Source organism: Cariama cristata, unplaced genomic scaffold, assembly GCF_000690535.1.
Source record: "Cariama cristata isolate BGI_N322 unplaced genomic scaffold, ASM69053v1 scaffold17972, whole genome shotgun sequence".
In the NCBI taxonomy this organism is placed as follows: Eukaryota; Metazoa; Chordata; class Aves; order Cariamiformes; family Cariamidae; genus Cariama; species Cariama cristata.
In genome coordinates, this window is record NW_009603449.1 from 1 (window position 1) to 60,735 (window position 60,735).

A 60,735-nucleotide genomic window follows, 5' to 3' on the forward strand; every position below is an offset into this window, starting at 1 on the left:
GCTCTCCCCGAGCGTCGCCGCGGCCCGAGGCAGTGAGCGTTAGGCGATCCCCGGCAGCTCCGGGCGGAGGTGGTCGAGGATGGCGACCGTGCCCGCCAAGGCTGTATCGGGCCTGTGCTGGGAACAGTCAGTCTTCTTCACAGGACCGCGAAAGGCTGTTAAATTGCTGTCGCAGGCTTTGCTTAGCCTGGCACCCCCGATTGGCTTGCCAGATTCTTCGTTCTGTTTCTCTGAATAGTTCCTGCGTTTATTTTTTTTTTTCAGCTAAATTCAGCACTCAGGAGTCTCTGTTTCGCTGAAAAACAGCGAAGCAGGCACTCCAGTTAAGGGCATGTTGTAGTTTGACTTTATTTACGCTTTTAAATCTACATAGACGACCTGAACTAAGAATGCACCAATTGCAAGGAGACCTTGTGACTACCTAACCGGTATTCCTATCAGACTAGTTTAAATGTGGTTTTAAAATGGGGCTACTGGAATATTTCCTTCTAGGTGTTAAATTACTCATACCTATTGAATCGGGTTTAAATGTCATTTAATCAAGCTGGAGTTTTATTTAATTTGATTTCAGTATAGCATCATTTTCTGAACTTTGTTAGGCAATGTTCAAGTTTTTGTATAGCATCATTTTCTGAACTTTGTTAGGCAATGTTCAAGTTTTTAATTTATAGATCTATGTTACTGTTAATATTGAGCTGAATGTCATGTATAAGTTCCCTCAATTTTTTTCCTTCTAAACAGAATATAATTAGCTATCATAATATTCTAATTACATAGATCATCCCACCAAGGTCAGTAATGGTACTTAGATAGTGTTTCTCATTACTGAAAATTTTCACTTCCTACTAATTACATGAGTCCTATAAGGAGTCAAGGGCTTTTTTGTTTTTGACACGCTGCCTTTGACATACCTTCAGTGTTTTCACAGAATAGCTATTTCAGACTTGCACCATATCTGCATCCTTTTTCCAGTGTTAACCATCTTGTTGTGATAGCTAGCCTCTAGCTGAGAATCTGCCGATAATCTCTTTTTTTTCCTAAGGAGAGATGGTCAAGTGCTCTATGTAATGAAATTGTTAGCCATTTTGTCAGCTGTATCCCCAGCTGTAAGTCTTTAAAATTTAGTAGCTTCCTTTACTTGGACTGCAAGATCTCAAAAGAATGCTTGGATTTTCTTGAGTTTTCATCAAAAAAAGCCCCAAATTGAATGGAACCTTGCAGTCACATCTCTTAATTGGGTCAGAGAAGGGCAGCATGTTGCCCATGCTGAGTTTTCTGCCCATGCTTTTTTAAGTTGTTACAAAGTGGTTCTGAACACTTAGGAAAACTGAAAATCTTTTCATCAAAGGAGCAACCTTCAAATTGAGTAGCCCCATCTAATACATCTTCAGTAGCTTTCTATTTCCTCCAGAGACAGTTGATAGCACCTTCTTTGAGTATTTGATAACCTGATCCTTCTATCAGTGTTGAATTCCTTTTTTCCTTTCAGGCCCAAGTTTCCAGTCTGTGTCTTTGGCTTCCACTTTCTCCAGTTTGCTATTAAGAGATTCTCCTTTTTGTCCTATCTGTAGCATTGATTTCTAGAACGAGTTTTCAAAAACGTTCTCGGAAAAGGAGTGTTGAAACTTTGTTTCAGATCACTGCTCTCTTCACTTTAGCCACAGACTTGCACTTTAGAATACTGGGAATGTTTTCAGGAAATACTTCAGGCAGGTCATAGTAATTGTTCTGTAACGCTCTGCACCCACCAGCTGGTTTAGGTATGCTTCTGTAACAAGAAAAGAGCAATGCTATCTAAACTTCCTCCAATTTTTTGTCTGCTTAGCAATTAACTTTTGAGTATCACTGCTAAGCTTCACCCCTTCCCTAAGGAGGGGGTCTCGGTTCCACCCTGCCAGTAACTGGCTTTCACAAGACCCTTTGGTGATCTGAGTAGATCTGAGAAAACAAAAAGCAAACTATAAAAATCCTGGTTTAAAACTACAAAAGTCTTTGTTTACTCTTTTTTTGGGGGGGGTCTATTTCAGCTCAAGGAACTGGCCTGCTCTGGGTCACACAAGCATCAGCCCTAACACAAGGGAGGGGGTGTGCTGACAGTAACTCCAGTTTGGATTATTTTAGACTAAACTGGATCTTTTCCTTAAGAGAAATCCCACTACTATCCACTAAATCAAATCCATTGAAACTTCACACCCAGACTGAACAAGAAAGTAGGTCTGTTGAACTGTGTATCCGAAGACGCAGATTTAAATTGTAGGATAATTTTAGTGGCGTACAAAATGGTTATCCCCTAGCTATAATGTAGAGGTCATCTCCTAACCAGTTAAGCCAGCAGCTTTTACTTCCCTCCTAGCTCCAATGCTTATCTGAGCACAAAGTTGGTTCAACTTGCTAATCTGGCAAAAAAATAACCCAGTTAAAAAGAAAAAGGTGATAACAGATTTCTGCTTGCTCAGTGAGTTTAGTAGGCTTAATGTGGTGATCCTGTGAGCATCAGTGATAGCACAGAGGAAGCAGCAGCACCTGGTGAGGGGCGCTGAGGAGACAGAGGGGAAGCAGGTCTTGTCCTTCCCTTGCCGTGTCTGGTGGTGAGGATTCAATGCTTCAGAACACATCATCTCACTTTCAGTAATTTTTGTAATCTGAAACAAATCCAAGCTCAGAAGAGTATCACTGTTCTAAAAGGAATTATCAAATTTCTAAAAATCACAAATTTTTAAAATATTTAAGAAACCTATTTCAGTGCTGTTTCACTGGTGTATATATTAATTCTCCATCTTTGGTGCGTGAAATCTTCAGGAAGATCATAGTTGTTCTTACCCCTCTTTATACTTGGCAGTGAAAAGCTTCTGGCAGATGCTGTGGTAAAAGCCTTTCAGTCAGGAATATAAAAACTAACTTTTATGACTGTAGTGGCAGATGCACTTCTCCTTGTTTTTCTTTCATTGTGACTACATGGAAATTTAAATATGCTACCTGTCAGAAAGCAAACACTATCTGTAGCTTTTAGTAGTTTTAAGATTGCTGCTTGACAGAAAGCAGTAGTAGTGTGTACTGGCTCAATTTCAGCCTGGGTCATTTCAGCTGCAGCTCTGCAGACTACAGGATCTTTCAGACGGTTTGTTACTTGTGCTTGTTCATCGCTTCAATTTTACTATGATTATTTTGTTACAGAGAGAATGCTTAGGTTTATTTTCAAGTCTTAACGATGAGTGCCTCAGTACTGGAAGAAAATGGATCTAAACATATTCTTAGCACACAAAAATCCTTAAATGAGTTTGACAGCTAGTTTTGGATTAAAGCATAATTTGTTTCACAGAACAAATTTAGATTAAGGCAGTTTATGCAGCTGACTTAAGGCACTTAAATTGAATGCTGGGCAGGACCAAACCAAAGTGCTTTGCTGAGAATGGTAGTTATAGAAGAAATGCTAGGAAGCAGTATGCAGGTGACATTAGTAGGGGTGGGAAAGCAAGAACAAGGAATTAGTCTCCTTTAAGGAATATGCCTAATGGTTGTGTAGTGACATCTTTTGATGCTTCTCCCCCTCTTTTGTTCTGTTAGGTTGTTGCTGACATCGAACAACTTTCTCTCAAAGCTGTTTAAATGAGAATGTCCCTGGCGCAAAGAGTACTACTGACATGGCTTTTTACGTTACTCTTCCTGATCATGCTGGTGCTGAAGTTGGATGAGAAAGCGCCATGGAACTGGTTCCTCATTTTTATTCCAGTCTGGATATTTGATACTATTCTTCTAGTTATGTTAATTGTAAAAATGGCTGGACGTTGCAAGTCTGGCTTTGACCCTCGCAATGGCTCCCAAAACATCAAGAAAAAAGCCTGGTATCTCATTGCAATGCTGCTTAAGTTAGCCTTCTGCCTTGCCCTCTGTGCTAAACTGCAACGATTTACTACAATGAAACTAGCCTATGTATTCATCCCTTTGTGGGCCTTGCTTGTTGGGGGTATGGTTGAACTTGGATATAATATCTTCTATGTACGAAGAGACTAAGCTATACTATGTGGTTTTCAATACTGAGATTGGTACCAAATTACTGGATTATTAGAGTTTTGCCACAAACTTAAATCTCCAAATTAGAACACCAAGTAAGAAATCAATCAAGCTAGAGACTATCTAAAAGAGACTGAAGACTGAAAGTCAAGTTGTTCCCTTTTTTTATTTTAAAACTGTCATGTATGCTCTTGTAAATAAAGTATTTGTTCAACATAAGCTGTTCTAATATAATTATTATTCTTATAAGGAATAAGATACAGGTTCTTCACGTGTGGGTGGATCTTCTCAAAGGAACCACAAATGTCTACCCCAGAGTGTTTGGCATATTAGGTAATCCTTGGAAAGAGGACTTAGGTTTTCTACTGCTTATGCTGTCACTCAAGAAATAACCAGTTAACAGTAATTTCTATAATGTGCTAAATTTACTTTAAGAATCAGTAACAATTGACAGCTGCCAAATTAGAGGAAAAAAAGGAATAAAGTGACTCAGCATTTTCTTTTTGACAATGAGAATCCACTTCCAGTCTGGAAGACTAAAAATAAGGACTTTTTGTTTAAGCTGCTGAAACAGACAGTAACCAGTATGTTTACCTAGGGAAAAAAGCAAGTAGCTGAACTGTGCCAGCAGTCCAAGATCCAGAGAAGGAGGAGACAATGGTCATCACCTTTCCAGGTGAGAAATCGCCAGTGCTGTCGAAGACTGAAGCTACAGGGCAAGTTCTGTAATGCAATTGTACCTGCAGGGAGTTGTTTTTGTTTTTTTTTAATGTCCTACTATATTAAATCTATAGGGGTGAAGCCTTGGCTTTATGGAGTACTGGCAAACTGAGATGTGAGTAAATGAACTTTTTCAAGTAACAAATGCAATGAATGGGACTTTACAGTTCTGAGGTACAAAAGAATGTCTAGTGAATGAAAAGAGCCCAGGAGAAAGAGTCTAAGGTAACAGGAGGTGACTAAATCGAAGTGTCTCACAAATAAAATTAATTGCATACATTCAACTGTACTTGTCCATAAAAAAAAGCCTTTGTGGAGTATTTGGATTTACTCTTGCTGTTCAGTCACACAGATGTGGGCATAAATACCTGGGAACCATATTGTCGGAGTGTTGAAAAACCTTCATCTAAGAAAAGCACCTGTTCCATTCATATCACAGAATAAAAAGCAAAAAAGCCTTGTTCCCACAATGCCAAAACTCCCCATGCTGCTTAGAAGAGCAGAGCAGCTTTCCTCAGTCAAGCTGATGACATTAACAGATTGTTGTAACTTCACACAACAAATGATGGAAGAATAAAAACTAGCCTCATTAGGGCTTGGTATATTATTAGCAAGATGAGCCACAAATGGTGACTCTGCCCCCTTAATAAACCCCTTCTATTCCACAGATGTAACAATTATCTGAAAGTTTGGCATCTCTAATTAACTGGAATCAAACACAGTTGTTCCAAATCTCCTTTTAATTGCTGCCTCTGATTCAACAGAAAAAGATCAACAATTTCAATGTTTTGGTTGTAGGTTCAGTTTTTTGGGTTTTTTTGGTTTTTTTTTTAAAAAAGGTTTACAAACCTTGAAATAAATGACAGTGATTTTGAAAGCTGAAGTAGATGTTTCTTTCTGGTGTCCTACAGCAGTCACACACAAATTGATTTCCTTTAGCAGAAGATGTTTTTAGGACACAGCCATTTGGAAGTGCACAACTTTGCAAGTTCCTAGTCTTTACAGAGATACTGTGGTAAGAGGAAGATCCCTTTCAACTTAGTATTTTCTATCAGATTTAACTGACCTAAACTGTGCTCACACCTTTGTACATGCAGCCTTGCTTTTTTGTGATACCAGAACTTCATTCCAAAGGGCACTGTAGCCCACTGTGACCTCTCCAGCAGCTGATGCAGGAATTGCATCTGTGTGCAATTACCCTGTTCTCAAAGGCACTCTCCACAGCTTTGAAATGGAGCAAGTTCTCCTCACAGGTTTTCTTCAGTTTACAGACTGTCTTCACCAAATAGAACAAAATGAGCAAAAAGCAGATTTGATGAAGTTGGCAGGGAAAAGGGGCAGCTGATGCTGAGATGGCTCCTACCAGTTTGTGAGAAACGGGCAGAAGGAAATGACGATCCGAGTACCCAGTGTGCCAGAGCTCACCTCCTCTCAGTCACCACACGGGGTGTGGAGGAGGGAACTTTGCCTTCAGCAGCTTTGTTTTACAATGCAATTCAAAAGCTTGCTGTTCTGAAATGAAACTGGAAGTATTTATCATATATTGATGACGTATTATATATGGAGGTATATATTCTACATCATTTATTTCTCTTCAAATCACTTTTACAAGCTTGAACACTTCAGCATGCATTGTAGGCGAATACCTACTTTTGTCTGATTACGGAAAAATACTCAATGCACATGTGTGAAAGGTCATGAAACAAAAATTTTCAATTACCTATTCATACTGCTTTTCTTGATTTGTCAACATTTTAGAAGAGTATCCAGTCTTGTGTTCGTTTTATACTTGAAAAATACAGTTGTGTGATATATACATCCCACCTTCAACAAACTTTAACCTGAATGCTCTAAGAACGTGTGTACGTGCACCCGAAATGCATTGCTAAGTTACACAATGATTTAAGAGATGAAAGCAGTAATATTTTTCTGACATATATGCATAAAAGTACAGAAACAAAATCATAGAGTAACCTCATGGAAATTTTCACATTTGCCCAGTTTAAAAGTTGGGTGACACAAAAGTATTGACGGAAGTGAATTTTATGGGACTCCCAGAAACTCAAGAATTCTAACAACATTAGGAGTTACCTCTTTTAACACCACTGTATTCTGGGAACAAGTAACATTGCTTTTCAGTAATATAGCTCCTGAATAACTGCATCCTCAGAAATAAGGTCTTTTAATTTATTAGCACAGAAAGCATAGCGCTGTCATGTAACACATTGCACCTTTTTTTTTTTTAATTAAGACTGAGGTAAAAATAACTACACTGAGTTGGAAAAAGAGTGTTTGTACCTTTTCATTGTACCTTTATTGTTTCAAGGTTTGAATCCAGTTAGTCTCTCGTATGAGCTTTTTGGGCCTGAACAGGCCTGGGCATCAACTTGCTGCTGAAAAGCATCAGGCTTTGTGGACTAAGGCAATTTAATGAATCACTGCAGTTGGACCACTACAGCACTACTCAAGATTAAAGAGTAGAAAAATCTGCAACTCAGTAACGCTATTTCCTTCAGTCTACCTTTTCTAACAAAACCAACATGACAAGCAGGCAAGTGTGAGAGAAGTCTTCATACAGCGCAGAACAGCAGCACAAGAGCAAGAAACAGGGAAGAAATGAGAATGCAAGCTCAGTTTATCCATGTTATTTTTTCATCTCAGTGTTCCTTTTGAAGTTTATAAAGAAATCACTGCTCAGAGATGTTTCTTAGTCTAAAATTTTCATTTCTAAGCTTTACAAAAGCTCTCAGTTGCATCGATTAGACAGACAAATACCTGAGTGTTATTGCATGCTGAGGATATAGCTTTAGCAGTCTTGACTTCTGTTACATTAGTGTTCCACACACAGGTCTAATTCTAAAGGTTTTCTTCTTCTTGAGACACTTGCAGAGTAGCTTTCTCAGCTAACTGCCATATTTTGTCTCAATACAACCAGATTAAAAAAAAACTGCCACAAAAAGCATAGTCCTTAAAACAGACACCTAAGCTCTACCAAACATTGCACTTTCATTCAGGTGGACTGGAAATTACTTGGTAAAAGAAAACATAATACCAAAATAGTGACTAAAAAATCAAACTTGATAAAAATAGAAGTTTAAACTGCTGTTTTAATCAATGTTTGTATCAGATTATCATAACTGTACATCAAATATTAAAGGACTATTTAGGACTAATGCCCTCATCAGTAGGCTCATCTATCAGCATGACCAGGACATGAAAAGATCAATGTTTAGCTGGCACTCAAGTACAGCACGGCTCCAAAGCAGAGGAAATAGTAGCATCATAGCACAGAGAAAAACAGTGCTTAGGATATCACACACTAAATTTGCAAAGTCAGTATCCCTGATGATTCTAATAGAAACAGCAACGTACACATTGCGAAGTCAATCACTGCTGCTGAACAGAACACAAAATAATCTGCATTTCTAAGAAAAATGGAACGAGCGACTGCTGGGAATCAAAGTTTCCCAAATTTTCCCATGTATGCCGCAATTTCAGCGGGATCTACACAAAGTATCAGTATCGCCTGTTACACAGTTTTTAAAGTGCATTTCATCCGTTTGAGAAAGTAATAAAATGCCAGTTGAACAGAGTCACAACCAAAGAAAACATTCTTGACAGCGTCATTCACAGCAAAGCATAGATCAGTGAAAGTCTGTCCTTGCCACTCCCAACTTGCGTACATTCACAGTAAGGTAACCCACACTGCCCTGCCTCAAGACAAGGCTCTCTTCATATCTGACCACTAGAAAAGATGAATACAATTACACTTGAGAAGCCTAGAAAATTCTTTTATCTCTTGATCAGAGTCAGTACAGTTTCCGTCCTAGCAGGGTCAGGTGGTGGTCTACTATCTCACAACAGTTAATTTTGCTAATGAGCATGGAGAAAACACAGATTTATTTCAATCAATTCAGCATCCTTATTCACATGCAAGTATTAGAAAACAGTCATTTTGATCAGCGAATGCCAGTCCTGTGTTTCTTGGAAGACTTATTCAATTTTCCAAATCTGTAATGCTGAGATCTGTTTCACAATATTCTACTATTTGGTTTCCATTTTCTACATCATTTGCAATGCCAACTTATTTACTGTGCACATGTGTATCTGCTTAAAAATCACTTTTATTTATCACCAAGGAATTCTTTCACAGATGAATACTTAAATCATCACCCTCTGAAATAATACTTTATTTCTAATACTAGATAGAATTAATATTTCAGTTAAAGAAGTATTGAAATATTCACTACAGTAACAAGGAAGGGAAAATCTGCATGCCAGCAGTACCTGTAATGAAAACGCTGTTTCAGAGTCAATTTGCAGGCATTTGGAAGGCTGGGGGATGACACAACACTGAGTAACACTTGTATGTAACACATGAAGTCAGTTGCCAGTGAAATGCAAAAGATCCAGTAATTTGAAGAAAAAAAAGCAGCTACCATCTTGAAAGCTACTGGTAGCGACAGTAACAATGCAATTCTTTGCTACCCACAGATATGGTACCAGTACCTAAGAAAACGGGTCTAAATTTCTGCACATCATGTCATTAACTGGAACACCACCGCAAACGCACAGATGTCATACCATCGCAGTATAGGCAATAGGCCTTAAGCAGGTTTTACCGATCTGCAGAAGAACAAGGGCCAAGAGAGACAACTAAAACACTGGAGATTTCAGCCAAAATAACAGAAATATTTATATATAACTGAAATTCAGGGAGGAGGAAAAAGCAATAAGCAAAGACTAGTTTCCATACATCAGAAGGCATGAAAGATTTATTGCTGAAGCAAAAGTCTGAATAAGAAGTTGTATGTGGCAGGAATAAAGGTTATAGCATAGGACCACTTGAAACCAAAGCAAGACCTTTGTCAGACTAACAAACAATTTGGGAGCAGAAATTCTCAGAAAAGGTACTCCCCTCTTAAAGGGCAACCACAACAAAAGGAATATACCACAAGTAGAGGACAAAACCTTTTTTTTTTTAAAAAAAAAAAGGCAGCAAAGAAAGAAGTATACACTGATATAGCCAGTCAACCCAAACTGTTTACACCTTTGAATACAAAGGGAGTTCTGATAGCCATTTGTAATCCCTGTATTGTTCATATTCTGTCTGCAAGGAATTCTGTCTAAAAATGAAAATCTAGTCTGTCTCAAAAATCAAAAGACATAAAAATTGCAAAAAATGCCACTTTTTTAAAATCTCTTAAAATTCTGAAAGTGATTTTAAAAAAAAAGAAAAAATGGGTAGAAGATGTAGGCAGTTTAGAAACAAAATTTCAGAACTAAGACATACCTGAGCAGAAGTTTGAGGCCATATCAGCCAAGACCACTGAGCGGGTCTTCAAAAAGAAACAACGTTCTACTCTTAAGTGTAAAGTTATGTTTGCTAAACCATTTTCAAAGATTTATTTTTTCAGTCTGGACAGGGCCTATGATGCAGAAAGTTGTGTGCCGTCAAGGGGGATGTATATACTTCACTAAAATCTGTCAGATTTTAAAAAAAAAAAAATACTTGAACTAGAATGAATGATCAGCATACAGATCACCAGCATACAAGTAAGTTTTTGTTTAATTTTGGTTTGGTTTTGGTTTTTTTGTTGGGTTTTTTTTGGTGGTGTTTTTTTTTTTTTAGTAAACTAAATAGTTGGTGGGTTTGTTGGGGTTTTTTGTTTCGTTTTTGGGGGTTTTTTTCTTTTGTTTGGTTTTTTGTTTGTGGGGTTTTTTTAGGAAAAAAGCAGTATCTGTCAAGGCTGGCTTTGATAAAGCTGGAGCCTTCTGCTAACCCACTTGGAAAGCTGCATGCTTGGTGCAAACTACAACCTGCAGCTCTCCTCTTTTACTGTTCTCGAAGGGCTGGCACAGAGAACAGGGACGGAAGGCTACATAATTGTGTATGGATGTTCATAAAGCCAAAGAGATTATGGATGGAAGCTTCCAGACAATCCAGAAAACAAAGGGAGCTAAGACTACATTTCTACTACCAGGAAGGCTCAAATTCTTACATGAACCAGTTAATTTTTCAAATCAGAATCTGCTAGTAATAACTTACTATGTGGCACATGAATCACTTGCTCATGGCATGAGGGGAAAGCAAGATCCCTGAGGCTGCAAAACTGGTAGTAATCTCTTAGCCAGCATTAAAGAAATAGCTGTAAGACTTAAGGACATATTAGCCATATCCAAGAGATTCATGTTTCTATTGCTTCTCTAATACATAATTATGGCTATGTAGGAGTAATGTTTAGCAATTCAAATATTGATTTAATTAATAATTCCTCGACAGACCTATTTTAGATTTAAACAAAATCAGGGCACTTATCTGTCAAATGGCTGATTTTAGTGCCAGGTGTAAGTACGCAGAAACATTTCGAATTAACCTATAAGCAAAAAACACTTGCAACAAAAGGGCCTCAAGTAGTTGAATTAAACATCACCTGGAAATCACGTCGTTCTATTGCTACAAATGAAGCCAAAGTGATCAGTAAGTGCATTAAAGGTTATAAACTGGGTATGTACAGACATACAACTTTCAGAAAGTTACAGGGAAAAATACAAAAAAAAAATTCAGGTACAGAGGGCTTTGGAAATAACAGGCCTAGGATCTTAAGTTTTAAATACTTAGTTGAAGGGCAGGCTGTAGGGCAGTTTACTGCTAATTGTAGCTACCTGAAAAAGCAGTATCATTCAGATGTGTTTGAACTATACAGTAATATGTTACACAAAGAATTAAATAAGTTAAATGAGAGAGTTTTTGCCATTACCACATCAGATGCTAGCTAGCCTTGAAATCCTCTTCCCTCAGAACACAGCTTAAGAGAATTCAGGCGTTCCATATGTGGTGAGAGAGGAGAACAGTTAACTTGGACACCACTTACTTTCTCAATGAAACAACTCTTGCTTCCAAACTGGGACTCATGAGGAATCTTCCTACTAGACACATCTGCAACTATCTTTATTGCCTGGCGCTACCAGCATAGGGAGCAATTCAAATCCAAACGTGTTTCCGTGAATTACAGATCACTGCTAAAGCTGAGGCATTTAAATAGTCTTTGTTTTAATTTTAGTCCGATAACTGATTGAAGTTGAGGAGGATTTCTGCTGTTTGTTGGTTGTTTAATGCACAATGGAACTGTCCTAACTGTGGCTTGAGCAGGGGGAAGAGCCAAGCCTGGAAGGGAGTTTGCTCCCTCATGCCAGCTCCTCTACAGAGATGCACACAGTTACTGGTAGCGCTCCTGGAGTTGCCCAACTGTCCTCCACAGCAGGGGAAGGTTTGTCTCTCTGTTCCACATGAGCATCTGACAGCAGGAGTTTGGGGAGTGCCTTTAATGAGCAACTGCAAGGAATCCTGTGAAGGGAGGACTGATTTTGCATTCTGACTAATCTCCATTTACAAAGAATGCCTCAGCTCTACCTCCATTTGCTACAGCTCCTTACCCCACAATGGTGTAAGGGCATCCTATGCATTAGTGCAGGTAGAAACATAACCATTTCGAGAGGCAGTTTAACTGAATTATTTTTTGCAGACCCAAAAATAAAACCAATCTGTTATTATGAACCTTTATTAAGCGGCTCACATTTCAGTATAAATCACACTAAAAAGATTTTTAAAAAAGATATTTACACTACAGTGCTGACACATTTAAAATGAAAAAATTGGTATAAATAAGCTCTATGGAAAAGCCTGGAATTGTCAAAAAGAATTCTGGCTCATCTTACAAAAAATATATATGTTAAATGTCAGCTCTACTCTAAAACCTACAACTCAAAATTATTTAAAGACTTCTTTATGTTAAACCTGCAGTGTTTACAGTGCATCTGGCCCTAAGTGCTTTGATACTTCACAGTTATGGACAGGCACTGAGGAATGTTACAAAGCTACATAACTATTTTCTGTAACAGATGCGAAGGCAAGTCACAAACTTGCCTCCCAGAATTTATGAATCTTTACATTATTACATCATTAAGTTTAAAAAGGAATTTAAAACCATATATACAAATTTAGCACAAAAAATCATCCTCTCTTTGTCCATGCAATTTTGGATATGATGAACTATGTTGTCTTGTATCATCTGGATGTATGTGACCTCCAGGGCATAACTTGCCTTGTAAGTCCTTGTTGCCAGGTTCAAATTTAGAATCAGTTTCCAACTTAAATGCCGTCAATTCAACATGATCCAATCTAGTCTGAACATTCTGGCCCCTGACGTCATTAGGTGCCAGTGTCTTTTCAGCAAGATCAACATTCATGGGTTCTTCTTTTATTCGGTGAGATGCAATAGGTTCATGTTTCATCGACATAAAAACAGATACTTTGTCTGCAGAGCATCTGAAAATTTGGTGTCTTCGGAGGTATTTTTGCTCATTGTACAAATTCTGCTGTCAGTCTGAAGTCCAATAACCGAAGACTTAGAGTCTGCAGAGGTCCCTGCTTCAACAATACTTGTATTTTGAGAAAGTTCTTCCTCTGAATGATACAGCTTGAGCCGGATGTGCCAAGCCAAACTGCACACAGCTGAAACTGTTTTGAACTGGTGCACAACATTCCTTGGGATAAAATAAATGTCATTATCGAATAACTGAATTCTGGCATATCGAATGCCTTCCCTTCGCAGTTGATTAAGTTTTGCATCATCAACCCACTGGACACACTGGAAATAAAAAGGGAGTGAAAAAAAAAAAGTGAAAACTCTGATTTAGGACTCAGGACACCTGATCGACAGTTCATAGCATGCTTACCTGTGAGAGTGGAGGCTCATGCAAATCTAATTGCATTCGCTGAACTACCTCTAAGAAGTCTTCAGCATGAAAACAAATTACATCTTTGGTTATACGAGGCTGCTCAGACCTACAGAAAAGTAAGAATTGCAGTCAGAGGCTGCAACTAACATGCTACAGAGAATAATAAAGAAAAATCTGCAAGCAAGGATAAAGCAAATGATAAAAAACCCAACAGTTCTAGCATAACCTACATTTTGAAGAAAAAAGGTTGACTAAAATGGCTAATTCTCAAACACAACTTCACTAAACTGGTTAAACAAATTAACCACAATTTCTTTACAAGTGGCAGTAAAAGCAGCAAGGGAAGTCAACAAAACTGACTATTTTTAATCTTTTATTTTTAATTGACCTCTGTCTGCCTTGATGCTGAAAGACAGATGCCCCAGATCTGTTGGGCTTACTCTGTCAACATTCTAGCCCGATACGCCCATCAGGTACCTCAACGTATGCAACAGTCTGACTAGCATTATGGCACACATTGCTCGGTACCTTAGCTCGAACACCTTGTTCAGAGTTAGCGGTAGAGCTGAATCTACATTAAGCTGCCACAATGCTAGGAAGCAGCAAATACTGACATCCTATACAAAACATTCCCTCAACACGCATTCCTATTTCTGCTCATTAGAGCACTACAGAAGAGCAGAATCTGAATTAGGGTTTGTCTCCATATTCAAGTCATTACAACTCATCTCTTGTCCCACAACATCTCTCCCAAAGAAACGCACACTATTTATATAATTCCTCTAGAGACAATTTCCAGAATTAGCTAACAAAAGGCAAAACCAGCTACGATCCTTATCACTTTCTGATCTAAAAGCTAAACTCAGTTCTTCAGCAGAAACATATAAAACTAAGCTCCGTGTGTGTGTTTGAGGGATGTTCGGTTTTCAAAAGTTTTTTTTTTTAAAAACGTCGTGATATGAAGATTTAATTTATCTAGGCTAAATCTGACACTGGAGTGGTTTTGCAAGGAAAATGTATCAGCCACCTCCACCCCTGCCTCAAACAGGGCCCTAAATTCATATTCACTGGGGCCAGCAAAACAGTTTGACACGTTTCAGACTTAATTTAATGGTTGTTCAAGCACACTTTTTAAAAGCAAGATGATAATCAATTTACATAGAGAGATATACCGCTATTAACATTCTAAGAAGCAGGCAATGATGTATAGCTCATCAGGCTTTTTAAACTGACAAGACATGTTTATTTTATTTAGGTCATGACCTCAATAAAGCAAAAAATAGCCTTGAACTGGTTATTTGAGGGGGGAAAATCCCAGATCAACTAATGAAAGTATGCTAGGGAGAATTTTCAGACCACATACTATACTTTCAATTTCACAAGAATTAAAATGTCTCTCTATATTTTGGTCTATATACTCCTGAAGAGGATTTAAGCACTGAAAACAAAAAGCTTACAGAAACATCTCTAATCAATGGCATAAAAAAAAATTAGCTACATTAATCTACTTCTTATAATGAAGATATGTTTTTTATTTTTAAAAAAAATATACATCTGCATCTGGAGTTAACAATATTTGTAAATGAAGTTAAGAATTAAAATAAATACAAAGAATATTTGCATACTAAAAGAATTTCAGTCCAAAGCAATGTTTCCACAGTAGTGTCCTCTGTATGTTTTACACATTATATAGGACAAAGTATTGCTAATGATTTTAAATCAATCCTTTTCTCAATCCCTATAATATATACATATGCAACAGTATGTGTTACCAACTCTGTCCTGCAATTCTGTCAACAAAACATGACATTCCTTTTGCAAACACCACAGAGAAAAATTATTGCCAAGTCATTTTTAATTCTACATTTGCAGATTTGATATTAAGCACAACTTTTGAAATTATATTTTCTAAAACCTAAAGTTTAGAAGGTGTCATCCCTCCCACCAAGCAAAAGAGTAGCAGAATAGTTCAGTTATATGTCCAAAAAGACATTAAATCCGAACAGAACTATAACATGACTTCAGAAAAATCCATTTAAGGCCCTGCTAGACCGCTGCTAGAACTATTTTTGGTAATAACTTTTTTCCTTAACCTCATTCTTCAAAAGGGTTGGACTCTTTTTGCTGTAACTTTTCAAAACACATTCAAGACTACAGGTTTTACTGTGAATATTTCTGACCTAATGCTTAAAGTCTGGCAATATATAACAAAATTTTACGACCATAGACAGAAGCACCAACAACTTCACACTCTGGAAAACAAACTTGAAAGATGCTTGCTGAAGCACAGGACAGAGGAGTTTCATTTTGCCAAGAATAATGCCATGAGGTGCCTTTTGCTGTCCCTGTAAAAGCCCACCCAAATTTCCCACACAAAAATCTTTCAAAGTTTCCATAATTTAAAATTTCACTGGCATTTCCTAAGTTCTAAAGCACGCTTGATATCATTTACAAAAACGGCATTAAGTAATCAGCATGATCACAACACCAGCGTTTATCAGACTTCAATGCAGTGCAGTCGTTAAAATGCTTGCTAGCAAGAGCCAGAGCTCTTTTAGAGTTTGTAAATACTCACAGAAATAAAAAAAAAATCATAATCCAGTAATTTTACAGAATATCTCAAATCAAGAGCTTGTCATATTTGGGAAAGCAAAAGTTTTTTTTTGTTCTTCCAAATACTATGTGTTTTGTGTCCAGTTCTTTCGCCTATCCCCAAAAACCTGCTTTTTGCCTTTCAACACTTCTGTTCCTGTCTTTTCCAAAAGACACCAGTTATCCTACCTAACATTAACATTCATGCCTATCAACTACTACATAAATCCCACTTTCTTTAAGTCTATAGCAACTTTTTGATTACAAAGCTTTTTTTGCACACCCAATTCATTCTTATACTAACTAAATGCAAACTGGCAGCTCAGTTCAGCAAGTCCAGGAGTTACTTTATTCTCTCTTCACAGAAAACATGAACTTTATACATGGTATCTCATCATTAAAACGTGCATTTTTACTGCCATAGTGCTCTATTCACCCCTGGAGTATCTCCAACTTTCACTTTTGTTCAGCTACTCAAACAGATTTAGAACAAACACACACCACATCCAGATTTTTCAAGACTTCCATGCATGTTGTTTCTTTTAAAATACATCTACCCACAGCTTATGAATTACAGTAAAGCTAATACCTGAAATTATTTTAATGTGCTACATTAATTAATGATGCTTCATTATCATAAGCCCCAATTAGTTCTCTTCATTTAAGTACAATGAAGTGGCTTTTCAAAATTATACAAAAAAGTGGAAAGGGAAAGGAGAAATTATCATTTGAGGTCAAATCAAGCTCAAAATACATAATTTTTATTGTGTTGATTGTGTTACATATCTTCCTCCTCTACATATGTCAGTCTCAAATTTTTTATTCTGCATTAAGATACAATTTCAGTCCTTACACTGAAGTGAAATGCTGATAGCTACTTCTTTCCCCCCCAACTGAAGTACTTTCAAGTTTGTTGGGCAGTTTTGCCTATTTTCAGATCACTTTTGAATCTACATAATTTTTATTTTGACTAATTCCATTTATTTTTTCAAGTTTAAAAGGAATTTTAATGGAAGTTGAATAGACACCCTTTTCCACAAGTTCCAATGTATGACAGAAGATGATGGTTTAGATCTGAAAAGCAAGAAAACTTATTTTTAGAATGTAAGTGAACATGTAATGATTTCCAAGGGAGGAAGACCTTGTTATGAAGGTATAGGATGAGAATAGGAAGTTCCCACAGACATTTAAATTACTACCAATTTAAATTTTTATTAATTTCCTCAGGCACTCAAATCTGGCGAGTAGGGATTTGTTTGGGATTTTTTTACTCTGACAAAGCTTTGAGAGTCTGATTCTCTCTCATATGTGCAAAGTTTAAATTACAAAAAAAAATAATCAGACCTACACAATATCTCAGCTCTTGCTGTGCTACCACTGCTCAGTCTTAATTCACTCCAGCTTCTCATAATCAGAGCAAGAAGGAAGTTTAAGGCTCCAGGTATCAGCAACTTGAAAATGAAGAAAACTGCAAAACCTCATCGCCCAAAATGCGAACACATTAACATCTGACCAATCCAGTTCTTCCCCAATGGCAATTAATCAATTTTCAATCTCAATGAACTCATGCTCTATAACACAAATCTGCATCATTTCATCCAAAGGGAATTCACCATCCTAATTTCTAGACTGATACAAAGAGCAAAAGGTGGTTTTAGTGTTTACGTATGCAAAGGTAACCTCCAAAACTAAGGTCATTTTCCCAAACCAAGGTCAGAAGGTCCTCAAAAATGCTTCTTAGATCTAGGCCGGGAAGCCCGTACGATTATGAACTTTTTATTTGGCTAAAACGTAAACAGCTTCAAATGAGATGCATTCGTTTCCTAAGTCTCATATGGGAATTCCAAAGACAGACACCAAAGAATACCACACAACCTCCAACAGGACTCTTCCTAGGTGATCTACCATAAACAAACCAGGGTTATAACAGCCATGACTTTGAAGCTGAAGCATAAAAATTCTGCTCATCTCCACACAACACAAAGAATCACCAAAAGGTTTTCCTGTGCACCTCTGAGGCAGAAACTCAGGTCAGTCCATATGTGCTATTTAAAGCAAAACAAAGTGTGAAGTGTTTTTACATCCAACATTAACTCAGTTACAGCAATTCAATTATAGCTACTAAACTGTCATTGCAAGGCACCTTTCTAGTTTCAACCACACACCAAAACTGTATGCAATCTAGCAGAGGGCAGACAAACACATTAAGTGCACAGACACAGAGGGGAAAAAAGAGTCCAGTATCTATTAAGTCTTCATTAAATCTGTAATACTAGATTGAGCTGTTCTGTGCTCCTTCTACCAATTATAAATGGAAATTCAAGCAAATATTTTTTCAAACACCTAGATGAATAAGTCAATCAACACATACCACTCTCCACAGTGCACAGCCTTCAATACTCCCACAGCAGCTGTAGTCTGTCGTTCAAAACCTTGTCCTATGTGATCTGCATGGGCTCGTGTCCGGTCCTCAAATAGCATTTCACGGGGTTCACTAGTTCGAGGTAGGTACTGCAAGTTTTTTATTTCATTGGTAGTTCTGTATAAGAAAAACAGTATTAATGATAAAGAAATTTCTCTTAATTTAATATTCACCATAGCCAACAGGATTGTTTTTCTCCCTTCAGTCAGAACATATAGTCAGATCAGAAAAACAGTAACACTTAGGACAAATTAAAAATGTAATGAGCTATGCAAAAAAAAAATCAGAACACCTATGTAATTTAAAAAAAAAAAAACACACCACCACAAATACCTGTGATAGAGATTGCATATTCTGGTTTGTATGTTTCTGAATAATTTATTTCTGTTTTTAAACAGGGAGTATGTGTTTTGAACACTATCCATGAAATAACTTTATTGTGCATGCTGCATCTGCAGAATTATGATCAAGTTAAGGCCTTTCAGTCTTGACTTCACATTTCAATATCTTGGACAGGAAGAGCTGCTTGCCTTAGGCTGGACTTTTCAATAGTGGCAGGACAAGAGTCTGGACCGTTAGTATCAAGCAGTCTAGTATGTCTTACTCTGAAGTTGGATAATGCATTGGTCAGTTACAGATTTGTGCCGAGGAGGTGGCATTGATTATTCCGCTTCTGCAATGAAAGAAGGGTTCAAACGTGGTTTGTGTCTTGGGGTTTTTTTTTGTTGCTGTTGTCTTGATTGAATGTTTGTACTTAATTTGCAGTGATGTAACAGATTTAAAAAAGGCACAACTCTTCTTACACTGTGCAAGTCAGACTCATTTATGTTGGAATGGACCTCTAGCACTCATCTAGCCCAACCCTTGTGTCTGACTTCCTCAGATTTCTCTGTGAATCAGCAAGTCACCTGTCAATTATGTAAATACATGGTTTAGTGTTTTACTGTGGTTCTGCAGACCTGCTGCAGAACACTTATCCTGGTCTTTCAGACCTATTTAGGAACAATTTGTTGATGATATGAGTTGGTGATTTGTTGCCCTATTCTCAAAAAATAAATCTGAAGCTTTTAGTAAACAAACATTGAAAAAGGTAAGAAAAGAACTTGTGTTAAATGCCTAAATTTAAAATAAGGGAGAACTCATTTTTAGTGACATACTACTTTGTGCTAATGAGTAAAATTAATTCTTCAATTATAATACTAGTAGTATATTGGCTAAACATTGGTTCTCTTTCTTCAAAATCTTAGGTGTTATTTTTTTAATAAAAACCTGGCTGGTGGTAGTTGGATTGATGATTGAAAAGGAGCAAACTAAATTTTACTCAAAACAGCTGGTCTTTCTCTGAATTTAGAGAACCAAAAAAAAAAAAGATTTTGCATAGAAATAACTAAATTTTATTAAGGAAGGATCACTTTTATACTGGGTCAACGCTTTGTAGTATTGAAGTGCCACATGTGTATCTGTTTTGAATAGCCCAGTAAAGAAGTGAGAACATGCTTATTGGCTACAGGAAGTATGAGTGGATACAGGTGAACAAAAGGAGTTTCAGTTAATATCGTGGGATATAAATCTTGTCGTAGTATGGTCAATAGGGCTAAACAAGAGTACGGTGCAGTCTTCTGGGTGGTATAATAAAGCCACACCGAGTTGCAGAGTTTGAGTTAAGGACAAAATGTGTCTTCAGGGTTAATAAGCCTGAACAGGTAATACCTGATTTAACCAGGTAGGCCCATTTCACTTGGGTGCCAGTACACCAGGCTCCTACTTCAAGAAAATGGTACAAGAGCATGAATATTGGCTTATGCAGAGCTACCTTGGTTCTTAGACTTTAGCCTTCATTCTCTTCCCATGGAGGTGCTAGAAGCAATAGTCTGTTTGCTTTGCACTGTCTGGCCCCAGTGCTGCTGTACTTGGGGAACCAGGCTGCGTATTTATGTCTCTTCTGTATCCCTTTTTGTATAGTTACTCTGTAACAACTCGGATAAACGGTTTGCAGATAACAAAGGGGATTGAATTTCCCAGACTTGATAGTGTTTGGAGGAAATCTTTGTGAAGAAAACCTGAAGCTGTTACCTGGAAAACTAAGATGAGTGACATTAAGACATTGACTATAGTAGAGTCTTTCTTACTGAGAATGGTGCTGCACTCCTTTGGTTAAGTCCCCAGCTGTGGTGCCAGTATGAACTAAGGGCTGCTGGCTATCAGAAGTCACACTGGCAAGCACAGAATTATGTGCAGCTAACTAGGAAGAGCACTGCATATTTTTTTTAAGCTTTCACTTGGCTACAAAAGTGTGTGAAGTTGACTTCTGCAACTTATGTAAGGGTGAAGAGGCATGATAAAGGCTTGGTGACTGTAAAAGTGCATCCACCTGGGCACTGATAGCTTTGTACTGTACACTGATTGCAAAGCTAGATTCAGAGTCCACTTTTGAGTTTTTTGTGAAGTTCATCTTGAATATCTGAGGTATGAACTCTTACTTTGTACCTACCAAACTGCATTCCAGAAAAATAAGAAGCCACAGCGTAGAAGTGTGCAACTTGTCTGAGACAGACAGATGGTTGCCATATAAGCTGAGCTTGAAGATCTGCAGTTACCTAGCTTCATCCTTGTTTTAATAAGGTGCAAGAAAGGAGAATATAAAATGAACCTCTGAGAAGACCACAAACATATATGTTTTTCTGGTGTTAACAATGTAGCTAAAAAGGTTATAGCTCTTAACCTAGCTCCTGGTGCTCCTTTCTGTTTTTTCCCCTGCTGTCTTCCCTTTTGAAGGTTATTGCCTCCTTCGATCTGCTGTCTGAGCTGCAGGCTTCTAAACCCACTGCAGTCCAAGTCACAAACTTTCAAAATACTAAAGCTAACTTTGCACCTCTTCAGTGAAACAGTTCAAAGACTAAGGGCTAAAACGTCTCAGCCAGCAGTTCTGAAGGAAAAGAAATTGCTGGCACAATGTAGTGGTGAGTAGCTGAGGCAGAGCAGAAGCGATAATGTTTTCAGGTGGTGCTGCTGACATTGAAAATAGATGTGAATCCACAGAGTTAAATTACGCCTGTGATTGTTTTGTACCTCCAGACCAGTTTAAAGTAGCTGAAGCACATTCTCAAATCTTCATCTCCTTTTTAACTTGCTGGTTTAAAAGTAGGGGTGGTGGTGGTGTGTTTTGTTTCTTTTACCCCAACTGTTGTAACAATAGAGATGCAGAAATTAATTACAAATTCACAGCTGTAGCTTCTAGGCATGTATTCTACCTGGTGATGGGGATAACTTGCAAAATTTTTTAAATTCCTACTTTAAAAGTCTGTTGGGCTTCTTTTATGTCATTCTGACAGGAAAAGCTTTTGATAGTAGGCTCTATATTAAAAGTTGACATTGATACTTAATTTCATTGTGTCAGTATCTTTGGTCAGCTGAGATCCTTCCTAATGGTGACTTCCATGACCACAGATTATTTAAAAACAAAAAAAAAAGTTCAAAACAAATAAACCCCATAGTGAGTGGATGTGAATGATAATCACTATCCTTCTATGTATTTCATTTTTAAGTGAAAGTAAAATATTCAGCTCTCATTCTTGGATTCCAATAGTTGCTGTTTAACTCTGCCAGTACTTGTGGCTACGTAGTTAGAGTAGCTGTTAACAGCCAAGCTTCAAGTAGAACTCTTGCTCAAAAATTCAGTAACTATTTGCCAAATGTAAATTTATGTAGTGCCAGTGTTTTTAAGGTCAGGAAGTCAAAAGTGATCCTGAGTTTTCTGGGATCAAAATTAAAGATCTTTAAAGCTGGTTTCACTCATCAAACTTGTATTTAGTATGCATACCATATAAATAGTACAATGTAAGTGTGGTGATAGTATAACGATAGTGTATTATAAGTGAACACAGATTGTAAGTAATTTGCTAATATTCTATCACTCTTCTTGTGTAAATTGAAGGGTGCAGGGAATCTTTACACACACTGTAGATAGTTTTGACATTCATAGACACATGTAATGTGTAGTGTGTGTATACACATACATACACACTAGAGAGATTGAGTGCAAGATGGAGACAGAGGAGCTTTCTACCAAGGCTAAGTTTGAATTTTTTACTTAAACCATTTCTTCCTGCACTTTCAATAAGCTCTGAAATTGTTTGTCACAGATATTTTGATTATTTATTAATCATTTACATCTTTAATATCTAGTGCAGTGTTTTCTCTGTTGAAATGTCATTCTTTTTTTATAGCAGGAGCACATGTGTTTTGTAATGGGAAGCTCTGGCACTGTTTCTTTTCCACAACACTGACTTATTAAAAATGACTGACCCGTTGAGTGAATCCTTCTGAGGAAGAGACATTTTACAGTACACTTTTATGACCTAAGCCCAAAAGATTGATGTTGGATCATTCTCATTATATGAAAAGATATGCTATTGCCTTTGGGACTGTTGGCCATCAAGGTATTAGTCTAGTTCTGATGTTCTCTTTGAAACTGACACGTGATCTGAAAATTATTTTATAGTATCTACAAAAACTTTGATTATGGCTTTTAGACCTTTATAATGTAATTACATTTTGACTGCCTTCATGACAACCAGCAAGTAAATATTTCTGCCTGTTAAATAGAAATCTATATGGAAAGCAGCATGCTTTTCTTTTAAAGTAGCTGCCTGTTTCCTCTTAATGCTGTAGTAGAAAATCATGGATATCTGTAACTGAGCAAGAACCATTTGCCATGTTATAAGTAGATCTTGGGAGAAAATCAGTGGGTGTGACTGGTTTGTGGTTTGTTTTTTTTTTTTAAACGAAGAAATTCTAACTTATACACAGACCTGATTTTAAGACTCTTTGGTATTAGAGCAGCCATATAGTAAAGAAAGTCTTCACTGTGTAGCTGTGGGGAAAAGAATACTGATCACAAATTTTTCTTGCGTGTCAGAAGACATGGCTATATCTTCATATTTCCATACCACAAAAGGCTATGTGTCTTTGTGTCATAGTTTAACCCCAGCTACCGACTAAGTACCATGCAGCTGCTCACTCACTCCCCACCCTGGTGGGATGGGGAGGAGAATCGGGAAAAAGTAAAACCTATGGGTTGAGATAAGAACAGTTTAATAATTGAAATAAAATATAATAATAATAGTAATGAAAAGGAAGATAATGAAAAGAGAGAGAAATAAAACTCCAGGAAGACAAGTGATGCACAATACAATTGCTCACCACCCACTGACTGATGCCCAGCCAGTTCCCAAGCAGCGATCGGCCAACTCCCCCCAGTTTATATACTGAGCATTGACATGCTATGGTATGGAATATCCCTTTGGCTAGTTTGGATCAGCTCTCCTGGCCACGCTCCCTCCCAGCTTCTTGTGCACCTTCTTGCCGGCAAAGCATGGGAAACTGAAAAGTCCTTGACTTAGGGTAAGCACTACTTGGCAGCAACTAGAATATCAGCGTGTTATCAACATTATTCTCGTACTAAGTCCAAAACACAGCACTGTACCAGCTACTAGGAAGAAAATTAACTCTATCCCAGCCAAGACCAGGACACTTGTTTCCTGAGCCTGAATTATTGTTTATGTTCCCTGTATATGAGGTAAGGATCTCATGTAGCATTTGTATCAGCCAGGAGACATCAGAGAAGAATATATGTTAAGACTTCAGAGAAGTAAGTCTTGGGTTAGGTTTTTTGCTCTGGGAAGGGAATGTCAGCTTTTGTTAGAGGCTCTCCTCTCTGATCTTGGAAATGGCTTAGCTATTGATGTAAGAATAGGGATGAAGTGTGTACAGTAGAGTGGTAGCTAGAGCCACTGCTTTAGCAGCGTATTACTCGGATTCAGTTCCTTCCATTGCTGGAGAGGGAGAGAAGGCCAGTATTTCTTCCTCTAAAGGCCTTCCAAAAGCTTTTGAGCCTTGGTGGTTATTGACACTTACCAGGTGATTGATTTTTTTTTTTTAATTATTATTCTTTTATTTTTTCCTAGAGTTGGAAAAACTGGAAGAAGAGAATTCTAGATTTCCATTCTTGATCTAAAAATATATATATTGTTTTAAAGAACAGTCTGTGGACCATGGATGAGAACTAAGGCCTTCCCCATTTCCAAGAAAGTTTTGGGAATTGCAGTAGACATGACCTTCCAGATCTTGAAAGTTTTGACTAATAGTTTTATGTGGGGTAAACATTTTCACTGGAAGGAAATTAAATTGTTTTCTCAAGCTAATGTGTTATGCAATTGAATTTCATTTTAAAATGGTATCTTTGGAAATTAAGTGTCAAAGGCTGAAGGGATACTGAATTTTTGAGCTTATGTGTATTGCATAAAACCATGACTGAATTACTCGCTGAAGGTGGGCACTTCATCTGTTCCTCTGGCTGTGTTTTCTCAAGACTGTATCTTGCTCTACAAAGATGTTTGGGGCTTAATGCCTTAAGTCACTCAAGAAATGTTGAGTGGTTTTGACAAATGAGAGAAAGCATAATGAAGTCTTCATTAACAACTTCAGCAGTAGAAGAGTATTCACTCTTAGCACATTTGATACTGTATTGGGGGGGAGTGGTCAGTAAACCAAAGGGTAGACCTTAAAGTAGATAAAAAGATCTTGACAGGTTGGACAAATAGTCTGACGGTAACCTCAGGAAGTTTAATCAAGTCATGTACCTGGAACAGAGTAAGCTTGTCCCTCAGTACAGGCTGGATGATGACTATCTAGGAACGAGCTTTGCAGAAAAAGAACCATAGGGTCCTGGTGGACAACCAGGACAAGTGAGTTGAATATTAGGGAGCAGTGTGTCTGTAGTGACAGAAGTTTGGACCATGTTAGAAAAGGTTTATCCAGCACATTGGGAGAAGTTACTGTTTCCCTCTGTTTGGAACTGATGAGGCCGCATCTGTAATACAGTGCAGAATGTTGACCTCCCCAGTACAAGAGAGCATAGACATAGTGGAGCAAGTTGAGCAGTGGACCACTTAGGGACTGGAGCATGCGATGTATGAGGAGAGGTGAGAGCTGAATTTCTTCAGTCTGGAGGAGAAAAGGCCAAGGGGTGAATCCAGTTGCTGTCTTCCAACTATGTAGTGGGAGGGTATAGAGAAGGTAGAGCTATGCTCATCCCAGAGGTGTGTAATGAAGGCCTAAGAGACAAAGGACACAAGTTGCACTGATGGGAGCTCTATTTTCATTATGAACGTGGTCAGACATGAACTGGTTGCTCAGAGGCTGTGGCATCTCCATCCTTGGACACGTTCAGAACTTGACAAGCATCTGAACAGCTCGAGCCATCTTTGGTGATGGATATCATATTGATTGAACTTTGAATAGGAGTTTGGACTAGATAAGCTCTAGAGGTCTCTTCCAACATGAATCGTTCTATGATTCTGTAATTTGTGAATTCTGACCTGACTTAAACGTTATCTAGGTGCTTGTGTCAAGATTGACTTGTATCTAACCTAGTATGCTTAAAATTAGAGATGGAAACACCAGGTTAGACCTATGATAGGCTTTGCCTTCTGTAGGATTTTTGCAGGTCAGTTTGGGCCGAGTCCCATTTTTAGGCGCTCAAGTCTGTTTACTGATCTAGCCTGAGATGTTAAAAGAGGGACAAAACTAGATGTGAGTGCCAGGGTACTGTTTTTCTAGTGGAATTGTTTTCTTTTTGTAACCTTTCATTTTGGAGAAAACAAGTAGGGTTTTGTTTGTCTGTTTTTAAAAAAAGTTGCTTTGCTAAAAAAGTGAAGTTTGGTATGATACCACAATTTTCATTTAAAATAGCTCTGATTTAATAAACTAATTTGTACATAAGTAAATACACAGCTGAGTTTACTGCTAGAGATAGTTGTGTGTGGTGGCACTGTAGATATGAAGTTCAAATTACATTTGTGTATAACACCTGATAGGAATATAGTGTAATCACCTGTATGCCATGTCATTTACTTGTTATTTTCTGTAACTTCCTAGTATTTTTAAAATGCCAAAAGTTTTTACTGTTAAAAATGAAATTTTTAACAGAGCAGGTGTTCATCCATTTTAAGTCTTCTTTATGCCTCACTGTCACTGGTAATTTTAATTAAAAACCTGAGTTTCAACAAGTCAGTGAAATCACTGTTTCTTCTGTGCTTACTGAAATGGCTTGACTTTTTCAGCTGGTCTTCAAACCAGTTGCTGCCTTGTATCATCTACATAACATACACAGTGGTAGAAAGATTTCTTTTATGTGTTTGGTATCTTTTACAGGACCAGCTCTAAGTTTATTCCTAGACTTACTGTTTTCTTACTGATTGCAAGTCAATCTCTGCATCCTTTATTAAAGATTTGTAATATTAAATAGGGTATTTAGAATACCGAGAATATAACTTTGAATAGTATGATCTTTTAGGTTCACTCCTGTGCTGTAAAAAGTGAAGCTACTTACGAAATAGGTAAAGCTAAGATGTGAAATGTTTTTGGTGTTTTTTTTAAACAGTATTTTTTATTTCATATGTATAAAACACAACACTCATACTGAGCTCGCAGGCTTTTGCAATTAGATAGATTTTGATCTTTTTCCTTAGTCATATGATTTCTTCCATACTTTTGATTTTAAGAACATGAGGACACAATTAAAAGAATCTCATACAACATCTGAAGTGTTCAACGACTTCTGTAATTTTGGCAGCATTTCAGTCCTATATTACTTTTTTTTTTTTTCTGGTAAGACTGTTTTTGTGTGCTTTTAAAATAGCTTTATATTGTGTGTAATTTGTGACTAAGTGGTCAGCTTTTAGAATCCTTTCACGAATCCGCTTTGCTGATGTTAGTTGAACTATTAAACTGTGTGGAACTTGTTCAGCTCTTAACGGAGAACATTGGTTGCTGAGAACACTTGTTTATGGTGGTGTGTAGCATTGCCTTGCTTTGCTTTTATGACACGATTTGACACTGATTCTTTTTTGTTTGTTTTTTTCAAAGCAAAATCAGATCTCTCAAGAGAAAGGGTTGTGAAAAGCATTTTGGCTGTGTATCACTGAGTAATGAATACCTCATTTCCGTTGCTGTGTTTCTTCGACTGATTCACAGTGTTGCAAATACTCTTTTCAAATAAAGAGGAAAAATAATGATGCAAATTATTGTGAGCAGAATGTAACTTCCTACTTTCACTTGCAAATTATAGTGTGAAGCTTACAACATAATGTTGTGTAGTCGTTTTATCTTCATCTTTGCTATCCCAGGTAATATCATTAGAGGCTAATGGATGGTGAATATAGAGATAAAGATAGTATTTGTGGTTTCTTGTGCGTGGCATTCTTTAGATAATATAAACTGAAACTGATTGGGAAGGTGAGGGAAGTTTGGGATGGATAGTATGTGTTTGAAAGGGCTTAATGACTTTTTCAGTTGTTAAAAGAACGGAAGGTATTTTGAGAATGTTAGATGTGGGTTTGAAGTCATTCTGTAACTTGTTTTTTTGTATTAGATGTGCCATTATCTGCAAAATTGGTACTTCTGGTTTTGCTTTATAAAATCCTGTTTGAGTGCTGTTTTTATGTTTATATGGAGTAAAATCAAATGAGCAACAACCTTTGAGCATATTTGCTTAATTTGGTTTTACTGTAGATTCTGCAGCTGAGGGTATATGTATCTTGTAGATGAAATGCCCAATTTGAAGAGCAAAAAAGGCTCAAGACACTTTCTTTGGTGTGACACAATTCCTTTTTTTTTTAATAGCTGTGTAAGACAATTTACGAAGTACAAGACTTGTGTGTTGTGACATCGGACTTGATAGCAGAAGATTGGTAGAGACAAATAACTCAACACAAGTGTAGAGTTCCCTAATAAATGAGAAATCATCAAAAATCATGATAGTATTTCATAGCTGAACTAGGGGGGGTAATTGCACAGTGTTAGCATTTTTACTGTCCATGCAAAACCTCAATTTCTAGCTGACTGTTTAAGAAATCATCTTCTCTAGCAAATCTTTCTAAACATGAAGTCTCGTTAGTGTTTTATTCCGTGTCAGAACAGATAAATTGAAGAATTGTAATTAGAACATAGCATAGTGCTCAAACATAAGAGCTGTTTTAAATTCTGGCATTTCTCAGCTGATTTGACTTAGCCAGGTGCTTTCTCTGCCTTTTTTTTTTTCAAAGAAAAAGTACCTCAAGTTACATGATACTTGGGTCTGTTACAGAACCACATTGTTCCTTTTGCATCATGTTAGTAGCACCTGAATCAAAGACCATTAAACCTGAATTAAGACAGACAATAGAAGTAGACTAAAAGGTAAACCAAATACTTGGGGAAGCTTGTTGAAATTTGTATTAAAGTAAGAATGGGGGAGACAGTTCAAAAGAGGCATAGCTGGTGAGCAAACTGTTGGGGTCTGTGTAATACTGGGGATCCTCAGCACTTTGTGGAGGTCACTGTAGTGGAGAGGTGGTGTAAAGTTTGGATTTTATGGAGGAGACTTTTAAGTTTTACCCTAAAAAAGGAGGTGTGGTGTGGAATCTAACTGTAATGTTTTCCTCATTGCATTGTACTATTTCTTTTTATCTCGCTTGTCAGAGTAAGCTGTGTATACTGAAAATGTGTTTGGATGAGGGGAATGGCAGAAGTAAGGATTTCTTAACCTCTTTTTCTGACCTGGTAACAAACTCTTAAACTAGAACTAGATTGTCATGACTCTGCAGGCTTGGTAGGTACTAGTGTGTCAGAGACCTAGTGACTTGACTGTTCAGGATCAGTCATGGCAGAATTATCTCAAATCCTTTTTGAATGAAGATTGCTATAGTTTTCACATCCAGTCACTAAGGGTTTCATGGGGCAGTCATTTTTAGCATGATCAGATGTTGTGGTATCAGGGTTTCTGAGGTTCTCAGAAGAGCACTGTGGGATCTGTGAATGAAAGAATGTATTCTCTGCTGACTACGTGAAGTGCGAGGTAGTTTTTCAGGTCCATGTAGGACAACTGAGTCTAGTAGAGGAGAGCAAGTCAGAAGTCCTCTAAAGCTTCAAAATGGATTATTCACGTTTTACCTGCAAGCTTGCTCTCTAGAGATGGATCTTGTGATACATTTTGAAGTAGGTCTCCAAATTTAAGAGAATCCTGTGAGAAATTTTCTTGGGTCGAAGTGGCATTTGCCGCCTTGTTTCCTTTGGCAGATGGTCTGCATTCCCCATTGTCACTTTTGCCATGCTTTACAAGAATACAGAAGTAGCACAGTATGTGCAAAGTTAGTGAGACCAGTCAGTTCTTATTTATGAAATATTAGCTTTTATTTGTGCCGCAATAAAACTGGAAAGAGAATAGGAGTGATATGGCTGTTATTTTTATAGCATGAATTAGTTTCTGCAGAGAATGACAAAATTGGCAGGGCTGCAAAGGTATGTGAACTACTCTGCCTTCATATGGAGAGCCTTTAATTTTTATGAAGTAGCTGTTTAAAAGGCACAACACCCCACCAAAAAAAACCCCACCACCACTAAAATATGCAAACAGGGGTCTGTAAGTTCACACTTTGTGTCATTTATTACATTTTCCTGCATTATAGTTGTTGACTTTTGCACACATGCATGCTTTATTATTTGTTTTGTAAAGAGGAAACACAGGAAAGGGAGAACAAAGCTTCTACAGAGTCGTGGCTTTGTAAATAAGACTTTTCTTCTTTGTTTTCCAGATTCAATATTGCATAAACATGGGTGCATTTTTGGATAAACCAAAAACTGAAAAACATAATGCTCATGGTGCAGGGAATGGCTTGCGTTATGGCCTCAGCAGTATGCAGGGATGGAGAGTGGAAATGGAAGATGCTCACACAGCTGTTGTAGGTATTCCTCATGGCTTAGAGGACTGGTCCTTTTTTGCTGTCTATGATGGTCATGCGGGATCTCGTGTTGCAAATTATTGCTCCACACACTTGTTAGAACACATCACTAACAATGAAGACTTTAGGGCGACAGAAAAACCTGGATCTGCTCTTGAACCTTCAGTGGAAAATGTCAAGAGTGGAATCAGAACTGGCTTTTTGAAAATTGATGAGTATATGCGCAATTTCTCAGACCTCAGAAATGGGATGGACAGAAGTGGCTCAACAGCAGTGGGAGTTATGATTTCACCTGAGCATGTATATTTTATCAATTGTGGTGATTCACGTGCTGTTCTCTGTAGGAATGGACAAGTCTGTTTTTCAACACAGGATCACAAACCTTGCAACCCAAGGGAGAAAGAGCGAATCCAGAATGCAGGAGGCAGTGTAATGATTCAGCGTGTTAATGGTTCATTGGCAGTTTCTCGAGCTCTGGGGGACTATGACTACAAATGTGTTGACGGTAAAGGCCCTACAGAACAACTTGTTTCTCCAGAGCCTGAGGTTTGTGAAATTTTAAGGGCAGAAGAAGATGAGTTTATCATCTTGGCTTGTGATGGAATCTGGGATGTAATGAGCAATGAAGAGCTCTGTGAATTTGTTAAGTCTAGACTTGAAGTATCAGATGACCTGGAAAAAGTGTGCAATTGGGTAGTGGACACTTGTTTACATAAGGTATGTAACTTTTCACCAAGCAACTGTTCTAAAATGATGTTCTGTTTAGATGGGTACAGCATTAACAGCAGTTCCTCCCTTTTCCTTCCCTCAAACTTTGTACCCATTTGACTATATATCCTTGCTGAAGAATATACAGCCTCATCCTTTGTGCCCGGAGAGGTGACAGCAATTGCAAAAATAAAGGTTTATTATTTTCTCAAATAATGCTTGCATAAAGTTCCAGCTTTAAACTTTGTTTCCAAATATGAAATTTTTAAGATGAATAAATTCTGTGTAAGGTATTTTTTTGTTGTTGTTCTTTCAAGTTGGGCAATGTTCGTATCCTTTGCATAAAACCCGTTTTTGCACTGTCTCTTCTTCAAGGTATGGTTTGTCTGTCATCTGAAATGGTGTCCTCAGTTCATTGTTGTAGCTTAGATGGAGAAGCACTAATTTTGTATCTAAACTTGCTTGCACTCCTCAAATTTAGTTTGTTTGGAGCAACTGCAGGTCGGTCTACAAATGTTTCATAGGTGTATAATTTCCAGCGTTCCCTGGAAAGTGCAACTCCTACTAGTGCAAATAGAGTTCCTTTGTTAGGCCACAGACCAAACATGCAATTCTGAGGAAAATACTAAAATTCAGATTTCTAACACTAAGGGGTAAGTAAATTTTTTTCAGAAATAAGGTTGTATTCCAGCAAATACTATACGTTGTATGATTGATTTTCTGACCAAGCACTTGACCAGCCTTGTTAAAGGATGGTCACTTCCGTATACTTTCAGTAAAACTGAGCCCTGACCTTGTGTTTATGTTACAAAGTCCGATCCTGGATCTCTGTAGTCTATAACAATATTAGAATGTTGTCTTCTGTCTTCAGGATGTGAATTGTACCACATAATATTAACTGCTGTAAAAGATAGGTGTCCCCATATGCTTGGTACAAAAAGGAGTGTAGAATACCTCCTGAGTACTTCTGAAGGAATTTATTCTAATATCAGATTCCTAATTAATTTCTTCAGGAGAAGGAGTAGTTGTGATAGATTGTAGGAACTATGCAGTAGGTTGGGTTTACACGGGAACAGAAACAATATGCAGTCGCTGACACTTAACTTTTTTTTTTTTGGTAGAATTTTAAGATCTTGATTTAAAACGAGGAGTTTAAATTATGGTTCTGCCAGATCTTCTTGTAAGAGGCTTAGAAACTGCGTTTTTAGATTTGGCGGTGGATTATAATTTTGAAAAATAAATATGAGCAGGAAAGTGCTATCAAAGCTTACTAGTGAAAACTGGCATTAAAATTAGTATCTGAAAAAGCCATTGGCTGATATTGCTCAGCACGTGATAGTCTGTAAGGTCAGCTTGGCCATACTAAATGAATCCATATTTTGTACTTACCTTCTGAAGGTGCTATGTGTGACACAGGTGCATTCTGATAAACAGACTTGTAATGAATGTAACGTCTTACGTGATTTCTCTGAAACTGAAATAAATTAGTAGCTGGCGCTAGCTGTTCTAGTAGTCTAGGATAAGTATTCTACATTTCATTTGCAACATGGGTGGTTTTTTAACTTGGCTTAAGGTAATGTTCAACAACTGTCTAATTTCTGACCTGTTTTCTTGATGCTTTTTTTAAACAGTTGACATGTAAGTAAGTCCATTAAATATTTTAAACTTTTAAGACTAAGAATGTACAATAAAAATCAATAAAATTAATTTTAGTGAGTAGTTTAGTTGGGAAACTTAGAAGTTCTTTTTAATCAAAATACAGTTTTATTGCAAGGTGTTTTGTTTTTTCTCTCAGGTATACCTATAGTACTGTATTTGGAACAAGTTAAAATGTGACTAGAATAGAAAAATTAAGTAAGACTAAGATCCTAACTCTTCTTTTTTTCTTTGTCACATAGGGGAGTCGTGATAACATGAGTATTGTACTAGTTTGTTTTTCAAATGCTCCTAAGGTCTCAGATGAGGCGGTGAAAAAAGATGCAGAGTTGGATAAGTACTTGGAATCACGGGTTGAAGGTAAGAAATCTGTTTTGTTCACTAGAAATGCTCGCACCACCTTGAGCGTGAAAACAAAAACCTTGAAAGCCATCATGCCATATGTTGGGTCAAATTCAGGCTTGGTTACAGCTCTGAATTTTTGTGTGTCAGGAAAAATGTTTTAAGCCATGTGGTTAGTTTATCCTGGTATTCCGCAAGAGTTTTCTTAATGTGAGCTTTAGGTTTTTGCTTTTGACTTTACAGGTCAAAATGCAACCACTGATCTTGCAGGTTGTTATATCAGCTAAGTAAATTGTGATATTGCTAATGTCTGTCTTATAAAATACTGAAAGGAATACTTATGATACTTGTTCCCTTTTTTGTGAAATTTTTTGACAAAAAGAAAAGGCTGTACTGGATTTTAATGAAGGGACAACTTAGTTATCCAGGTTTTTTAACTGCTTCTGTTCAGCACAGCTGTGAGTTATTTTTCACACTGACAACTTTTTTAAATGCACTTTTGCAATGACTTAAGAGTATACATGATCAAAAAAAACCCTATGAATGGGAGAGCCTTAAATTGTCCCTTTGGATTCTGAATGCTTACCAAGTGTGTGTGTGTATGTGTGAATAAAAACCATTTAATCATCTAGAACTTTGAAGGACTAAACTTAATTCCTAACCAGTTTCATTTAGTCACTGATTTTGTAGCTCTTTACTTATCCAAAAGGTTGAATGCAGCTTCTTCCCTTAGGCAGAAAGTTAAAGGAAGGTTAGCTTGACTAAGAATGAAAGGCTTGCCTTGTGTATTTATGCCTTTTTTGCAGTGTTCTTAATGTCAGAAAAACTGACATTTGAAACAGGCTTTCAAAGTATTGCTTCTAACTTAAAATCTTTTATCGCTGGTTATAGCTCTTGTCAGACCTTAGAACAGGCTTATGTAGCAGCCTCCTGGTCTCTTCAATCTTCTCGGTTTTTCTTGTGATTCAGGCATAGCTCAGTTCTGGTAGAATTGACTGAAGTTCTGGGTTGATATTGAAAGTTTGCCTTCTTTATAATATTGTTCTTATGTTGGCACAGGTTTTTGCAGAAGCAACCCAGGCCTGAAAATAACTGAGTTCTTGGAACAGTTTGTATTGCTGTTACAAATGTTGCTAGGATAATACTGTGAAGAGGCATCATTGGAGAGAAGCAGTCGTCAGAGGTTTTGAAAGCCTTGTTATTATGATTCTTTAAACTTCTGTAGTCTCATCAGAAGTGTACTGAGGCACTGTCACCCACTTATGTTGATGCAGCTTATTAACCTGTTTGTTGGAGCTATCAGTTACAGCAACAGTATTCAAGGAAGGAAAGGGTTTACTGAAGAGAAAGCTGGCTGAGATAACTTGTACCCTTTTCTGACTTGTTTCAGGCCTGGACTAGAGTATTCCGATCACTAGATCCAAGTTTTAACTGTGCTTCGTGAAGAAGTAGTCCCTTTGTACATGGATGATGAGTCAGGCAGCCTTCTTACATGTTTTTGTTCCAGGTGCTGAGACCAGTGGTTTAGCTTTATACTATAGTTTTGCTCTCCTGATAGTACTTTTCAGTGTTCGTATTAAAAAATGTGATATTGGCAGTCTACAGGACTGTTCAGCAGAGTTCTATGAAAGTAATTTTAAATTTCTGTGCCAAGATGTTTGGGACTTTGCAGGTCAGAACCAACATGAAACCATCATCTTGAGACTGTAGCAAGGTCTCAGAGACATAAACCACAGCTCTGGCCACTGACTGCCTGAGCTTGAGCATTTTTTATGAAAGAAGGTGTGACTGACCAAATTTTCTCCACATGGATCTGGAAACTTTCCAGGCACCCAAGCGTGGTGTGTATAATCTGTAGAGGTAAAATACTTAATTTCCTTTCTTATGACTGTTTGAGAATTACTAATACAGGACTCCAGCACTATCATGTAGGAGATAGACTTCTGTTTGTCTTAGTGGTTTTGGTTTATTTGAATATCTGAGACGCCCACTGGCTTTTTGACATGCTATAATGGATACTGAAAGCACTGATTGGATGTGCTTTTATTAGAAAGTAGTTCATATCCAAGTAAGTAGCATTAGGTATAAATGAGAAGTAATTCTGCACTGTCAGTCCAGGGAGATCAGGAATCTTCTGAGAGTGTACAACAGCAAAAATCCCACAGCTAACTGTTAATAACTTTTCTTAACGCTAATTCAGTGTAAAATGCAACAGTGACATGGAAATGTACATGTTGTCACTGTAACCTGGTTGCTGTGGACAACTGTTAGTTTTGCCATTTTAGTATCAAAAATTCTCAAACTTATTTTAATGCTAGAAATTACACTTACTGTAGATATTTTATCAATTAATTTTTCATTTGTGTGAAACAGCTGTGAAAATCACTCATGTTCTTTGTCTAGGTAGCTTTTTCTATTGCACTTTTACTTAACCAAATGAGGTAAACTTAAAATTTTTTTTGCTATTTTCGTCAGTGTTCCAGTAATCGAGGTAGTTGATGTAACAAACCCTAATTTTTAAATATAAATAAGAAGGCCTTCAGGCCATGATACAAGTTACCTCTGCATGTGCTGCTGTTGTGTGTGGTGTTTTTCCTCTTGTTTAAATGGGATCTGAATTGAAATGGCTTGTGTATTTGTAGTTTTTGTAGAGATTAGAAAGAGCTGATGGTCACTTCAAATGCTAACTCTAGGCATGTTTCTGAGAACTTGGCTCACATCCCAGGCTTCCTAGATGACAGTAGTTAAGATAAATACCTATTATCTTCCTATGTCTGAGTAGAGTACAGGAGCTGTTAATAGGCTCTGGGAGGGAGCCAGGAGCAGTTACCTTCACTGACAGCAGTCAGGTGAGCGCACTGGGGTTATTGGTCAATATTCCCAGCTTCTTGGTGGCTCCTCTCTGTTAGCAAATAGTTGAAAAAATGTATGGAACTGCAGTGTATGTTATTGCTTTCATAAGTGAATGTTAAGATGATGAATAGAAAAGCTGTCAAATAACTTCTGATCAGCATGACTGGACCTGCTGAGAATGATGTAAAATGCACTATTTGCTTGTAACAATGCTGTGTTGTAACATAATGGAGTTACTACTTTAACCTATCAAAATAACTTCTTAGCAGAAATGTATTTTAGCTTTATGGTTATATTTAACAAATACTACATGCACCAAAAAAAGTGGAGTGTTTGTAGTCTGAATTGACGCAGAGCCATTCCGAATCTAACTCCAAATGATCGTTAAGCCTAAGTGCTCCAGAGAAATGAATTGCTTCAAAGCTTGTACTTCTGTAGCTTCAGTTCTTGATTATTTTTTTTCCTGCATGAGTTCCCTGTGTCATTCTGTGTTCTGCTAATTGGATAGAGTGCAAGGCCTTTAAATGTTGAGTATTTAGCAAGGAGTAAGAGTAGCATATTTGAGGAAATTCTGTCAAGAAGTGGAGAAAATAAAGGGAACAAACTTCAGAAGAACTTGACATATTTACCTGTTTTCTAACAAATTTTTGCATTCATAATAAGTTCTACGAAATTGTCATTTTGACATGATCTCCTTAATTCCAAATTTTTACTTTATGTTTGTACCTTGAGTATTATTAGTTCAGAAATGATACAGAGAAGCTTTAACAAAATGTTTCAAACCACTAGGCAGCCTAAGGAGAATTGTTTCGAAAGATGTTGGATTCTTTTTTAAAAAAAAGGTAGTCTGATTTAAAGGTTTAAGTAGAGAGCAGAAATACTTTTAACTTAAAAAAGGTGGGGGGAAGAGTATGATCTCAAGTGTTGGAGTAATAAGGAAAAGTTTTAGAAGGTGGGAGCATCTTTTTGATCAGGAAAGGACAACTGCCATAACCAGTTTTGCATTCGTCTTTAGACTAAGTGTAATCTGGAAGACAGTGCATAAAAGAGCTGTGTCTGAAATGTGTAAACTGCCTTGAATTTTAAAAAATTAAAGCCTGGTAGATGAGTTGTGATGCTGATAATATGGATTTGATCATGTCTTCTAGTTGTTTTCAAAAGACAGAAGTTGTATTTCTTTAGATGTATTCTAAATATAGTTTACACCTTAGGATAGTCTTCTTCATGGAAGTATATTCACTACAATTCATTTGTAGTTCTGATGTATTTTGAAGCTTTGAATGTGGTAAGCTAGACAGCTAAGTCCAAGAATCTGTTCAGTTACAGCAAGTGATTGGATATAGTAACAATCTGTAGTAGATTTACTAATATTTAAAATACCAGACTAGATGACTGATCCTTTCAAAAGGCAAATAGTGGACTTTGCACACAATAATTTAACACGAACTATAATGTTTCTTTATATGTTAAAGAATTGACAGCTCACAAGTTATGTGTGGTTGGTTGTTAGCCGGTAACAATTTTATTTATACCTGTAGTAAAAACATTCTGAAAAAATCAGCATGTCTTAGAACTACTAAGCTGCAAAGATGGGGATGTCAAAAATACAAGCTATGAGTTTTCTTAGATACTCTTGTCTTTCAGTAAGTGACTAATTTAAATCAGGGCAACATTGGCACTTAGTATAAAACCCTTTGGGACTTCCTGAAGCAATTTTAGTTTGATCAGTGGTATTTGTTCTTAATGAATGTGCACTGTTCAACATGGAATATTTTTTCTGTTCTCTTGTGGACCTTAAATTTCAAGCTGACCGAACTAACCCATCAAACCTTTCAGACAACAGATTTTTTCACTGCTATGCTTGGGCATTTTAAGCTCTGGCTTGGAGAGAAATGCATTGTTTGAGGCATGCTTTTGTTTGTTTTTAAAAATTAAAAAAAAGTATGTTCAAAAGCATTTTAATACTTGCACATGTAACATTTGTAGTCTGTCTTTGTACGTTGCTAAGTAGACTGCTGAGACCCTCTGTATTTGTACAATGAGTTGAATTAGTAGTTCCATAAGATCTTTCCAGAGTTATTAAAAGAGAATTACTGTTTTAATACCAAAACAGAGTTTTTGTTTTAACAGAGTTATTAAAAAACAAACTGAGCAAGTGATAGTTTACAGAGATTTCTAGTGGAAGAACTGTATACCAAAGCTATTTTAATAGTTTGGGTCTCAAAGTTGACAGAATGTGTGTAGTTGCATTCCAAAGCTGCCAGTTCAAGAGTATTCTGAAATATTTAAGAGGTGGTAGTCAGTAGCTTATGATTGAGTCATTCATGATGGTGAGCACAGCTGTGCTTCTGTTTTGAGTCACTTAATTAGTTAATTTCCAAGGTAATGCAGGTGTGTTGGACACTAGTTAAGTTATGCTAGGTCAATCTTTTCTTACTACCACTTACAAATGCTACTTTCTGTTCTGTTTTTTTTACAGAGCCAAAGTTTGATCACAGGAAGACAAAACTAGGCACAGAAGTCAGTTCAATCCTCTGATATGTTTCAGTTTATTTAAAGGGATGTATCAGACATGCAGCTTAAAAAACAAACAAAAACCCAAACCAAAACAAAACCCAAACAAAAACCCAAACTGTCCCCTGAATCATAAATAGGGACATATGTTCTATATAGGCTTAGACAGTCTTAATAGTAGATGAATACTCTGTTAATACAGCGAGTTGGATGGTGCGTTTTACATACGTGGAATATATACTGAATATAAAAGTGATTTGTCATAATCTTATAGCTGGAAGTCGAAGAAGATGCTGGAACACAGAAAACTTGTAATGCTGTCTGGGGACTTGCATTATATTTTGTCTGAATTTTTAAAATGTTTGTCTATGAGTTAAGTCTTAGCTTTTTAGTGAAAAGTATTTCAGGAGTAAAGTAGTAGACTTTGTAGTGGACTTTCATAGATTTGCCTATATGATAATATCAGGAAATGATTATTTAACTGTCTGAATTATATTAGCAATGCAGATGTAAAAGTTTCTTCAATCATGTTTTGCATATTCAGGAAAAAGATTTAATTGCAGGGTTATTCTTAACATCATTGAGATGAAGGCGAAAACCTTGTAAATGCCTATAAATCTGTTTCTGAAAACATGTGATTTCTTTCTGTAGTGGCCTTTGTCAAACAAATCCACAGTGTGTGTCTGCTAACTGATGTGTAATGAAAAAAGGTCATGCTTGGTCATTTGCTTTATTCTCGGATTTTCTATTAGGAAGACTTTTTTTTTTTGAGAGGGGACATGTTCTGGATGAAGTTATTCACCCTAATATCAGGAAAAGAAAAAGGAGATGGTCAGTTCCACCAGAATTCCTGATTTGGCACCTTCTAGAAATGTATAGTAGTACAGTCTAGTTCTAACTAGATAGAATTGCACAAAAGGACACAATGTATAAGAGCACTTGTGGCTGATTTGTGTGAATGTGTATGGAAGAAGTGATCTAAATCCTAAGATTGGAGCACACATATTCAACCGTCACCTTCCTTTGCTAGCCATGATTCATTCTTAATGGATGGATGATAATGTACATAAAGTTTCATGGAAGAATGTTTAATTACTTCTGGTAGTAGCATACCTAGCTTATTCATTGCAGAGATTGTATGGTGCTGACTTAAAATAGGGACTTAAAAGCGTAGTGCTGTATTTGTTACAGGGTAGTAAAACTGTTCTAAAAGTAGAATTGCTTTTGGGGGGCTTTCCTACAGATCTCCCTGATGCAGAGTGAGTACCTTGCAAGCACTATTTTTTAATTTTTTTTAGTAATCCTGAGAGAAGCCTGTGTATCACTTGCTTTCCAGACAGGTGAAATCTTCAAGAGAGATTTAAATGCCAAGGAACTTGGGATGCAGTGTTTAAGTAGGTGATGTGCTTGTCTACTAACTTCAAACTCAGTTGTAGCTGCTTGTGGCTTTAATTGCAGGCTCTAAATCAGGCATCCAGGATATAATCAATTGATTTTAAGAAATTTAAGTGATCTGTTTATCTTTGGATACTAGCTAAGATATAGATTGACCGAAGCTTTTTTTAGGATGGTATTTGAGAGGATTCATTCTTCTTAATTCTTTCGTTTTGTGGCTCAAACAAAGAATTTTTATCTAGAACAACGTGTACAGGAAATGACACTCCATTCCTTAATTTAGTTGACTTTCAGAAAAAAAATTCTTTCTTAAAAACATGACACATGTGTACAACTACAATTTGTAGATAACTTAGTGAACCTTTTTCTGCCATGGTAGTAGTTGAATGACTAGAGGCTGATGACTGGAAGTTGGTAGTGTTATGACTGTGTGAATGTATATGCAGCTATTACATGTTCACCTTACAGCAACTTTATGAATAAGAACATGTGAAGGTTTATTTCAGTTTAGGCAGTTCTTTTCCATGGCAGAACAACTTCCTAGCACTGGACTTGTGCTATACATCTGCTTTGAAAATGGAATACTGTATTATTAATTATTTGTTGTCAGTTCTATGTTCTGTTTTGGCCACTTGAGTGGTAACAGGCCATTATATATGGCTCTTCATTGCATGATCGTCTTAGTGTTTATGCACCACAGAGTCAGACCTTGGAGAATACAAGGTGTTACTCACAATGAACTATGACTGAATTCCTGGGAAGCATTTGCTTTATGGCATGTAACTTCTGAGTATGTGTTGCAATGCAATAGGAAGGTAACTGAAATACTCCCAGCTGTCATTTTTTTGAAAGAGAACAGACTGCTGTCTCCAGGATACTTCATCCAGTTCACAGTCCGCTTCTGAGTTTCTCTGAGAGAAAAGACTGTTTCCCTAAAATGTAAAGAATGTTTTCCTGTTTACATGTAACTTTTTCATAATGTCTCTGTTAAAAAGTGATAGTATCTTGTATTTTAGCATCTAAAGGAACGGGTGGTATTAATTTAGTAATCTAAGGACTTCTTCTGTTTTTTAAATTAGAAATTATGGAAAAATCGGGTGAAGAAGGAATGCCTGATCTTGCTCATGTTATTCGTATTTTAACTGCGGAGAATATCCCTAATTTACCACCAGGAGGTGGTTTAGCTGGCAAGTGAGTACGGTACTGGAATTTCTTCAGCTGTTTAGTTCACCAAAACAAGTACTTTTATTTAAATGTTTTAAAGCTTTCTTATTGCAATAGCTGTACTCAAAACTAAAGAAAAAAGTTGGATTTTGTAGTTTAAGCTACTTTACCTTTTGCAGTACACAAACATTTGTGTCACCATTCCTATTCCAGAATGGTAGAAGGAAACAGATTGATCATATTCTGGTATATGACATACTTGGTTACTATTTCTGTACAGCCATTTAAAAAAAAAAAAAAATACTTATTCTTGGCCTTTTACTGCTTTACACTTGTTAAGAACTAACAATAATGTAACTCGAATATCAAAATACCAGCTCAGTTTTCCTGATGTCATGTTCCCTCCACCACCTAGTATCCATTATAAGTTTGAATCAATGCTTGTTTGCTCAGCAAACATTCTCATAAGAAAATTGTTGGTTTTCATTTAGTCTTAAACTAAATGTTAGATAAGCAAGAATATTGAACTAGGATATGCATTTTAAAACTGGGGAGGCTAATGGTGATGTTCTAACAGCCTATAATTTAAGGTTTTTAATGAACAGAACTTAGAATTGCATAAAACGTTGTTAATCTAGAATTCAAAATATGAGGTCCTGTCCTCTGATCATTTTTGTTATACATCTATTTTTATTGCATGTACCTATTAATGAGGACTGTTTGCCATGATTTTTTTCTTCCAGCCTTGAACATTAGCCCTGTACGTTCTGGGCCTTTTTCTCTACCTCTGTGCATTCCAGGCATTTAGAGAAGTTGTGGTGTGCCTCATCTTCTTAGTGCCTCCCAACTGCTGAATGAGTTGGTGTGTTTTGTGGTTCTGCTTATTAATAACTGCATCATGTACTGCTTCATTATTCTGGAACCTTTGCATATAAGTTCTACTTTAATTTGTTGTGACTCAGGTTACATTTTTAATGGGCTTAGGTTCGGCATTTGCCTTTTGATGCCCTTCTCTTCATTTTGACTTTTGAAATCCTGTGTTACAGAAAACTGAATTCAGGAGGTGTACCTGCAGCTTCTTTTACGATAATATCATAGGGTATTGAGTAACTTTTTCTTGGCCTTCAAGTATAGGACAAAGACAGGCAGTGAAGTATTTAGTTCACTCTACTTGCAAGATTAAGCTCCTGAAGGGACATTTTGAAAAAGTATGGCTACACAACCCAAAACCACATATTGTGTACCTTAAAACTTTTGTCCTAACAAGAGAATGTTGTTTGTCTTGAGATCTTTATCCTTGATGTTGCTAGGACATGAAGAATTCATACTTTGTCCTTCTGTTTGAACTCCCAAGACCTGGCTCAAACAAGTTGCAGAAAGAGCTTGTCTCTGGCAAACATCCTTGCTTTTAGCACCAGTTGTAGTTGGTCCTGCTTTTAGTATGTCTGAGCTGGAGAAACGCAATGTGATGTTACCTTGTCTAGAGTATATTTGCAAACCTTAGGAAACTCTGAAGTAGCTCTGCTTCTACTGGCATTGTATACTTCTTTCAAGTATCTCACTTGTGTAGAAGCCCTTACTGGCTCATTCTTTGAGACAGGAGATCTCAAGGTGTCAACCCTGCTGTGGTCACTTGGTGGTGGTATTTTATCCTTTAAAATCTTACTTTTCATGGCATTGTATGCTTCTTTCAAGTATCTCACTTGTGTTCAAGGTGTCAACCCTGCTGTGGTCACTTGGTGGTGGTATTTTATCCTTTAAAATCTTACTTTTCATGGACTGGCTTCTGGGTTGACTCTGATCTCCCCGTAACTTCAAATGCTGCCAAAAAAATGGTCATTCGTTGCTGAAGAAAATGAAAGTCCTGAGCCACCCTGTCACTTGGGTGTTAGTACTTCCACTCAAGATCTTGCTCCTGAGTTTTCCCATCAAAGGAAAGTACGGATAAATACACTGTTCGAAGAAAGAAAATTGAATTGAAAAGATAAGAAAATTCCCAAGGGCCTGAGTTTTAAGTTTGATTTAAACCCTCTGCAGTGGCTATCTGCTGCTTCTATGGCAGTCTTGCTTGGACTGCGTGGATGTTTTCTGTTACATTGGTGTGAGGTGCCATTGCTCTCCATAGTGCAGACTTTTGATGAGAATTGTGTTGTTCCATCATCACTAAATGTGGAACTAAATGGGAAGAACCCTTTCCTGGATCATCTGCAAAAAGATTCAGTTTGTTTTTTCTAGGAAAATCTTGCATCAGTGCTGATGGATCCCATACCAGTTCAGCCATGCAACCCTTCTAGGTTTCTTCTTAAAGCATTGACTTTAACTGATGTGCCCTTGGAGAAGTTCTTCTTCAGTGGACTTTTCATATCAGACATAATATTTGAAAGTGTCACTATGGATTTAGTTCTGAACTTCTTTCCTGGAGCTCACTCAGATACAGCCCAAAACCTTTGTGTGTGAACAAGCACAAATTGCATATACACCAGTGTCTTGAGGCTTCGAATTGTCAGGTGTATCTGTTGTGCCTGCCTTCTGCTTGTCTTGGTGTGATGTGTCTAGATAAATGCTGATTTCATCATTGACATATATTGCTTCTGAACACATGATAGCATGATGTCTTTTCAGTGTTGTAGGTTAGTGGTCATCCTGAGATATGATGCACTGTCCCTTGCATTCACTGGTCCATAAACCATCTCCCAGAGTTCTGAATGTTTCAGTAGATTCTGTTTTAAATCCTGGATCATGACTGGACAAATACATTCTGATGCTGGACACTAGATACTGAGATTACCTGATTTGTTGCTTTCTCTCAGAAGTGGACATACTTGCAACATTCCATTAAAAAATGAACTCTTCTGTTTTGAACATGCTTTTGCTTCCATAATATGAATGTAAGAACCTCATCATACTAGATCAGACAAAGGGTTGTTCTAGCTCTGTGTCCTGTCCACTGGATAGCTGAAAGTAGATGCCTAGGGAAGAATGTAAAACCAGGAAAATATGTAAAATACTTCCCCTATCATTATTGTGTTTGTTTTCAGCTTCTTACAGCTGAGATGCTTCCTGATCTTGAGATAGTTTATGTATGTACTTAGTGACTTAACTTAATGGAAGATAAATTCTAAATATATTCAGAAGGAGCCTCATCAAACTTTTAGCATCCTCAGTATACTGGGGCAGAAAGTTCTGTTACATGAAGAGCCATCATTGTATATTTTTGAGACATTTGCTGCTGTCTTCATCTGATGCCCTTATGATCTTTGTTTGGAAGAGTCAACAGTCAGTGCTTATCCTCATTCTGTAAGATAATTTTTGTAGATCTTGGCCACTTCCGGACTTGAGAGTCTTAGTTCATGTAGCAGTTCTTTTTTGTTGAAACTGAAAATAACTTTCATCATATTTATTACATTTGTCTGAATGTTTCCCAGTTCCTACTATGATTTGAAGATGTAGGGACATAACCTTTTTCCTCTGAGAAGCTTTTTGTGCTTATTTTGCCTGCCTGTGAAGGTGTGGCCTTATGTGGCACTGCCAGAAAAAAGTCTAGCTAGTGGCATTTGAGTTTTAATTTCTACAGTGTGAATAGATACTAGACAACACATCTCAGAGGTTGTATACTCTGGGCACCACACTTCAAAAGTTCGTGGGCAAGTAGTAACTTCTGTGTATGTAATAAAAATGGCGAAAACCCCAAATGTATTCAAGTTCCACATCCAGAAATAAGGCAAGAAAATGAACAAACTTGAAGAATTTTATAATAAGCAAAACATAAATTTAAATGTTAGTCTTGGCAAAATCTGACTATGCAGCTGGAATTTCTAAAGATGTAAAGAGGTAGACCATGGGGACGGTAAGGTAAGAAAATGTTTTGCCTTGCTTAGTCTATCCAAATCCTGACTTACTGCTAAATTCCCAAACGTCATATTGAAAGTGAGTAAAGTCAAGTGAGAGTGGATTTCATCTTTTTAAGAGGCAGGTTAAAGGCAAAATATTTTCAACGCTTTGAAATTATTACTGTGCTCAAACTTTAAGTTGTCAGTGTCTTGAAATCCTTTGTTGTGCTTACTTTTTTTAAAACTTCTCTTTTTAGGCGTAATATTATTGAAGCTGTGTATAGTAGGCTGAATCCACACAGAGAGAACGAGGGGGTAAGTTCCCATTTTGATTGCTACACCTCTTTGTTAATGAGAAGGTCAAAGTAGTGTCATACATCAAGCAAAAGTGAACATATCACTGCCAATAAAGTATTAAAAACACAACATATGTATTGTAGCATACGGTTCATTTTGACCTTAGCTTGGATGGATCTGATACAGAACTTCATCCTCAGAAAACCAGCAAACTGACACCCAATTCTGAAAGACTTTGTAAACATTTAATTAACTACTGCTTTTTCAGTCAAACCTGTGAGGCAACAATGCAGGGCTTTTCTAAATTGTAGTTTATTGTTGTCAAACATTATGGTCAGCATATTCATTATTTAACCAGCTGTTATGCCTGGGGGCAAACACACTTCCTGTTGTCTTCTGTTAGTGTGGAAGACCTTGGTACATAGAAAAGATAATGAGACTAATATTGACTCCTTTTTTTAGAGTTTGCACTATCTTTAAATACCCCAAGGGCAGTGGTCCAAGGAAAGTGTAAAGTAATTTTAGTTTACTTCAGTTCTGATTTCTAAAATGGCTTACATTCTTCTGCCCAGTTCCTAATAAGCTGAATTTTGAATAGTATGTTGAAATATAGTTTACTGTAACTTTAAACCTGAGTATTAGGTGGTTCTAAATATTAGTATAAAGAGTAATAACTGGTGTTCGTATCAGTAGCCGTTAAATTTGTTTAAAAAAAAAATCTTTGGAAAACTGAAGAACTGATAAAAAACATCACTACTTGTACACATGTTGTCATTTGCTGAACAGTTTATGTGAACTAATCTGTGAAGGTACCATTCATCTTCTAGTAAATCCTTCGTCATATTTTTTCTCTTCTGAGGTGGCTACAAGGTCCTCAGTCAGGTAGTCATTACAATGAATGGTGTTCGGGAGATGTCAACTTCCATTTTAAATACTTTGATCAATTATGTACCTTGAGATTGTGAATATGCAGCCTCACCACAATTATTATTACATTTCTTTCCCACTGTCATCTTCTCTTGCCTACCTATATTTGGTTTATTCTCTTAATTTGGAAAGCTTGTATAGGTGGAAAGGGCCACTCTTCTGTTAGAGTACAAATAGAGAAGAAATCTCTAACTCTTATTTTTTAGGATTTGTTACTTGTTTTATTTTGAAAGTGATAGAGTATGCGTTTTTCATTTAACTTTCGACAAATTGTGCAATAGTATACCAAAACAAGCTAGACAAAATTTTCCTCTTTTCAGCTTCTTTAGTCCTTCAGGAAACTCTGCAGCTCTGTCAGCCTGCTACTGCTTTTCATATTTAGCCATAATTTTGTTCCTACTTTTGGGGTAAAGTTATTGATGAAAGTAGTTTATCTGAAGATATGGCATAGGTCTTATAAGTTGATTGTGGTTTTTTTTAAAGAAAAAAAAAGTTTGTCTAATGGTAACTTTCTAGAAATATTGTATGCCATAGTTGCATTTATGATGCATCTTTTCTAAGTCCAAATTTACTTTTCAATAGCCATGCAAACTTGCTGAAAGTCCTAACATACAGTACAGCATCCTTTTGTGTATTGGCTACTTCCAGGAAGTTTTTTTTACGTCATCCATTAGAATTTAATAAAGTGAGGTAGCTGAACTAAATATGCAAGTTACTCATCAAAGAATATAGCCTTAACCCTTATTACCATTAATAGCTTTGACCTTGTTTTGAGTACTTTTAATTTGGCTTCTTTAATATGAAGTGTGAGCAGTATACTCCTGTCTACTTTGTAAACTTTGCCTTCTGTTGGTATTTAGTGCAAGTCTCAATAATTATTTGGATGATGTGTTTTAAATACATGAGATTAAATTTTAGTCTGATCTTGTGGTAAGGTGTCATTTGCCAGTCAGTACCTTTTTTTTCTTTCCATCCTAAGTGATTCTGACACAGAGCAGTTTGAGAGGAGGATGCACCACTGGGTAAAGGATACAATTCCTGTTTGCACTTTCCCAGCAAGTAGGAATTGTTATCTTACTGTCCTTGAAAGCGATGAATTTAGTGGGCCTGATCTCTGAAGTGATGAAAACATGACTTCCTTGCTAGTCTTACTCAATTCCAGGTGTATATGTGGTGATCTCTTAGTCTTTTGAACTGAATACTCTAGTGCACGGGACGGGGGTAAAAGGGAAGGAAGCTGTTCAGTTACTCAACATCAGACTCTCCACAATGTCTACACGCTGTGATAATGTTACTACACATCTCACGTTTAAACAGGAACCAAAGGTAGGAAGGAAACATACAGTACATCCCAATGATGACATTTCCAAGTGAGACTGAAATGAAGGCAATTTGACAAAAAGTGAGATCTTCATACAAAAAATTAGGAGCTACAGACACAGATGCCAAGTCTGCAGAGCATGAAGGTGCACTGAATTGCACTTGGGAATCTTTCCCCCTGTGTAGTTAATAGTGTACACGTGTTTGTTAGAGCGTGGGCGTAGTGGAGAATACCGCTGTTACTAACTGGAAACCCTGCCTGTGGCAGTCATCTTCATCTGGTGATTTTATATAAGGCTAGAACCCTTTTTTTTATCTTGACAAAATAATAATGTAATTAATTGCTAAAATATTAATGCACATAAATAAAAATTTAAAAAAACCTTGAAAACCCACAAAAACAAACCCCACAAAAACAGCAACCCAAACCAACCAGATTAACTTTTGCAATTGAGAATGTGACTTAATTCTAAAGAATATACTCTTTAGCTTTGAAAATTTGAACTCGTTACCCTGAGTTACTGTGAACTGGATCACAATAGCTTTGCAAATAAGTTCTTAGAAAGTCTATAAATCAAAACCAAAGTGGTATCTTTTTCTAGATTAGCTTTGGTTTTACTCAACTCTGTAAAGATTTCAGTCAGTGTTGTGCCTAGAATTTTTTTTCATTCAAGCCAGTGATTTTAGAGTAGCCTCTTCCAATTCTTCACATGTGTATTTTCTGAGAATCCTTAACATATAGCCTAAATAAGGAGGTGTCATATAGGGTAAGAGACTGAGAAGTAAAAAAGAATCTTTACTACAGCGGTATTCAAAGATCACTAGTGTGGCTTCAAGGTATAGCAGTCATAAGCTTTGTGTTGGTTTTTTTTTTTTACACATCTCAGCAGAGTACAAGTGTTTTGTAAATCCAAGGCTGGAGAAAGCCCTGCATCGGGCTCACAAAGAACAACTTGGCCAGTGTTTGTGCAGAGGGACTTCTGCTATAAATGTGATGACTTCTACCTTTACAAGTGAAATCATAGAAATCTGTTATGTATTGGGGCTCAGTGCTTTCACATCTTTAAAGGGAATTTAAAAGAACTTCCTCATAGCTAAGTAATTGTTACCACTATAATGTTACAAGACCACAGAGTTGTCGTTCTAATTAACGTGTTGAAGAATTGCTCTTTCTCCGACTCTACTTCTTCAACCATTTTTTTTAATGTGTTCCTAAGACTAGGAGGCTACTATCCAATTAGGCTGCTTGGGTGTATATATATCCTTAACCAAAAGGAGCAATGTTAAAATTACAGTGGCCATGTTAATAGTTTCAGTGGCATTTGGTTAAAGCTGTGTTTGAGTATCTTGTATGAAACCAATCATGTTTCTCTCTTGCTTTTACTAATACTATACTCAGGCACTTTGCTAAATCAAATCATATGTCATTAAGGGCTGCTACAGATAATTTAAAAAATGTAAATGGGCAAAATCCTTGCACCCTAGAACATTGTCAGTCCTGCCCCTAATACATAGTAGCCCTTTTTATATACATAATTTAACAGAGCACAGCTTGTGTGAAAATTGTGAATGCTCATGTTAAATATAGCTAGCACAAATTTACTCTTGTTTTTATGGTCAGTAGCACTAAGTTGAATTAGAACATGAAGGAAGACAAATGCTAACTTGCACAATAATTATAGTTTTCAGGGACCTCTTCTAGCCACACATCATTCAAGAGAAATGTACGTTATAGTATATAAAAGAGGCAGTTTCTGTCGTACTGATGTCTGTGGGGTTCCTTGTCTGCTAGCACTGAGGGAGACGAGGGAAGCACAAAATAGTTTGCCATCAAACAGGGTGCAGTGCAAAGCAGGATGTGAGTTTGAATATCAAACACTAACAGCACTGTTACTTTGATTCCTACTAGCATTTGAATTGTTTAGAAGTCTCAGAACTTCTATTACATTGCTTGTGGCTTTTACTCTTCAGTGTTGCATGGGAGCAAAGGTATTCAATTCAGTCTGCAAAAAGAATTTTTAAAGATCTGAATATTGTGAAATGCGGAGATTCAGGGTGTATGTTTGCTAATGTCAACCTCAGAGCAAAACAGATGGGATGGAGGAACTAAGGAATTTAGATGTTCTTTGAACGTTAAAAAACTGGAATTCTTCAGCTATGCTGCCTTGTTTAATAGCTACATAAATACATAAATAGTATTTTTTGTCAAAACCTACAAAGTGGAATACATCTGTAGACTCATCTTGATGCCCTGAGTTTTCACTGACTTTGTGCTCATGAGGCATTAAACAGTCCTGATTCATGCATTAAAACTACCTCCTTTAACTTGCTTCTTCTCATTAGACTATTGAAGAGCTATCTGAATATGAAAATGCTAATATATGGGAGTCAAAACATCTCAAACTAAGACCAACAAACCACAGTGGAAGTATGTCTCTATGCAACAAATGAAGCTTACAGGGATAGCATTATATGTAGTAACATCCATTTTTGTGGTAAAATTGTCCCCTTTTTAACTTGGACTGTGCTAATCAGTCTTGGGGCTGCTATTCCAGCAACATTACAGCATCCAAAATCTTACTGAACCCAAGATATTGTCTTAATACTGCTATTAAGCTTGTAAATCAGTGACTGCAGTACTTGTAGTTTATGAAGCTTTTGGACTAGATGACAATAAAATGAGGTCAGCATGACAACAAGGCAGTCTGGATTTTGCCTCTAATGTATTGCAAACTCTGCCAGCTTCCAGAGATACAGTTCCATTTGTCTAGCTTTGATAATTTGCTAGATAGTAGTAATTTAAAATGTACTATTCCCTTAAAGCAAAACTACTGCTTTAGCACTTGAAAGTTAAAATACTGATCAGTGTCAGAGTATTGTAACAGATGTTACAGAAATTGGGGAAAAAAACAACCAAACAAAAAAAACCAAACAATTTTTTCAACTGAGGGCTTGTAGCCAAATAGGTGGTTTGCAGAGGAGACCATTCTTTAATCAGCGCTTGTTACTCAGATTTTGTGCTGTAGGTTGTTAGATTTTTCTTTGAATAACTGTTCTATCTGTTAATTTTTCTAGGCAATACACATATCTGCCAAAAAGTGTCTTATGTTGTTCAAACACCACTACTCCTGGTGCTGTTGGGTACCTGCTTGCTTCTTTTATGGCAGCGTCATGCATGCAAAAATCAGGGATTGTTTCGTAAAACGCTCTAAGCATTTATTTTTATGTGATGCTTCAACTAAACTGCTAGGGGTAGAGTTATCTGTTCTCTTTAGTAGGTTTTTCACAGAACTGTGCTGCTATTGGCTGTGCAGAAATTCACAAATATATTGACCTGATGGCTAAAGAAGCTTAAATTTTCAAAATTTTCACTGACAACTGGTCTGTCTAGTCGGGAATATCAGCTATATTCATCAAAAGACAATTTGAATCAAGATGGAGTTAATTAGGAGGAGATACTGTGGTGACACTGTCTGGCTCAAAATAAATTGAAAAGATTAAAAATGCTGTTTTAATAGGTATCATTTCTTAAATTATTGTGTTCTATAAAATAGACAAACATGGATGATACTGTTCTAAGATGTGTGTTGCTAATGAGGTGGTTTATGTTCAAATAGAGCAAAGCTGATGTTTTCTCAATCAGAAAAAGATGTTGTGGGTTCTTGTTTGGGTTTTTTTCTTTCTTTTTTTTTTTAATGTCGCTAGAAAATATGCTAGTTTTAACTACTGATTTTTTTGGGGTCTTGAATCTTAAAACAAGGACCCTGGCGAAGCCGAGGAAGGTGGAACGCAGGGAAAATTGGTGGAAGCCCTGAGGCAAATGAGAATTGCTCATAGGGGGAACTACCGCCACCTCCTGGAAGAGATGCTCAGTAGTTACAGGCTAGCTAAGGTGCAGGGAGAAGAGTGCACTGCTGAATCAGCTGCAGGATCTGCTTCAGATACTCATGCTGGACCCAGTGACCCCGTACCAGGCACCCACACAGAATCTGGGAATCACCTTGCTGAAATACAGAGCTCCAGTGAAGATTCAGGGATGAATGAGATGAGTGATAAACAGACGTAACGTTTTACGTAGCGGATTTAACGCTTCACTTTACTTGGCCTATTTTCCTTTGTTTATATCTCTACATTTGTTACATCTATCCTAGAAGTCTGTTTGGTTTTACTTCAGTTATTTGTACAGATTGTTTATACAAAGCTCTTTTCTCCTCAGAAGTTCAACTACTATGGTATATTATAGTAATTGCATCTTATGTTGTGTAGCAAGCAGTTATCAAAACCTCAAATGGGAGGTTTTTTTTAAAAAAAAAAAAAATCCTGTGACACCAACAATAGGAATCTAACATGCTAATGGAAAAATAAATTTTAAAACTTTTAAGTACATTCTTAAATAACAATTTTGATGGTATATGTTTGCTATTGTAAAGTAATTCACATCTTAAGTGTATCTTTTGTGCAAGCTAATTGAATTATACAAATTCTTCAGTCTCTTTTTTCCCCAGCATCATATACTGCATGTTTGTATTTGAACTGTGTATAGTTTATATTGCAACTAAATTACAAGAGCTATTATGTTTTAGGTTGTCACTTATTCCTCATGAAATGTGTTTTGATTTTTTTCCAATTTAGATTGTATCCACTGTTCATCATAAATATCAATTTTCTAGACGACTGTATTATTACTTCCCAGCTTGTAGCATAACATATATCCAGAAATGAAAATGTACTTAGATTTAGTACCTAGTGTCAAGTTCTAAGAATTTGTGTTTAAGTGAAAATAAAAAATATGCTGTGGAATAATATCTGTATGCATATTGACTCTTTTAAGCAAGTAATAAACTTCCTCTGAACTGCTATCATTCCGACATGACTTGAAACTTTTCATAGCTTCTGCTATTAACTCATTATGTTCATTAGTTTCTACAACTATTTGAGTAATTTTGGGTTTGGCACATTGATCATAATCCTCTAGTTGGGCAACATTTCTCAGGTTAAAGTAAACATCAGACATATAAATTAATAAACTGACTGTTCTACCTAAGTTTACCTTCTACCAAATCTTTTCCGTGTCTTTTGGTGTATGACGTGTATGTTCATGCATTTGGGTAGGTCATTGTTAATACTGGGAATGCACAGTGGTGGTAACTAGTCTGCTGATAAGTTAAATCTGAAATTCTTGTGTCAGTGGTCAGTTCATAACATAACACTTGCACAAAAATACCATTGTTCAAAACAGGTACAAATTTCACTGTCGTAATGAAAAAGAGCCTGCAGGAATTTCTTGCGGACCAGGAATACCTAAAGAGCTGACTTCCTTAGTATTTTATAGTTTGGGGCAGTTTTGTGTGGTAGTTTTTTTTATTTAGAGCCCATAGATGTAGTATCTATTGATGGCTATGAATTAGTACCATTTTAGGTAATGCTTGGTTTTAAGTCTTTATGCTATAATAGCTTTACTGGATTCATGTTTTATAAAAGTAAATTCCCTCATGAAGTTGAAGAACGGAGAATGTTTGTATGGGGAAGTGGGCAGGTATGGAAAAAAAGGAGAATGTCACCTGTCTTATGCTAGTATTCTACGTAATTATGCCACTGAAATCCAAAGTGCAACGAAATGTTTTCATTTGTATTGGTGAGTAGTAATATTTCTCCTCTTCTTTTCCTGTAGGGTGCTGGAGATCTAGAAGATCCGTGGTAGCCTTACAAATCTACTAAAATGCTTTTGATTCTGAAAGGGGGAAAAAAAACTTTTAAATCTGTTTTCTTCAATACATGGGAAAAATTCTGGTGGATTTCCAACATTTTGTGAAATGGGCAGAAAGATATTAGAATTTTCCATCACTTGTTCATTTTGTGTTTCCTGATATTGCCACTCTTAGCATTGCCTGTACTACAGTATTTTTACCAGCCTCAGGCATACTGATTACATCTGTAATGAACTTTGGCCCTAAAAAGGAAGGAAGGAAGGAACGATTCTCTCAGCAGATCGGTATATATACCTGGGGTGCATGGGATTGTAGGTGTACTCTGAAGGTACACTATGGCTAAATGAAACGTGCAACACACAAACGTGAGAGAGGACAAGTAATTGTTTGAGACATTACTTACTTCACTTTACCGAGTTGGAAGGCTTTGCAGCTCTGTGGCTTGGAAGTAATTTCAATTGGGCAATACGCTATCAGATGTGTTTTTAGGTTTTTTTGGGGTTGTGTTTGTTTTTTTTTAATTTTCCAGTTTTACCTGTATTACCAGACCGTTAGGTTTCCCTGCGGTGTCCAAATTGTGATACGTTGCCTACTGCTTGCTTGAGGATAAGTATATTTGGCAATAATATATGAAGATTCTAGGCATCTCAAAACAGTAAGAATTTTACGCATGTGTACAACACACCCTTAAACTCTTGCTAGAGAAAAATCTTTTAAAACCAAACTGATGAATTTATAGTTAGTAGTGACTTGCTTTGACATCTCTCACAGCTGCAGGTTTTTTTTAAAATGCTGAAAATTTGCCTTTATTATAATGTAAATTGTGATTATTTTTTTGTTCTATATGTGGTTTTCTATAGTTTTTTGATTTTTTTCAGCTTAAGATACAGACAGAAGTCTTGTGTAATATGGGTATAATTTTTAATTGTTTGCATTATTTTCAAAGTTCAAATTATCACTTTGAGATTACTATAAATACACTTAAAATTATCTATTTTAAATTAAGAAAATATTAGAGATATTTTCATGGGTTCAATGACCTTTCATTTTATAAGCAATGGGCATGGTACAGAGTGGCTGTCATGTAAGGTACTTGAAGATTCTTAGTTTAATTCTATTTTTGCAATAACCTTGACTTTTTTTCTGACTTCTTTGAGTTGTGCATGTAATGAGTCCAGTAAATGCTGAAAATGGGGAAGAGTAAAGTATTTATCTAAAATAAAAGCTATTGGGGAGGGGAAACAATGAATGTATCCATCTGTACATGATTTACATGCTGTGGATGCCTTGTAAACATTTTCCTATTTGTTTAAACTGTGTTTCAGCGAGGATGTAATTGCCCTTGTGTGTAGTTTTAAGCTAATGACAGTCATCAACTGGTTTTGTGTGAAATGGAATTCATGGTATTTTTCTGTAACTTTATCCCCATGGTGAGTCTGTAAAAACCACATGCTCTTTCATACTGGTGCCGAAGGCCAGCTTTCCCAATCATTTTGATTCACTGTGTATCTGATTTTTTTTTTTTTTTTTGTCTAGAGAGGATTATTGCCACAGTATATTTTATTTATTCATTAGATTTTAGCCTTGTAAGTTAAAGTGTTCTAAATGATGATGTTAACAGGTATTTGTCCCTTTACTGGTTTTTTTGGGGTTGTTAAAAGATAGGGAATGAAGAATGCAAAATGGTTTATTGTTCAGACTGTCCGCTCTGGTCCAACCCTGTACTGATAGTACCTTCCCAGTATGATATTGTGATGTTTCATACAATACAGTGAACATAACCAACTTGTTATCTTCAATAAAGGATTGCTAAAACAGTGTGATATGCTTTATATTTTCTTGAGAAGAATTTATCAAGGAGAAGCAAGTGTTCTATATAAAAAGATAACCAAATAGGATTAGTGAGATGTCTCGTAGTGAGTGATTTGTGTGTGTTCTATAGTGACTGTGACTGACTGTCACAATAAGCCAGATGTCTCAAAGTGGGTTTCTCTGTGGGAGACAGAAGAGTACAAACAACATTTAGAGCTCCTAGGGCAAATCCATCCCAAGTTCAGCTGGGCTGAGTCTTATTCCAGCTACGGGAGAGCATTCATTTAAAGTCAAAAAATTCAGATTGAACTTGACTTTTTAGTCAACTTATTTCTTGAAATTTCTTAAAGGTCAGAGGTTAGACCTATAAAGTTTTACTTTGGTACAGTGTTTTGGATAGAAATTTCTCATAACGTTAATGCTCTCACATTAAAACTTTTAGTGATTTTTTTTTTTAAACTTACTAATGAAGTTGTTTAGCTGGGTGGGAAAGGAAGACGAAATCATCTGTTATTAATACTGCATGGTAATAACCTGTCTGAGTATTTAATGTTACAGTGGAATAGGTGTATTTATGAACAACATGTAGATTTTTGAGTCTGTCAGTTCTTTGAACTTTTTTGTTAGATCTGCTTGTACAGCATAACTTCCCTGCATGCCTTCCTCATGAACTGCAATTTTAATACTTTGTTCCACTGGTAAGAGTTCTTCTATTTCACAGGATCCAGTCCTATAAACACTTGTATATGTAGCTTTTTATGTCATATGGATAGTCTCCCTGAAATAAAAGGGTTTATGCTTTTATTATATAGACGTGAAGCATGCACATAGGTTTTTCGAAGAGAAGGACCATAACTTGCACAGCTACAACAAAATGTAAATAAAGACATCTTTTTCCCTCTGAATTAGCACCACTTTCCATTCATGCATCCACTGGGTTCTGAATTCTAATTGTGGTTTTAGTTTAATCAAAATACTGTTCACATGTCAGCAGCCTGGGAAAAAAAACCCCTATGCTTGTTGACTTTGTATTCTTAGTGTGAGAAGTCTGAACGTTTGATAGAATTTGTTCATGTATTTGCCATAAGTTGTGAATTTTAACATTTGTTTTTAAATTATGTTCTCTTCATTATATTGCCACCCAGTAACTATTGTAAAGGTACTCCTGTAGGACGCTGAGAGTAGGGAGTGTCCTTCCACCTCAGGTCTTTCTGACATGTCAAATTCAGCTTGATTTTTTTTTTTTCTTCTCTTCATTTTTATGACTTCTCCTGTAATGGAGACAAAGTAGCCCATGTCAGTTCTCAAAGCTGCTCTCTGATAATCTTGAGCAAAATAAAGATTGATCCTCATTAATATGTTAAATGGAATAGGGAATAAAGAAGTGGATGCAAATATAAGTGATGTCATCCTGACCTTCTCAAAAGGCTCATATGAGAGTGAAAGTCTCCTCTTAACAGACTGGATCTTCATGTGCTTGTTTGAGCTTGCATGCAACTTTTGCAGGACTTGGCCAAAATATCCATACTTTCTGTAAATCTGATGCTGATGTTGCTATTTAGGTAAAGGAGTGAAAAAGAAAAGCCAAACTATACACTGAAAATAGGTAAGATGTCAGTTCTTTTAACACATCACAGGCTAGCTGGTAGTGGCTAGGTAGCTTCTTGTTATCATGTATAAAGTGTAGTTAAGTCAGCTGCTTCATCTGTGAGCTTTCATATACTGTCAGCCATAATCACTGACTTGAATCTTAAACAAAAAGTAAAAGTAGCTCCAGAAAACCAGTCATTTTTCTTTGGCACTTTAAAGGTTCATAGTGGAAATCAAAATCAATAGGAAGTTGAGTTTAATTATAGCAGTGAACGAAACTTCAATAGGCAATTTTTACTCCTGGAAGATGAAGCAAAAAACAATGCTGCCTAACATTAGGTATTGGGTCGATTCTGGCAAAAAAAAGCCATAGTGTCAAGGGGTTTTTAATCTATCAAATAATTTCAGTTTTGTTGGGCTAATTTTAGATTTAAGGATTGTCTACTGAAGGCATGTTGCTTTTAGCTCTTTATAGGTTTTTTTAGCTCTAAAATAAAAATTAATTCAGGGGGAGGTAGCTCCACTGGTGCAGGTGAGCAACTGCATGGGATGCTCCCAGCGATGAAGGTGATTTGACAAAACCACAAGAAGGTCCCCAAGTCAGTAAACTTCTACGGTCTAGTCCAGGTAAGTATGCGGCTTATGCAGTTGAAACACCACCTGGGGTCTCGTGTGTCTCTGTAACCCCTTTTTCTGTGTGCCAATCTGACCTTGTCCTGCTCATGTTTATTTGGACTGTTGCTGTACGGATCTGACCTAGCTGTGCTTTGCTTGTACCATCTTATACTCCTACCTAGCTGCCTCTCTTGATCGAGGGACAAGTAGCTTTTGCATTTTAGCATGACTGTGCCTCCTTTTTGTTCAGCTCACTGCTTGAGGTCATCTCTAGTTTCCACCATTCACTTTGTTACATGCTTAATCAGTGCTGCTGTGCTTTGCTCTTTTTACGCCTGAATGGTCACGTTCCCCAAAGTACCTTCCTTTTCCTTCTTCAGATGCATTCTTAAAGCTCTCTTTTGTTGTGATGCCTGGATTTAAAGACTGATTGGGATTATTGAGAATTTCCTTCTCCATTGATGAGTACTTCCTGCTGCTGTCCTTGTTTGTCCATATGCAGCTTGACTAGGAATTTCCAACAGAAAAAGCTTTGCTGTGTTGCTACTGTGATTAGCGACTGTGAATTGACATCAACTAATGATTGCATCAGTACCTGCTTTTAAAACTTAGCAAAGACTGATAAGGATTCAAGTCATGGGGATGGGCTGTAGGAGAAAAAATGGATGTTCTCCATTGTAATCTTTCTGTGAAAGCAGTTGCCCTTCCTAGTACAGGAAGAAAAATGCTGTATAGTAGGAAGATGCATTGCAAAGACTTGTGGCAACTAATTGAAACAGCGTTGGAAAGAATTTTTCCTGTTCTGTCAAGTGTGTTTTGGAAATGACTGTTACCCCGGTTTTCTGCTTTCTCAGGTTTTTGGAATTTAAGGTGAGTTGTGGGAAAGATGAGGCCATGTTGTGATAGTGTTTGGTGTTGTAAGGACCCTGCCTTTGACCTTTAAAACGTTGGAAATGATCCAATTCGTGAGTCCCCTCATTACAATCTTGGAAGTTCATCTGATCTGTAAATACAGAAATACTGATTTTTCTGGCCTTTTCAGATGACTTCTGGATTTTATTGGGTAGTTATGGGATGTTTTCAAACAAATATTTTTCAGAGAACTTTATGCAAAGTTCCATCAGAAAATGACCGAATGGAGTCTGCTTTTGTCACTTTGAAAGAGCTGCAAAGCTTAAGTGAGAGAAATTAGATGGAAATTCATGGAATGAAAATTCTGTCTTGAGATAAAACACTACTTTCAGGAGTTAGTGTCCAGAACTTAGAAAGGGTACCCGAAAATGTTTGGATATGTTATATTCCTTGCAAGAATATTAATTTCTCCTTCAAAACTCTGAATTGTCGTTTTAAAAAATGTGCTAAAAGAGAAACTGTGGTGAAAACACACGTCTCTATACTGATGTATTTTAGCTACCTTTTGGGGGGGGTGGGTGAATGTGTAGTTTAGTAAATATCCTACAATTAGAAGTTAGTTGGAAACTTTGAAGTAAATGCGTACATGTTAAAGTCTGATTGCATTAATGAAAACATATTTTCCATTATTTTCGTAAGGAAACTCCTCAACGCCATCCCCATCAAATTCATTTGGTGACTATTGTTTTAGTTTCAGCAGGTTAGTCTCGTGCAAAAAGGTGGATGTCTGCTTAATCTTGGACAAATAATCTACAATATTGAATTTGTTCCTCTTAGGAGAAACTGGAGAATGCACTGTGGTGTTTTTATTTCTTTTTTAATTGATCCTTTATCCAATGGTCATCCTCAGTTCATAAACACATCTAAGTTTAACAGTGCAATAAGGATTTTGGCCTGGGTACGTAAAGCAGATGTGTTTTCCTAGTGTGTTCAAAGTGTTTCTAGTTTTGGGAGCAGAGAATGTGTGATATTAGACCAAAATACTTCTTCCAGCTCTGCTAAATCTGCATTTAATTTGGAAGGATGTAGTTGTAGAAAATACTAATGCAAACGATACGCAAGGTGATTACAAGTGTGGTGCTTGACAGCATCTTTTCAGTCTTTACTTTTAGAGATAGACACCTTTTTTCATTGTACTGGGTGAGAAATTTTAAAACTCTGAAACACATTTTACATTCATGATTTCATTCCTTCTTGTCCCTACCTTAAAAACATACTCCAAGTTCCATACTGTTGCTTCAGAGATTACAATTATTGCATTTAACTGCCCTCTCAATTTATTAGAGGGGAAAAAACGCAGAGATCCAAGTGTGTAATTGCAGCAACTTTTTTTTGGCATGCAGTTACCGTATTTCAAGTGCTGCCTCTGTGAACTGAATGAAAAGAAAAGAGAAGTTATACCTTGTAAATACAACTTCTGATATGGTCTTAGCAGGCCCTGTGCTGTGAACTGTGTGAGATAAAAGCTTTTGGATTTAATTAAGGAAAAGGAGAAAAAAATGGATTTTGTGTTATCACTGACTTAAAGGTGTTGTACACCTGTCTTTCTGTTCAGCCTTCAGTACTCAAATATTTGGAAGATCTCTTTGAAATGCAAACTGGCTGTGTTCTGAGTGGATGAGGGTCCCGCTGTACCTGGTACTGCCGGCTCCTAGGCAGCACGGCAGAGCTAAAAGCATGAGAACTGTGAGAAAGCGCCTCACCCAATGAAGAACTGATACTTGCCTTAATTATCCTTGGGACGGGGGCAATGGGTGTGTGTGATAGTTGTCACTCCACTATTTGAGTGACAGGGACGGGGGGGATTTACATGCACTATGTGAATACTTGCTGAATGTGGGATTGTGTTTTTTCTGTGGTTCAGTGGTATAAACAAGCTAGGTGCCTAAAACTGTTTTATGCAGATACATAATGTGAGATATGGCACCTAAAGAGCCCACGCAGTTTAGTGGATTCATTAAGTTCAAAATGGAAAGGCAGATATTAGCTGCAGGTGATGCTTTCCTCACCTTTCACCAAGCAATGCCTTCACCCTGATAACTGGATCCTTGAGTGCCAGACGACTCTGAAACACAACTTGGTTTAGGTGGTCTTTAGAGATTGGTACTTAAAATTGGGGTTTTAGAGGTTCTTCTAACTTCAAGGAAGTAAGGATTGTCTTCAATTTCAATCTTTGTATGTTCAGATGAATGTGAAATGTAAGATCTGCTACCTATGTCTGCACTGAATGGTACATGCATCGTTGGAAATGGCTTCTTATAGTTGTGAAATGTTTCCTTGATGCAGAGGTGTGGTTTGTGCTGGCCAGAGCCCCCCTTCCGTGAATACAGAACCCTGCCTGTGCCAGCTCTTGCTGTGCAGCCTGCGAGATCAGTCCACCTGAATTGGAGAACTGGTTTTTTGGTTTTGCTGGTTTGGGGTTTGAGAGAGATGTGTACTTCCAGTTCTTTGGTTTCACTCCCAATGTTCACACTGATCTTTACACACTCACTTTTGAATACAGAACCCTGCCTGTGCCAACTCTTGCTGTGCAGCCTGCGAGGTCAGTCCACCCGAATTGGAGAACTGTTTTTTTGGTTTTGCTGGTTTGGAGTTTTTTGAGAGAGATGTGTACTTCCAATTCTTTGGTTTCACTCCCGATGTTCACACTGATCTTTACACACTCACTTGAGTTCCTGTTGCTGGACTGTTATGGTCTGATGTGGAATCAAATGAAGTGTTGGTCGCGAACGGCCATTGTGGAAGCCTTGGGATGCAATTCAGTACTGCAGAGTGAAGCTTTCTGTACAAAGACTGGATTCTGATCTGAACTGAGCTCTTTCAGC

At 37.0% G+C, this 60,735-nt stretch overlaps 3 protein-coding genes across 4 annotated transcripts; 2 read left to right on the forward strand and 1 right to left on the reverse strand.

Moving 5' to 3' along the window:
* The first annotated feature begins 3,590 nt into the window (after positions 1-3,590).
* Positions 3,591-4,224, forward strand: TMEM60 (transmembrane protein 60). Its single transcript, XM_009695210.1, has one exon. The coding sequence runs from the start codon at positions 3,607-3,609 to the stop codon at positions 4,009-4,011; it is 405 nt and encodes a 134-aa protein (XP_009693512.1). The 5' UTR covers positions 3,591-3,606; the 3' UTR covers positions 4,012-4,224.
* Positions 4,225-12,182: 7,958 nt separating this feature from the next.
* RSBN1L (round spermatid basic protein 1-like) lies at positions 12,183-19,111 on the reverse strand. The gene is given in 5 exon segments (XM_009695215.1): positions 12,183-13,038; positions 13,041-13,382; positions 13,471-13,579; positions 18,437-18,604; positions 19,092-19,111. Coding segments are annotated over 5 exon segments (945 nt in total). The 3' UTR covers positions 12,183-12,732.
* Positions 19,112-22,862: 3,751 nt separating this feature from the next.
* On the forward strand, positions 22,863-54,801 carry PPM1B (protein phosphatase, Mg2+/Mn2+ dependent, 1B). 2 transcript variants are annotated; one of them, XM_009695211.1, is made up of 8 exons: positions 22,863-22,926; positions 24,334-24,360; positions 27,074-27,165; positions 30,121-30,984; positions 32,874-32,991; positions 40,815-40,926; positions 44,987-45,044; positions 51,034-51,644. In XM_009695211.1, the coding sequence occupies exons 1-8, from the start codon at positions 22,863-22,865 to the stop codon at positions 51,337-51,339; spliced, it is 1,641 nt and encodes a 546-aa protein (XP_009693513.1). In that variant the 3' UTR covers positions 51,340-51,644. The 2 variants fall into 2 exon arrangements, with proteins under 2 accessions (XP_009693513.1, XP_009693515.1); XM_009695213.1 differs by lacking the exons at positions 22,863-22,926; positions 24,334-24,360; positions 27,074-27,165; positions 51,034-51,644 and adding an exon at positions 52,945-54,801.
* Positions 54,802-60,735: the final 5,934 nt, after the last annotated feature.

Excerpts from the sequence above, each read along its gene's own strand:
- TMEM60 (XM_009695210.1), top strand. The coding sequence starts at position 3,607 with ATGAGAATGTCCCTGGCGCAAAGAGTACTACTGACATGGCTTTTTACG.
- PPM1B (XM_009695211.1), top strand. The coding sequence starts at position 22,863 with ATGTTGGATCATTCTCATTATATGAAAAGATATGCTATTGCCTTTGGG. Across the intron at positions 30,985-32,873 it reads TGGACACTTGTTTACATAAG|GGGAGTCGTGATAACATGAG; the intron begins GTATGTAACTTT and ends TTTGTCACATAG. Across the intron at positions 32,992-40,814 it reads CTTGGAATCACGGGTTGAAG|AAATTATGGAAAAATCGGGT; the intron begins GTAAGAAATCTG and ends TTTTTAAATTAG.